This window comes from Quercus lobata, chromosome 4 (genome assembly GCF_001633185.2).
Source record: "Quercus lobata isolate SW786 chromosome 4, ValleyOak3.0 Primary Assembly, whole genome shotgun sequence".
Taxonomy (NCBI): Eukaryota; Viridiplantae; Streptophyta; class Magnoliopsida; order Fagales; family Fagaceae; genus Quercus; species Quercus lobata.
In genome coordinates, this window is record NC_044907.1 from 41,376,001 (window position 1) to 41,448,089 (window position 72,089).

Here is a 72,089-nt window from a genome sequence, read left to right on the forward strand (position 1 = left end):
TAACTACAAACCCTTGAATAAGGTTTTAGAATGGATTTGGTATCCCATTCCCAACACAAATGACCTTAAAAATGCCCCAAGTGAGTTTCAAAATATCATGAATGATATTTTTAACTCCTTCAGTCATTTCACCATTGTTTATATTGATGATGTTCTTGTTTACTCTAGCTCTATTGACGAACACTGGAAACATTTGAATTCGTTTCTAGATACTATCAAAAGAAATGGTCTTGTTGTCTCAGCCAAGAAGGTTAAACTATTCCAAACCAAAGTTCATTTTCTGGGCTATGATATCTCTGAAGGACAGATTCGTCCTATAGATAGAGCCATCCAGTTTGCCGATAAGTTTCCTGATGTTATCATTGACAAAACACGGCTCCAAAGATTTCTTGGGTCATTAAACTATGTTGCAGATTTTTACAAAGATATGAGGAAACAATGCAAACCTTTGTTTGATCGGTTAAAAAGTAATCCTCCTCCTTGGTCTGATGTTCATACTTCTATTGTTAAACAAATCAAAACTCATGTTAAGACATTGCCTTGTCTTGGTATTCCTACTGTTGGTGCTTTCAAAATTGTTGAGACCGATGCCTCTGATGTTGGTTATGGTGGTATTCTAAAACAAAAAGTTTCTCCTGAGTCATCTGAACAAATTGTTCGTTTCTATTTAGGCATTTGGAATAATGCACAGTTAAATTATAGTACTATTAAAAAGGAGATTTTATCTATAGTACTATGTATTTCAAAATTTCAAAGTGATTTGTTAAACCAAAAATTTTTGTTACAAATTGATTGCAAAAGTGCTAAATATGTTATTGAAAAAGATGTTGAAAATATTGCTTCAAAACATATTTTTGCTAGATGGCAAGCTATTTTAAGCGTTTTTGATTTCGATATTGAATATATTAAAGGATTTCAAAATTGTATCCCTGATTTCCTTACCCGTGAATTTCTGCAGTGTCACAATGGCAAGTAGAAGACCAAAAGATAATCCTCCTGTTGAAACCCCTAAACAAATTGTTAAAAAAGAACCTGCTTCTCCTCTTGACATAACCAACTATTTCACCACCCTAGGAACCATCCCTAGGATTAATTACTCCACTGTTCTTGCTTCATCTTATGATCCTTATGCCTTAACCCCTGTTAACCGGCCCATCAAAACTGTTTTTCCAAAAAGTTCCCCTCAATACATCAAAAAACAATATTACCAACACCTGTTTTATGTTGAACCCAATAGAGCCTCTATTTCTGATCCTCTCAGACTTGCTAAGAGTTATTTCCCTCCGAAGTTTCATTGGATTCCGGAGCATAGGGAAAATAATTTAAATTATTATTCTGATCTTCTGCGCCATGAAAGATCTATTATTATTAACACCATTTTTGATCATAAAGACACTTCCAAAATTATTTACCACAGTGTTTACTTGGCCAATTTCATTTCTGAAGAACAATGGGGCTCTTCTCTTACATCTACCAGAACAATGCCAAGTTCCCCCATTCCCTATTCATATTATGATTATATCATGGCTTGGACAAGATTCATGCTGCACCAGAATGAAAACATGTCTCATTCCTGGTTTGTTAACTTTGACAAAGAATTCACTGGTGATTTGCCCCTTTGGTTCAACCGCTGGTGGGGCCAATTTGGTCCTGTTACTGAATTATTTCCTGCACCATTGCTTGATGCTTTCAACTGTTTCAAGAAATGTTATAGGTGTGATGCTTATGGAGCCAAATTTCCTGCTTTGCTTCATTTTGTTAAAAAATATAAAATACCTTGGATATTGAAATGGCAATATGAGAAAGATGGTGATGTTCTCTCTAGACATTGGTATGTAAAATGGTGGGGAAAATTCCCTCATACTCAAAAGATCGTTACCGCTGTTGCCTCTATTTCTAGAGAATCTTCATCTACTGCTGCTTTGCCCATGGGAAAAGATCATTCCTTGGTTCAAACCCCTCCTCCTGCTGATGCTCCCTCTTCTTCTTCCGGCAAAAATGTTCAGACTAAAAGCTCCTCTATTGATAATTTGAGTAAGAATCCTGATGCTCTTCTAGCTTTACTCAAATGGGCAGAAGAAGCTGTTGCTAATCAAGAAGAATCCAAAGCCTCATCAGAAGAATCTGTTGCTCACAACCCCTATTTTCCATATGACCAGGAGCTGTTTGGACATGATGAAGATAACACTCCAGATCTTCGTGAAGATTGAGCTTATTTGTCTAGCCTGCATAAAGGCCAAATGCTACACTGTTTACTAGTGGACTTTCACTGTTAATTTCCACTCCTAATGATAATGATCTGAAAAGTTGATTCTCCGTGTTTCCCGTGACTTTTAGTCACACCAAGATTGCTTTCAGCAATTTATCTTTTACTGTTAACTTTTACTATTCACAAGTACTGTTTACTCAAAGCTTTGCCTATTTAAGGGGGGATGTCCCTTAAGAATTTCTCAAGCAAAGTTAGAAGCAAAGTTTTAGTTCTGATTTCTCTTCCCTTAGAACTAGCCTTCTTAGAGAGAGAACCCACTTGCTTCCACTACTACTATTGTTCTACTACTACCTTGTTCACCTTTGTTCACTACAAGCCTTGTAATCCTACAAACCTTGTAACTAGGACTAGTTCAAGCTTTGTAACTGTTAACTTTTAACTGTTGAGATCTTGTATTCACTACTACTACTGTAAGTGTTTATCCTACTTTCAATAAGAAGTATTTTCAGTTCTATGTTCATTACTTTACTTGTTGCTACCACCACCTTGGACGGATTACCGCCATACCGGATGGTTCTAAATTGCGTTCATTTATTTTGAACTATTGTTCTTATTTACTTTGAATTATTTTGATATATACTGCTTGGCTGGTTCTACCGCCTTATTATTGTTCTTACATTCAAGTTATTTATTTTCAAGCTATTTACTTTCAAGTTCTTTACATTATTTCCATTTACAATTATTACTGTGCTTCCATCTCCTTCTCTTCAGTAGTGCGTCCCCTTCCCCCTTTTGTAAACCATTTTGGAGGAATTATTTTGTTAACAAGAGCAAGTTGAGAAATAGTGACATCATCATGCCCTACACGCCCTCTCTTGGCTCAAACGGGCCTTATAGCTAGGTTCTAGGACTTCACTTTACGACTAGGGTGGCGCCAACGACGGTAAGAAGGGAACACAACAATGAAATATCAAGCGTTCGGGTAGACACGGACAAGAGACAAAGAACACAACCACACTACCACCGGCCAGAAAAGAGTGGCTCTGATACCATAAAGGGGGAAGGGGACGCACTACTGAAGAGAAGGAGCCGGAAGCACAGTAATAATTGTAAATGGAAATAATGTAAAGAACTTGAAAGTAAATAGCTTGAAAATAAATAACTTGAATGTAAGAACAATAATAAGGCGGTAGAACCAGCCAAGCAGTATATATCAAAATAATTCAAAGTAAATAAGAACAATAGTTCAAAATAAATGAAAGCAATTTAGAACCATCCGGTATGGCGGTAATCCGTCCAAGGTGGTGGTAGCAACAAGTAAAGTAATGAACATAGAACTGAAAATACTTCTTATTGAAAGTAGGATAAACACTTACAGTAGTAGTAGTGAATACAAGATCTCAACAGTTACAGGTTAACAGTTACAAAACTTGAACTAGTCCTAGTTACAAGGTTTGTAGGATTACAAGGCTTGTAGTGAACAAAGGTGAACAAGGTAGTAGTAGAACAATAGTAGTAGTGGAAGCAAGTGGGTTCTCTCTCTAAGAAGGCTAGTTCTAAGGGAAGAGAAATCAGAACTAAAACTTTGCTTCTAACTTTGCTTGAGAAAAAGCCCCAAACATAAGGGACAACCCCCCTTAAATAGGCAAAATTCGGAGTGAACAGTGTCATGAACAGTAACGGATGAACAGTAAAGTGAATAGTGACAGGTGAATAGTGACTGAATAGTAAAAATTGGAATTTCTCCTCTTTTTGACCCAATCTTGTGAGGAATCTTGTAGGATTATGGGAATCCTCCGTAGTGATCAGCCATAGCCCTATAAGTGTAGGAACAAGGCCTCATTATTGGTGTCCTTTAAAGACAAAAGAAGCCAATAAGAAAGAAGCCAACAAAAGGAACTAATAGGCATGCATTTTGTTGTCTTAACGTGAACATTAATCTTTGGGATCCTTTGGAAGCATCATAATAGTGGAAAACCAGCTTCTAGCAGTAGTAAATATTGGAGCATTGGCCATTGTGCAGGCTAGACAAATAAGAGAATCAAAATCTTCCGCAAAATCCGAAATATTATGAACCAGTACCGGATTTTCCGCAACATATTTGTGAAGGAAAATATTTTATCTTGGCTGTTGTGCAAGCCAGACAGATAAAGTAACACCAGTCTCAAAATAGTAGTGACCTCATCAATCATTAGAGGGAGCATCAGAGGGATAACCATCAAAAGGATCAAAAGGACCTTATGGAGAATCACATACATGCTCATGGTAAATAGCATACTTATTACAGAATCCGCAATATAAAATTGGCTCAAACTTTGGAGTTTTTCCTGGGATAAGAAGACTATTTAGATTAGGATGATCTTTTGTTTGTAGGTGAACAAAGGCATCAGCATAGGGTTTGGGGCCAAAAACAGCAATTCTACTTGTGCTCCCTATGAAATGATAATTTTTCCATAGATCATGAGCAACTTCACGAATTTGATTATTAAAATAATTTCTCCAACATTTTGCAAGACCAAAAGGATCTTTAAAGGACAATTGAGAATTTCCCTTGAACCATGGCCCTTGGTGAGTATAACCATTAATGAGAATGAGATGCTTTGAGGGGTTAACATTCATCCAGTTATTGCTCTCCCATTTTGGTAGAGTGCTCCAGCATCTAATAGTAACAAAAGGTCTAGTGGAAGAGTTTTCAAACCCTTTAATAGCATTCTGAATGATCTGTGGAAGTTGGCTGGCCTGTTTATGACTTGTCAACTTTACGAACCTAACAAAGCCATATTCAAACATTTGGGAAAGCCAGCTAGCATTAGGATCATCATCATCACTATCATCTGAATCTTCATCAGTGAAATATGAACCAACATCAAAATTAATAAGGAGACCAGGAAATGGATGTTTCTTTTCATATACTCTGAGACTGCTCCCAAAGTGATCTTCCCATTCAAGCTGAATAAAGACATTATCACCTTCGTCTATTTCATTAGGGTCAGGAATAGTAGCAGTAACAAGTTTTCTGAAATACTTGGACCATAGGTCAAAAGACCTAGACATAGCCTTGCTATCTAGAATACGAGATTGTAAATCTGAAGGCAAGTTGGCAATAGCACTTCTTAACATGGATTGGGTCTTAAGACTCAATCTAGCATAATCAGTGCCCATTATAGTCTTTTTATCCATCGAATGGATTTCCTCTTTGCCAAAGAGTTGACTAATGTAGGCTTTAAGATGGCTCACAAGAGCCTCATTTTTTGAAACAAGGCTATTTTCTAGAACAAAGTCAATATTTGAAGCAAGGTCATTATCTGGAATAAGGTTACCATAATGGCTCATATAAATCTCGTTTTGAGCAGTAAGGTTAACAAGGTGGATTTCAAGGGCTCTAAGGGTTTTGTAAAAAACATTACTGTGGTTTTTGGTAAAAGCAAACTGAAGGTTATCAAGAATGAAATTAATAGAATCTGGTAATTCTGAATAGGTTCCATTGTGGAATTGTAGATTTTTTGACAAAACTTCCTGTAAAGCAATTAATATATCACGATTAGAGTATGTCACCTCTGCCGGGACATCTCCTTGAAGGGATGTTGATCCACTGGGTTTTACACCAAAAGATGCGCCTTCATGCATTTTAAAAGGTCGTCCCGTTGGGAACCCTTTGTTTTGAGAATAGTCCTGTGTAGGAGCTTTTCCCTTGTTTTTCCTTTCCATAATAATCCACTTACTAGTGGTATAAATATGAATATTATTATTGTCCCACTTATTAGTGGTATTTATCCACGCATCAGTATCCGATTCCTGCAAAGAATCATTAATATTGTTAGGATAATGGATAGTTTTTAACATTTTGGTGTTATGAAAATTACCTTTAAAATCATCAGAATTCATTATTAGTTCTTGAACAAGTTCATTCATGGGAGAGTCTTTCTTATAAGACAGATTATCAATATCAATTTCAAACTTTGAAGCAAATTTGAATTTTACTTTCTGTCCAAATGGATCAGTAGTAATCCCATCATGTTCAACAAGAAAGGGATACAAAGCGTTAATAAATGGCAAACCAAGAATCACTTTATCAGTCATATTTTTAACAAGAACAGAAGGAATCTTGAAACAAACATTATCATGGCACACCTGAGCATTATTCAATTCATACTTAATTTTCATTTGAGAACCATTAGCAGAAACCAATCTTTCAGTAGATTTCTCAAAATATTTTGAGGGAATTAATCCTTCTTGGATACAGTTCATATCTGCACCAGAATCAATCATAGCAATAACAGTGAAATGATAATCAGGGGAAACAACAATTTTAACTTTTGTAAACCATTTTGGAGGAAATAATTTATTAACAAAAGCAAGTTGGGGATTAGTGAAAGTATCAGGAGTACCTTTATCAGAAAGAAGAGCCTGTTGACTAGAACCATTTCCATCATTGTGCTCATTTTGTTCGTTACTGGATTTATTAAGATCTTTATCAAGTTTTAGCATTGTCAATTCTTGTTTGAGATTATGGTTATCACTTTTCATGCTTTTAAATTCATGTTTTAATTCATTTATCTCTAGTTTAACAATATGAATTTCATTTTGGAGAACATTAACAGTTAGTTCTTTAGATTTATTTTTATTAAATCTTTCCAAAGTTTCTTCAAAACTTATGGTTGATTTTGGTTTTTTACCAATTTCATCTTTTATCAAGTTTTTCTTAAACCTATCCAAATATTCTTTCTGGAGTTCAGGGTTTTGAATTTGATTTATTAGCTGAATTATCAATTTTTCATCTTCTTCACTCTTGGTGAGAGTATTAATAACATTGCAACAGGAATCTCTACAACCAATTTTAATATTAGGAGAATCAGAAGAATCATCAGCAGATTGATAGCAAGAATCAGATGAAGAAGAAAAATCATCTTCCAAAGAATCAGACGGGGTGTTTGATTCAAGGATTCTGAATAATTCTTCTTGCACATTATCATCAATGTTTAACATGTTGAACTTGTTTTTTAACTTACCAGGCTTCTCTTTACAGTCTTTACTAAAGTGTCCAAGTTTACCACAGTTAAAGCATTTGCCTTTACTTGGTCTTTGTTTAACATGTTTTTTAGAAGCATTTTTCTTCTTAGCATAGAAATCACTAGGTTTAATAAAGTTATTTCTGTATTTTTTATGGCTTTTATCATGTTTTTTACTCTTTTGCCTAGAAGGGGCAATAGGAGGCAGACCATATTGTTCACAGAAATTTCCCATTTCATATTTAGCTTTTCTTTTATTCTTTAATTGGTGTTTTAACAATTTTTCATCATTGCACATATTAATACCAAGTTTTTTAATAGTACTGAAAATATCACCATAAGTTAAATTATCATAATCAATAGAATCATTTTTACCCATTAATTCTTACTTTACCTTATGAGCAAAGATAGGAGGCAGACCGTCAATAAACTTTTCTTTCCAATAAGGCTTATGGCAATCTTTTCGGAGCATCACCCTGGAAGTAAAAACTTCTTGATACCATCTGTAATCAGACATGGTTGGACAACTCAAATTATTCAGATAATCAGAAACACGGGATGAAATATTGGATGGAGTTCCAACAAAATGTTTGAGAATGGTATAGATCAAGGTATTAACACCATCAGGAATACCACGACCAATACTTTCATCAAAAATAGGCAAACCTTCATCATTCTTTTTAACAGCATGTTTAATAGACTCTCTGGATTCTTTAGTGATGTATGAATCCCACCATCCACGAAGAGTACCAGAAAAACCAGTAAGAAGCAAGTTAATAATACTAGGTTGATCAAGATCATGGTTATTTTGGTAAGCAATACTAACTATAGACATGTGAATCATTTTAGTAACGATTTCCAGTTCAGACAAACCATCAATATTCCATTCATAAAGTTGATCAGAAGACACAGTGTCAGAATCTGTATTTTCTTTAGAAACAATTTCTTTTTTGGAAATAATTCGAGCAGTTGGAGTACTTGTAGAAGTACCCTCAGTTTTAACTTTTAAATCAGAAAGCATTTGTTCAACAATTTCAAGAGTCTTGGACTGAGAAGTTTTATATATATATATATATATATATATAAGAAGCTTATTTGAAATTTCTCACTGGTGACCTCTCTCGATTCTCTCTCTCCAAGTATATTTTTTGTTATTTTTCTATTTTTATATCTTAATTTATGATTTGTATTAGTTTCCAAATTTTAAATTTCAAATAAGTTTGATTATATTCTTAATATTAAATTTCAAATTATTATTTATGGGTATTAAGTTGTGTTATATTCTTTAAAAAAAATTGTGTCATGCATATATGTGCATAATTAAATTAAAATCTATTTTTCTAAATTGTAAAATTTTAATTCAACTATTTCTTATTTTTATTTTTGTTGTGTAAGGACTCAATTTGTAACGACCCCAAATTGGTGTATTGGGTTAGAACGTTAAAGGCCCAAACAATAAATTTGTAGAGAGTGGGCTAAAAGGCTAGGCCTTGGTTATCGGACAGTAGTTAGTCATGGTGTTCATGATGATTGCATAGAGGTGAACCGAGCGTATCCAAGAAGACTTTCTCCTCAGCATGGCCTGAGTGGTTCCGGTCCTTGGACCTCGTCCGAGGAGCTTTATGTTCTTATTATTCTTTTTACGTTAGGGTTCAGTGGCCCTGGAGGCGTTCTGCCTCCCCTTTTTTGGCCTGCTTCCTCCTTCTTTTATACTAGCTTTTTTTTCCCCTCTCGAACATCCACGTGTAAGTTCAGCTTTATAGGGCTGATACTGGTCTTATCAGCCCATACCCAAAGTGGTTAGGGGTGGTTGTAAAAGATGAAGAGAATGGCTCTGTCAGGCGTAGAGTACTTAATTGCAGTAATGACAACCTTTCCTTTGTTCTTTGTCGCCACACCGTTCAGGGGTCCTTTCCCCATTAATGCGGAGGTGACAACTTATCCTTAAACCACTCCTACACTGTACTCGCCCTTTCTTCTGGGAGCTACCTTTGATGGCATGCTGTTCCTTCCTTCTAGATTTTGGGATGCCGAGGACAGGGTCATCCTCGACTATATCTCTAGGCCGTTTGGATTTTCGGTGCATGTCCTCAGAAACACCTCTCCTCGGCACGGGCCTTGGGCCGTAATGGAAAGTGGGCCGGGATCCCAAATTCTCTGGCCCCACATGTTGTTAGTGTTCTTGAGAAAGTAATTGTTGAAAAACGTTGTTTGTGTTCTTAACTCATTTAATTTTTTTTTTCTATTGAAAAATATTTAATGGTTAATTGGATTTTTTTAATTTAAAAAATTCTATAGAAAAATTAAAAATTTGTACACAACAACATTTAATAAAAATGGAGAGACCTTAATAATTAAATAAACTTGAAATATAGGTGACTTAAATGAACAAAAATAAAATTAAAGGTCTTAAATAAATTTTTGTCAAATATAAAAGGTGCAATTTGCATTTTTGGCAAAAGAAATAAATGAAACTAGTCGCTAACCCATGCGATGCACGGGAAAGCTATTGATAACTTCCCTAATATGGAAAAAAAAAAAATCAATATCATGGTATAATTTATATACCAAACCAATAAAATCTATCACTTACAAAGTAATAAAATCTATCACATGCACTGAAAAATCATGATAACCAAGAGTTCGAGATCATAATTAAAATATATATAACTAATATAAGTACACTCCAATACAATTAATTACACAAAATCATCACTTTCCACTAATGTCAATTTACACAATTGCTAAAATCATTACTTTCCACTATTGAGAGAGAGAGGTGACTGTTGTGTTGCATCTCTTAAGAAGAATCTACTCTTTACAATTTTTTTTTTTTTATGTAATCAACCCATAACAAAATAGATGTACCACGTTCAAAGCATGCTATTTGGGAGATTAAAAGTAAAGGAAAATGAACCCATCTAAAGTTTTTTGCTCTTCCTCTTGATGTTGACTTTTCCAGCATCATCCAGAATCAAATTTATGTACTCCTCAAAACCCTGTAAGGCATAAAAATTAACATTTGAACAAATTTACATGTATTCACTTAAAATTGTGAAAGATGATAAAAATTAGGTTGATATCAACCATTTAACCAAAATTCAACATTTTAATGATGCACATCAATCAGCAATTTTGCCATTGTTAGTTGTAACATATATCTTTTTATTGTGACAAATATGTTGCAATTTTGGCCATCAAATTTTACTCAAAAGCCAAGATTAGACAAACAAAAAAATTACATGTTCACAAAGATTTCAAAGTTCTCAAGGTGTAAATTTGACAATATCACCCCTAAACTTGCTTAATATACATAACATATAGCAAAAATACTCATCATAAATGTGATTAAAAAACTCAAGCAATAAATTAAAACCCTCTGCATAATATATATATATATATATATATTTATTTATTTATTTTAAAAAGACTATCCTTAACATTTTATCTTCAAAACATTATAGCAGGGAATGCTGCAAAAATTTGGAATGATTTAACTATATATATCTTAACCATACTTGCTACTCCATATAATTCAAATCAAGACGTTTGATTTTCCCCCTCATTACTTAAACAAATTATCAACTAAAATTTTAAGAATAGCATTACATGCAAAACCCAAAAAAGCCCAACATTGAAAAGGATGAAATCAAAAATTAAAAGTCTCTAATAAACATTACCACTATCATGCAATATCCAATATAGCCACTTTTAATAAGCACTATGAGAAGCAAATATACAACAAAATACCTAATCTACAAAAATCTGTAAAACCAAAACAAACAGTTGTTACTTATCTAACTCTCTCATGGGAACCTCTATTTTTAATAAGATCATCAAGTGACATCCAATACAGTAGACAAAGTAATAGTTTTTGAGAGAGAAATGTGAACCTGTAAAAGGAAAGAAATGAGAATAATTATTAACAATGTTACTATAAAAAATTAGGCACTTGAGGATTAAAGTGTAAGGTGTATGTATACTGCCAAAGGCAACAACACAAATCACCTCACTACCATTTCATTAATATTGAAGTTTCAAGGGAATCATCACAGTAACAAGTCAGCATGAACTGGATAGACCAATTTCATTACTGATTCATGTGCCTGTTAAAGTCTATTTATTAACCATGGTGGATCATGCATCCCATTCACCTCAAGATTTTTAATGAGATTCCACCCATCTATGGTAGGTTATTCCAAAAGTCTTCCAATATATATTAAAAAGACAGTTTTATTTATGATCACAATTAAGCTCTTTAAGATACATGATGCACAAATTATTCTGGATAGTGACAATAATAAGTTCTTAATTTATTTTGTTCATAATAATAATAATAATAATAACATGTGTAATGTTTACCTTGATGAAAAGATTGTATCTTTGACCCCAACTTTGTTATTCCTGACTCAGCCTAGTATTGGGAATTCAACAATTCCCAAGGTCTCAGCCTTCTATAAGCCAGGGAAACATGATGTGAAATTAGCTGTAACATAGATATGGTCACGTACACCTTAACCTCAGCACTATATAAAATTGTAACAAAAGAAACAAATAAATGATTTAAAAAAATATAAAATAAAATAAACAGAACAAAGCAATACAAATGTAGGACTAATATAACCAAAGAGAAGACTATGAAATTCCGCATCGATGATGAGAAAGTTATATATTTCAATTACATCAAGAAGATAAGGAAAATCAAGAGAGCCCCATCCAAACTATATATATGCATGTGGAGCCTTTTCACACATAATTATAAATGTTCATTTAAGAAATCTTCAATTTTTTTATAGAAGATTTACATATTGACTTTTTTTATTTATTTAATTTTTATGTAAGTATGTTACCATGTGATTCTGTTAGCAAGTCTTCATGGCAATATAAAATCTATGAATATTAATCTGTTGACAAACTATGAAAATATATTAATCTGTTGAAACCATTATCAATAGTAGTTTTTTCACTTCGTAAACAATTGATATACACTCTTGATCAAAATTAAGAGGGTTTTATGAACTTGATCTCATGGCTTCCATCAGATTTAAGAGGGAATCCTCTTTTTAAGTAAAATAATAAAACATTCTAAAAGCTTTGATTCCTTTGAAGTTATTAAGGGTAAACAACTCTAAAATCTTAATGCACAAACACACCATGAAATAAATCATTAAAAAAATCAAACCTACTTCTCAAACGGAATCATATCAAAGTCTCTTCCAAGACTCCAAACCCACATATCTGTCATGCTCAGAATTGGGGGACCATAGGCACTTAAAACACCAACTTGTATCGATCATCCACACACCTAAACTTACATAAACTGAATAATTTCCCACAGCCCCGTCAAATTTCTCTACTACTCTTCTAGTCCACAGTAATAGCAACCCAACAAAGGCCCTTAAAGCTCCAAAGTGACATTAGTCCACTAATAATTAAGATGGTAAATCATTGTTACAATAGTGCAGCCAAAAGAAAAACCATTTGTACAATACTAAAACCAAAACATTCCCAAAAAACCACAATACACAGTTTTGTTGCAAACAGAATGTAATAAACCATTTAAAAACAAAATCCCAATACAAAATTTTCTCAGTTGAGTCTAAAATTTTGAAAGCGAAAACGACATAAAAAGCATATTAAGATCCATTTAACTGAAAAAAAAAAAAGCAATTGAAAGATCTAAACTTATATGTATGTATATTATAACTAAAAATCAAAATTTTTGTATATAAAATCAGAATTTTTGTTTTTTGAAAGAGTAGGGTTTTGATTGCATACTGTTGCCAGAAGAGATTGTCTCAAATGGAAGTGGAGACAAAGGAGAAGGACTTGTGTCTAGGGTTTTCAGTTTTGGGGTTTCTTGCATATTCTCTTGCAGACTCCAATTGTGTTTCCAGGCTGAGTTTGTGTTTGTGTCTTTCGGGTTTTTTTTAATTATTTATTATTATTTTTTTTAAGATAAGTATCTTTTTTTTTTTGAGTGAAAAAGAGTTTTTAATTTTATTTTTTAAATATTGTGCCAACGTGGAAAATTGTGGGAGCTTCAAATGTTTCGGTTTTATATATATGTTGACGTGTTTAAGTTTTACTAACCAAATCTACGCTTAGATGGATAATAATTAAAAAAAAAAAAACACACACACACACACACACACACATCAGCTTCAAAAAATCTCTTTAATTTGTGTATGGCATATAGTTCACCATTTTGGAAGCAGGGCCACCATAACCTTTGCTGCAAAATGCAGTACGGCCACTCAAAACCCCTTCTTTCTCTTTTCTTTTTCTTGGCTCTTGCCCAACCCTAATCTTTCTTGCTCTATGATTGTCTTCCCCCCCCCCCCCACCTGGGGATGCATGAACGTGGCAAAACGGCCGTCGCACCTGCGTCCAACGCGGCGATGCGCGAGTGATGCTACTGCCTACGTGTCGGTGTTGCGTCCATTTTTTTTTTTGTTTCCCGACTCGTGCCGACTCATGTCGACTTGGCACAAACTCAGGCCGATTCGTGCCAACTCGGGTCGTATTGGCTACAACCACCGATATCAGTGCCGAACCAGTCAATTCATGTCGAAATTTAAAAAGAAAAAACGGTGCAAAACGCACCATTTGGAAAAAAAGCTTATATCACAGTATCTCAATTCACTTCTCATCTTCAGACTTTAGCTCTCTCTCACTCTCTGGTCTTTGTGCTCCACGCCATAGCGTCTCCCCTCTCTCACACAATCTCACTCTCAACTCACTCTCACACTCACACAATCTCACTCACACTTTGCTTTCTGTCTCGCCTCAGGTATCAATCTCAAGCTTTCAATCTTAGTTTTTCATAGCTCTCACATGCTCTGACTTTTTTCATAGCTCTCACACTCTTAGTTTTTCAATCTTAGGTCTCTGTGATCTGATTTTTTTATTTTTTATTTATTTTCTATATAAGCTGTAATGTAATAATGTTGTAACTTAGGTTTGATTTTTTATTTAGTTAATAGTTATTACTCTTTGTGATTTGTGATTGTGAATCTGTGAACACTGAACTGTGATATGATTTTTTTTTAATTTTTTTTTTGATTTTTTATATAGTTGTCTGTAATGTTGTGTGTCTTGTGACCCTAGCGTTTGATTTTTTATTTAGTTAATAGTTATCATATATTTGTCAAATTTGGTATATGTTAATATAATGTAAAAAAGTATGTTGAGCAATATATTAAAAATATAAATAAAAATATTTGAAATAATTTTTTAATTGCCGCACCCCACCACACCTGCACCCTGCTTTTTCAAAAATTACCGAGTCCCGCACCTGCACCCAAATCCGGAAACGCATCCGTGCTTCATAGCCCCCCCCCCCCCCCCCCAAAAGTGATAGAAAAGTTGTTAGATCTAGAATGGCACAGATCTAGAAGTTCTAGGTGAGTTTTGAAAATATACTATAGGGCGAGATTGCTTAGTGGTTGCAAGGTCCTTAATAGTGTGATTTGGCCTTAGGATCGCTGGTTATGGGCAATTTTTTTCTTTTATGTGGAGGTAATCAAAACTCAAGACCCACGGCAAAAATAGGATGGTCTGTGCATGCTTCTAAAACCAGATTAGAGAACAAACCCCCCAAACTGATTTTTCTCTTCTTATTTTTTGGTTTTTATACCTGACCTGCTAAACCTTTAACCGGTATAGCACTGACATTAACAAAACGGTCAATATCAAAACACTTAAAATCTACGGTTAAGATCTAAGGTGGGAATCGTACCCACTAAAAAACACTGAGGGTAGCGTATATAAATGAGAAGATGTATTGCCAAACGGCACCATCGGCCTTACCCTAGTGAGTTTCTTACGTGAGAAAAAAAAAATCGTCTTCTATTTCTGTTTGCTTTCTTACATTTGACAGTTCCATCATCACATTAAGCAATACCAACATCACATGTGACAATTCTTTTGTCACATTCAGTGGTTCCATTATTTTATTTTTTTTTTCACATTTTAGAGTTCCATCCTCACATTTTTCCGTTCCAAGTTCTAACATCACATTTGACAGTACTTTTATATTTGAGCCCACCACTAAAGTTACTTTTTTACTCACTAATAACCGCTCATTACAATAACAATTATTTTAAAAAAAAAATTGTAGCTCTAACATTTTCCTCCTTTTAAAAGCTATTAAAAAAAAATTAGATCTAAAATCTAAAACAAAATAAATATCCCAAAAAATTAGCCCAACCACAATAATTACTAATAGTAAAGTTAAAAATAATTCAACTCAATTAACTAATTTTAGCAAAAACAAATAACCCGACCCTTTTAAAAATTTTAAACTAAATATTTTTGTCCTTCATTGTTTACATTTTGACCATAATGAAAAGTGTCAGCCTCATTTGAGTTAGCAAAGCCTCCACCAGCTAAGTCTAAGAGAGCCATAATAGCAATGAAATGTTTTCTTTGTTAAAGACATATCAGTGCTACAAAATGTCAATTTTAACATAATTGGCTATTAAAAGGTTAATTTTCATCTCTCTACTTTGTTCATTCACATTTGCGGCTGACAATAACCCACACTAACTCCTTAGTGTAAGCAAGACCTATTGACATATGTATTAGTATCATAAATAATATGATGCGGTAGATGACCACTTGAGAAGAAGTAATTCAAACATAATGTTTGCTCTTGTTTTTCTTGATGAAGTTGTTTTATAGACTCTAAGTGTGTGTTTGCCTCCAAATTAAAAGACCAGTTTATTTTATTATTCAGCTTATTTTTGTTACTATTTATGGGCCCCATTGCACTTTTTAGTACTATTCATGGGTCTCATTGTATTATTTCAGCTAACTTTTACCTTTATCTACAATACTTTCAGCAAAAAGTTTTCAGTTTCAGCAAAATAGGTGGATCTCAAATAGACCTTAAGGATTCTTATATATGAAAATGTGATAGCCTTGAAGGACTCAAAATGGTGGTCTTGGTCAAGCTTTGATTATTTTAATGTTTTTAGCCCTTGAATATTCACTTCATTAACATGAATCAATCAAAAGGTAGCAAGGTCCCTACCATTTCGCCAATGGGCCTTGTAGCCTAGTGGCACCCGGTGTCATTGTATACCTTTAACTCGGGGGTTCTATCCCCCTCATTTACCCAGCAAAAAAAAAAAAAAAAAGGTCCCTACCATTTTGTTCTTCTGACGGAGGAATTTGTTTCACACATGAGACATATGTGGCTCCCACCATAACATAATGGCTCTTCTAAGACCACAACTTTTTTTTTTTTTTTTTGGAAGTGCTAAGACCACAACTTTTACCATAATTTGATGAAGTAGTCAAATGTGAATGATATACAATTACTTTCATATGAATTCATCACTTTATTTCCACTAATCACAACTAACCACTTCAAAGTTGTGTCTAAATGCTTTATAAAAACAAAATTCACAAAAAAAATAAAAATAAAAAATCAGCTAAAATTATCTTGATTTCTTCCATATATCTTTGAATATATCGATTAACTTTCTACGTATCTCCCTTGGTAGCTCACATTACATTCAGGGCTCACTCTAAAATAACATAGTTGAGGTCATTTTCTTGATGTTTATATTTTTCTAATTAACATTAATGTGTGGAATTGATAGGGATATATTATTTATTTATATCTATTTATATATGTTTTAAGATATGCTTTACATCATCTTGGTGGCATTAGCTTGCTAGTAATACAGACACGGTTTTGCTAAGCAGGTACATGTTCCAGTAGGGTAATTTGAATAGGCTTCCTTCAGAGAAAACACAAATGTTACACAACTTGCAAATTTCCAATAAAGTTTTATTGGCATCAGCTGAAAATCGATAGTGTCATAAAACAAAAGCAAAGCAGTTATTCAAAAAAAATGAGACTTCTTTTGGATTGCTACAAATACAGAAAAGTCTGCTCAAAGACAAATACATTGAACAAATCTCTATTTCTTTAATATGGCTCAAGAAAGACTCTAGCTGGCTTGGTTCATTTAGAAAGAGTAAAATAAAAATCCAAAAATGTTACAGTTCACAATTGCACGAGCTGCCAGAGAATCTCATGAACCTAATGTACCAAATGTTATTATGTGACAAGATTGTTCCAAAATCATATTCCAATAGTCCTGCTATTTGAGTCACTGATAATATTCCATGTTCAAGAATTGTTACTAAAGGATTCGGTTTATTGAACAAAAAAAAGCATTATGTGGGAATCAATTATCAGTCTCCACAAACTAGAAAAGAGAGTAAAAACAAAAATCATGAGTAAATTTAGAATGTTCTTAGACTATGTAGGTAGCACTCCCAATTCTATAACTAGCAGATTGCATGCAAACCCTGCAATATTTGCTTGACATAGATTATATGCGTGAATCCAAGGTGCGGTTAATCATCTTGATGTTTTCAGAACTAGGAATACTGAGAGTTGACCTCGATCAAAACAAATCATTTTGGATGATTGATTGTTAAAGCACTACTAACAAATTTTAAAATTTTATTGTGCTAAGTTGCCAAGAGAGTATAAGTCTATATTTGAAATACACAGAAATATAGAGATAGTAACTACAAAAATAAGCAAATACCTTGGACCCAAAATACTAACATATATATACATAAGAATAACTTTATTGCAAAGAGACTACTTTACAACTGAAAAATATTTACATATAAATTGAATCTATGAAATTTTGAATAGAAGTACTATCTGTGAGACCCAAAGCAAAGGACCACTCATAAAGAGAACTAATGAAAGATGTTAGCAATTGATTTGATGTGCACTCCATATCTTCAAAACACTAACATATTCTTGAAATTGCCACTATATATCTATACACATTACAGGTTAGACCTATCACACTTGATTGAAGAAAGGTGAACATGCAGCAAGAATTTCAATAGAAAAACAAGCTCTCACTACATAGCCTAAGGTATTTTTCAAAAACGCAGGTATACTCATGTATAATGGTCACTTCAGGCCTTGAAGCACTAGCACATGTTGAACTCATCCTAAAGAAGCACAGTGCCCACAAAGGATGCTAATTTCCAACATAACAGAAACTCTCAATGCCTAGAACCATCGACCAAGGTTTTGGAATCTCAAGGCTCCTTTTTTTTTGGGGGGGGGGGGGGGGGTGGGTGGTAAGTAAATCTAATACTACAGGTTTCAAAGTGCATTATTTATATTCTCTCTTATTATCACTTCAACTTCTTCCGAAGGACATTTGGCACTCATCTTCCAAGACATAAATCTCATGTAAAAGGAAAGAGTGGAATTGAATTGCTCATCGGATGTAACAAATCCCAAAAATGAAAGACATAAGGAAAATAAGGGGAATGTAGCAAGAAAAATTCTAATAGCAATAGCATACCCAATGAGAAAGGGAATCAAGCCTCATAAAATTAAAAATAATTTACACTTTACATAAACCATAATTCTCAACCATATGGTTATTGTACTTTTGGCACATTCAGTGCTACCCTAATTTGTTTTTACATTTGATAGTTTCATCGTCACATTGAGTAATACCAATATCACATCTAATAGTACTTTTGTCACATTTGGAGTACCCTAATTTTTTTTCCTTACATTTGATAGTTCCATCGTCACTTTGGGTAGTACCAACATCACATTTAACCGTACTTTTGTTACATTCAATGGTTCCCTTATTGTTTACTCACATTTGAAAGTTTCATCTTACGCTAGACAATACCAAAATTTTTGGGGAGCAACTTAAGATGCTACATGACCTAAACTAATATATATATATATATATATATAAGAAGCTTATTTGAAATTTCCCACTAGTGACCTCTCTCGATTCTCTCTCTCCAAGTTTTTTTTTGTTATTTTTCTATTTTTATATCTTAATTTATGATTTGTGTTAGTTTCTAAATTTTAAATTTCAAATAAGTTTGATTATATTCTTAAGAGAGATGCTACATTCACAACATTTTTACAACAAATCATAGGTGGTTAATTGTTATTGGTTCAAATTTGAACCTATCACTAAGATTACTTTTTTATCCCAACAATAACAACCTGCCACTTAAGATTTGTTGTAAAAATGTTGTGGACATATTATTTCTCTATTCTTAATATTAAATTTCAAATTATTATTTATGGATATTAAGTTGTGTTATATTCTTTAAAAAAAATTGTGTCATGCATATATATGCATAATTAAATTAAAAATCTATTTTTCTAAATAGTAAAATTTTAATTCAACTATTTCTTATTTTTATTTTTGTTGTTAGTGTTCTCGAGAAAGTAATTGTTGAAAAAGGTTGTTAGTGTTCTTAACTGGTTTAATTTTTTTTTTTTTTCTGTTGAAAAATATTTAATAGTTAATTGGATTTTTTTTAATTTAAAAAATTCTATAGAAAAATTAAAAATTTGTACACAACAACATTTAATAAAAATGGAGAGACCTTAATAATTAATAAACTTGAAATATAGGTGACTTAAATGAACAAAAATAAAATTAAAGGTCTTAAATAAATTTTGGTCAAATATAAAAGGTGCAATTTGCATTTTTGGCAAAAGAAATAAATGAAATGTTGATGTGTTTAAGTTTTACTAGCCAAGTTAGAGCCGAGATGGATTAAAAAAAAAAAAAAAAACACATCAGCTTCTAAAAATCTCTCTAATTTGTAATTTGTATATGGCTTACAGTTCACTATTTTGGAAGCAGGGCCAGCATGACCTCCACTGCAAAATCCAGTACAGCCACTCAAAACCCCTCCTTTCTCTTTTCTTTTTCTTGGCTCTTGCCCAAATCTAATCTTTCTTGTTGCGAAAATAGGATGGTCTGTCTGTGCATGCTTCTAAAACCAGATTAGACTAGTTGCTAACTTGTGTGATGCACGGTAAAATTATTGATAATGAAACCTAAAGAAACATTGGATTATTTTCTTATTCAACATAAATCTAAAGAAACATTAGGTTATTTTCTTTTTCAATTGAATATGTAAATCTTTTCCATTGTAGTTTTACAGGTTGTCAATAGAACCTATTGAGGAGATATGCATTAAGAAATTAGAATACAAAATACTGTGGACAAAGTTTGGTTATAATCACTTGAAATGATTGTATGGTTGTCTTCTCAAAAAATAATTTTAAGTATGGTTTAATAAGTCATGTGCATTATACATGACAACGATACTTGTCATTTTTCTATTGTTAATTGTAGCCTTAAGGTAAAATAATTTTTAGGGGCTTTAAGTACCGTTGGGGTGTATAAAGGAACTTGTGAAGTTTCTATTTTGATATTCATCTAGATGTCAGGCTAAACTCTTCTTCTCCATAGATTCTATAATTAAACTCATGTTTTGCAGTAAATTACATTATACCCTTGTAAACTTCACTGGAGTAACATTCAGTTCAATCTGATGGTTGTATCCCAATTTGAGAAATGAGAGGCGTCCTGTAAGCTTTCACAAATTATAACAAAAAAAGTGTTTTTATGTTTTTGCATTTGAAGAACCTTTATTGAAAAAACAAAGTTGGAATCTTGAAGAAACAAATCTCTCTCTTTCTAACCTTTTGAGAAATTAATAACTAAAACTGCAAGTGGATATAAGCTTTCAAAATTAATTATTTCATTTCAAAATGTAGAACTTATTCAAATATCTTTGATCATGAAAACACCATGAATAAAACCTAATATCTTTTCCTAACTCTTCCTCAAAATATCTGTTTAATTGCTAAAATGAGAAAATTTCACTACATCCCAAAAAACTTTGGAAGTTAATCAAGATTGATTTTGTCTGCTTTATTAATGTATCTTAACGTCCAAATGTGGTATATAGCGTCTAAGCTAAATAGAAACAAAAGAAGATAAGATTAGATGAGTATAAGGAATGAAAATACATATCTAGGCCTTTTATCTAACACCTAGCATATATAATCATTTGTTGTAACATTTGATCAAGATAAACGGCCATTTGTTCTTCCCGATTTGGAAGGGAAAAAAAAATAGAAAACTCAAAGCATGACAAAGATGCAATGGAAGAATTATGTATTAGCATTGTTAAAAGCATATAGTATGCGCATCAATTAATTATTTGAAGTTTTCATTAATAAAATGAAGTGTATTTTTCTAAAGATTATCTAAAGCATATATTGCAGCCCTTAAATTGTAGTCCATTGTTGAGCAACAATGAATCCTCCATCATAATAAGCATGCATAAGGTAAGGTTGATTAATCAATATAGAAGCAAAAATATTTAAAAAAGAAAAGTTCTATTCACTATAGATAACTTTGAAAAAGCATATACCACACTCGTTGTTCATCAAGCAGATGTATAGCTCAGAATTTATGAGAAGCGCATAAATTCTGGCTAAAATCCTAAACTTATGTAATCAATTATTTTCTTTAAACTACACCTCAATATAGATTCAACCTATACAAAAGTTACGCAACATTGATCACATTAAAAAATTCCCGTGACCAACAAATCCAATTGTGTGTGAATGTATACATATGAAGTTATGGATTTTCACTCAATTACAAATTAATAAAGAGATTCACCCTTTACAAAGCTACACAGTGTTGTTAATTTAATAATTACTCTCCTTACAATTAAATTTCAATTGTGTGAATCTATACATCCAAAGTCATGGATCATCATAAGAGCAACTAAGTTCTAGATGTTAATTATGAGGAAGGTGCATCTCACATATTAAAAACATCAAAATTAAAATTCACTTAAGATACCACCAACAACAAAAGTAAGAAAGAAGTGTACAATCAAAACCATTCAGACCTCACAACCATTAGTAAGTAAATAATGCTTCCGTAGCCTAAAATTCAAACACCCATAAACAAAAGCAAATATGAAATGTATGTACCAGCATAAATCTGACAAAATAACCCATCTTCTACATTTGGTTATGAATGATAATATACCATGAAGGAAACGACCGCAAAAAGAAAAATAAAACATAGGACTCAAATTAAATTCATCTCCTTTTTGTCCATTTTCAAAACAACCAAACAGAATTTGAAGCTACAAATTTTCAGACAATCTTTCTTTTGTAACAAAAAAACACAAGATTGAGAAGATAAACCACAATTCAAAAGATTTAACATAAGTTAGATAATCATGTAGGTTACAAATTTTTCGAAAGATTTAACTTTTAACACCAAAATAAACCCAAAAAAAAAGAAAAAGAAAAAGAAAACTAAAATCTCAGATATTAGAACTTCCAAAGGGCCAAAAAATTTAATAATCAAACTAAGAAATTATTGAAACTAAGCCAGAAAAAAAAAAAAAGTATGACTGCAAAACAGAGGGGAAAAAAAAAAAAGATAAGAGCAGGTACCCTTTGAAGAATAATCGATAATCATTGATTGCAGATCAGCCAATTAGTTTCAGAAGTGATTTGTTCCACGGAAAAGAAATCCATGGTTGCACTAGAAGACATAATAGTAGAGCATGGACTAATAATGACAATGCACTCATGTCTTACCCTGCATAAGAGTGTATAGAGGAATATCTACTGTTAGATAGATTGCCAAAACAGGGAACAATGACTACAAAAATTGTTAAAATATAAATTGAACATATTCAATGCTAAAGTGTGATTCAAACTACTCCAGTTTGCTATTTAACATAAACAATGCTTGGGACTCACTTTGTAGTTAAGATATCATTGGTGGATTTAGTGTAGTTTAGATACAAAATAACTTTAAGAAAGGATAGAAAACTATAAGATTTTTTCCCTTATAATTCCTAAATGACAGAAAGTTTTGCCTAGGCATTTCCACGAACACTTAAAGGGAGCAGATAACACAAACCTCTAAAGTAAATCTTCAACATTTGAAAAAAGGAAAAAAAAAAAAAAATAGAATAATCCTGGAGTTTTGTCTACAGCCGTTAGGCACTAAAGTTGGCTGCCCAGAAAACCTTTTTATAGTCTAATTACATATTTTCGACATAGTAGGACATAATGTGATCCATTCTGCGCTTACAACAGAGTAGCACAAAATGCAAAGAATTTGAATTAATTTTCAGATTAAATTCGGGTTTTGAATAATCAAGTACAGTAGTTTTAAAATATTTTCTGACCTTTTCATCAAGGAGATAGAAGGGCGATATCCTTCTTCCTTTTCACTATCTTTCTCTTCTAAATCAAGATTTAGGGATTGAGACTTGATGGTACATATGTACAATCAATGAATACCTGTACCAGTTGCGGTTGCGCCCTTAGGTTTCTCATTCTCTTTCTTTCTCTTCCTACGCCATTCGTATGTTTTCCCGGGCAGTTTTTTGTTTTGATGTTTATATATATATACTGAAACGGAAAAACCTAAAGTCACATATCTATGGCTGATTTGAGGGAGTCATATATGTATATATGACTGCCAGACTTTATAAATAAGCTGTCTTATTCTATAAAATGAACAGGCGGTACCTTATATTAAGAATTTTTTTTTTGGTTATTGTTTCCTAGTTTTCCCCATGTTCTATCCCACTACTCTTTTCTTCATGCAAGATTTGAATATCCTATGTTTAGTGAACTGAATTTTTAATGGTTGGTTTCTCATTGCAGAGGTATCTAGACTTTGAATGCTGCCTGATATGCCTCAAATGTACAAATTGCTCTGCTAAGATTTGGATTAGGTCAGACCCAGAAAACAGAGAATATTTTGTTAAGTCTGGCGCTACCAAAAAGCGTCAGGTAAAAATTTAGATTCCCTTCCTAATCTTGACATCACGATGGATTTGATTTCGTCAGTAAATTAAAATTATTCCTTTTACCAGGCTGCAATGTCGAAAAAACCGAATTACCAGGTTGCAGTGTCCAAAAAACGGAAAAAGGAAGCTGAAGAGGGTGGAGATGCACTGAAATCTTTAGAGAACACAACCTTGGGCTCAAAAATAGAGATTGCTGCGCTGGATGAGATGAAATCCATGGAGGTACTTGCGTTAGTAATTTAATTTTGATTATTTGGGTACAGATGGCATTCTCAAGGGCTCAAACAGCCTCTGTAATTTGTCTTTTACACATGTTGCCTGAGATCATCATCACTGTATGTGTATCACATTTTTCCTTAATGGGTAATTATGTATAAAGTAACACTTTAATGGGAACTGAAGTCGTATAGTTTGTCTTTTTTTCCTTCTGTTTTGCAGTCCCAACATGCAATTGTGAGTGCAGATGCTACGCTTGAGGACTCGCCAACCAAAGTTGCCAAGAGGGTTTGATTGATGTGCTATGTGCATCTAGATTATAAAATTATATTTTAATGTGGCAACATTTCATAAGGTTAATCAAAAGTTAATTTGCTTCGGTTTTATATAAATTAAAGATGTATATTTCAAAATACTTTATTTTTATTTATCATATGTAATATAATATTACCTGTGTGGTTCCAAACGCAAGCCTGGCAAGTTTGCAGCCTCCTTCAATGCAGTTCTCCAATTGTTCACCTTGTCTATGGGGCCATTCAGGAGTGCCTCTGCAAAAATTTCCTTCTGTTCTAGCACCACGGATTGAGACATATCATAGAAAATAGGCATCACGCTTTGATTTAACAGCCTTCTGCATTCCATGATCTTCTCCAGCTCATCAAGGCACCAACTAGAAGTAGCATAGTTTTTCGAGGACACAACAACTAGAGTGCGAAATTTTGATATTTTCAAAATTTTTGGGATTGAAGAGTTGAAAACTGTGACTTGTGCATAGTGAGTGAGAGTGAGAGCTATTTTGGTGGGAGTTATATTTTATATTAGTTGTGCTTGTCCTTTTTTTTTTTTTTTTTTTTAACTTTTTGATTGGTAGTTGATAAGGTCTGTGGATCCCACTTTGTCTACAGTTTGATTTTAGATGCCACTTGCCATTTTAAATGGAAATTTTCTTTTTCTTTTTTTCTTTAAATTAATTTTATCCATAGTTATTAAACTTGATCAATCCTCTGGTTGAACTAATGAAACAATGATTTGGTATTTAGATTGATTCAAGTCTTTAATTAGATTGTGTAAGCATATGATCTAATCAAATCCAACTCAATTAATTCTTTATAACCCATGCAATTATTCATGGGCTCCATTGCACTTTTTGGTACTATTCATAGGTCTCACTATATTATTTCAGCTAACTTTTACCTTTATTTACAATACTTTCAGTAAAAAGTTTTTAATTTTAGTAAAATAAGTGGATCTCAAATAGATCATAAAGATTCTTATATATGAAAATGTGATAGCCTTGAAGGACTCAAAATGGTGGTCTTGGTCAAACTTTGATTATTTTAATGTTTTTAGCCCTTGAATATTCACTTCATTAACACGAATCAAACAAAAGGTATCAAGGTCCCTACCATTTCGCCACTGGGCCTTGTAGCCTAGTGGCACCCGGTGTCATTGTATATCTTTAGCTCAGGGGTTCTATCCCCCTCATTTACCCAAAAAAAAAAAAAAGGTCCCTACCATTTTGTTCTTCTGACGGAGGAATTTGTTTCACACAAGAGACATATGTGGCTCCCACCATAACATAATGGCTCTTCTAAGACCACAACTTTTTTTTTTTTTGAAGTGTTAAGACCACAACTTTTACCATAATTTAATAAAGTAGTCAAATGTGAATGATTTACAATTACTTTCATATGAATCCATTACTTTATCTCCACTAATCACAACTAACCACTTCAAAGTTGTGTCTAAATGCTTTATAAAAACAAAATCCACAAAATAAAAAATCAGCTAAAATTATCTTGATTTCTTCCATAAATCTTTGAATATATTAATTAACTTTCTATGTATCTCCCTTGGTAGCTCACATCACATTCGGGGCTCACTCTAAAATAACATAGTTGAGGTCATTTTCTTGATATTTATATTTTTCTAATTAACATTAATGTGTGAGATTGATAGGGATATATTATTTATTTATATCTATTTATATATGTTTTAAGATATGCTTTACATTATCTTAGTGGCATTAGCTTGCTAGTAATGCAGACATGGTTTTGCTAAGCAGGTACATGTTCCAACAAGGTAATTTGAATAGGCTTCCTTCAGAGAAAACACAAATATTACACAACCTGCAAATTTCCAATAAAGTTTTATTGGCATCAGCTAAAAATCGATAGTGTCATAAAACAAAAGCAAAGCAGTTATTCAAAAAAAAAAAAAAAAAAGAGACTTCTTCTGGATTGCCACAAATACAGAAAATTATGCTCAAAGACAAATACATTGAACAAATCTCTATTTCTTCAATATGGCTCAAGAAAGACTCTAGCTGGCTTGGTTCCTTTAGAAAGAGTAAAATAAAAATCCAAAAATGTTACTGTTCACAATTGCACGAGCTGCCAAAGAATTTCATGAACCTAATGTACCAAATGTTATTTCTGTTACATGACAAGACTATTCCAAAATCATATTCCAATAGTCCTGCTATTTGAGTCACTGATAATATTCCATGTTCAAGAATTGTTACTAAAGCATTCGGTTTATTAAACAAAAAAAACATTATGTGGGAATCAGTTATCAGTCTCCACAAACTAGAAAAGAAAGTAAAAACAAAAGTCATGATTAAATTTAGAATGTTCTTAGACTATGTATGTCACGCCCCAAACCCAGAAGGGTCCAAAGCGTGAGAGAAGAACCATTAAGAGCGAGTATGTAGGAGATTTTTTTTTTTTTTTCCTCAACACATGCTAAGGATAAATAACCATACTAAAATCTTCATATTACAAGTTAGAGCTCTATAACACATTTACAAACAATAACTCAAATCATGTGCCTCCAAATAATACATGAATATATTTCAAAACTCCAAATGGGTAACACAAAACCACAATCCCTTCTAGAATATACAACATCAATATTGGAGTTAGGCCTACAATGCCTAAAGCTAACAAACCTCAAGTATCCAACCTCCAATAGAAATAGTTATGGCCTCAAATAATTTAGTAAACTGAGCACCAACAATTTATGGCACAAATCTCCCACTTAGCATAGTACTCCAGTCACCACCAATAACTAAGCTCCATGCCAGACGTATAGCTAATTTATCTGTAAAACTGTTGGAGAGTAGAATGAGCTAAAGCCCAATAAGTAGCATAATTAATGGGGGTGGGGGAAGTGCAAGTTTCATGATTATAAACAGTTTGCAAAACATGTTTTAGTTTGGGAAATTGATAACTAAATACTGCAAGATCATTTTTTTGTAATAATGTAACAAGAATGATTAAATGATGAAACACAAAGCTTCTCAAAATAATACCATGAAACTATATATTATAATCTGTGAGCACTAACAATATAATTTCCAAAGCTATAAAATCTAACATACGGTAATTTCATCACAAATCTACGATACTACCACATAGACCGGTCAGGGGATCCACCCATTCACAATTGGTATGATATTGTCCTCTCTAGTATGCAGACTCTTGGCCCCATGGACAGTAGCCTCACCCATACCCTCAAGGTTTTTCTCTCCCCCCATGGGCAGAAGAGAGAGCGCGTCAAATAGGACCTCTCTTGCATGTGGTCTCTTGGCCCCATGGGCAGCAGCCTCACCCACACACAATCAAGGAACCTCTTCCCTCCATGGGTAGCAGAGAAAAACGCGTCATCCAAAGTGAAAGGGCATTGACCTGGATTTGATTCCATTGTCACAAAGACTACAGAAACCAAATCGGGTGATATAACCGGGAAATCACACGTGGCATGGTGTTAAAACCACATAAACTCACAGGTTACATTACTTTGAAACACATAGTTAATATCCCAGTAGTTTCAGAAAACCTTAAATAATCTAATTTCTACAAAGTTTGTAAGGTTTTTAACTTCATTCTTATCAAGAGATTTTCTATCAATTTCCCAAATAATATAAGACAAGATAAGCATCTTTAAGTTTTTTCAATATACCATAAAATCAATTATTTTCTTATCAAAGATTAAATAAAAGATTCTCATTTTTCCATATCAACAATTCATGCATTTCCCCAAATGCAATACCAAATATGATGCATTTTCATATATATAATCATATATATATATATATATATGTATATATATATTAAGGTTACGACACAATAGTTTTTAGGAAAAATATAGTTTCCATAGGTAGTTTCCAAAAGCGTGTCTAACCCAAAAACAACATTTATACAACATATCTATTTTTCAAAATCACATTAAAAAGCTACTTACCTTGGAAGGCCAACCAATTTTGCCTCAACTGGGCACCACAAAATCAACTAATCCAGTCATTAGGTCCATCACCAAGAATATCAGAACCTAGAAACACAATGATCAAACCTATCAATAACAAGGTCTTTCACAAAGTACCATCACACTTATCTCCATAAATCGTAACAATACCCTAAAATCAAACCAAAGGCCCTAAAGTCTAGCTTGCCCATCCTAAGACAAGTACCCTTCCCAAGCAAGAACCAAACAAGCATCCAAGGAACTCATAGTGCTGACACAACCAAAACATTTTAAATTCACTACCGCAAAAAAGTGCATCATAAGATAATATAACATACTCATGAATCTCTTTGAGTACTAAATAATATATTTAAGCCAAGATAAGATCAACCGAGGTTTGAGATTAATTCCGCAATTTCTCAGCGTTTTAGTCTTGCTTTCAGATTCAGTACATAACAGGGCAGCCATTTTTAAAAAAATTTTGGTCAATGAAGAGTTATCCGATTAATTCAAAACTTTAAGGGAACATTCCCCTATATGTATACAATGTACCACAGAAAATTCAGCCCAAAAAGATTTTTCTATAATTTATTAAAAATCATGCATTACGGCTGACTCAAATCTGTCATGACAGCTTTAGAAAATTGCTATAGTTGTAAGATTAGCCCAAATTATTTGAGAATTTACTCACATTAAAACCACCAGATTTAAAGCATATTAAAAAACAAGGAATGAAACCGAAAAATCTCATATAAACAACTTATCAAACACTTGGTATGCAAAAGCACATGCTCACACTTAACTTGCATAAATTCGTAGTTATCACTCCACTCACACCCACATTTACCAAAGTCATCCAAAATGCAAAGAACACACTTCCAAAAATCAACCCAAACTCCCACAAAATCAACCCACACGATTTGCTCAAGGAAACCCAAGTTTTTAACCACGAAGAAACCCCCAATGATCATCATTTGTAAAAGCCCTTAACCAATTAACAAATAAATCCACCAAATCAAAAACCCATGTACTCAATCACACGTATACCACTAATGTAGCTTAGATTAGAAAGAAATCTTAGAAAAACTTGAAAAGCTACCAAACAATTAAGAGTTTTACCTTTAAAGCTTTGAGAGAATGGAGCATATGGGGTTTCTAATGGGGTTCTCCGGTGAAATCTGCCAAAAGTGGTGGTGGATGGCTGGTTTACCGGTGAGGGAGTTAGAGAAATAGATGGAGCTAGAGTGTTTATGTGTGTGGGCTTCGGTGGCTGAGTGAGATAGGAAAATAGAGAGAAGGGGCAGCCAGTCAAGAGAGAGAGATATCAATGTGAAGATGATGAAGAAGAGGGGGCTGACTTAAATTGAAAGGCTTAATTACCGATTTGCCCCAAAAATATATTGTGAGTAAATTACCACTTTGCCCCTCAAGCTTCCTCCAAATTACACTTAACAATCGGGGTGCTACAATGTAGGTAGCACTCCCGATTCTATAACTGGCAGATTGCATGCAAACCCTGCAATATTTGCTTGCCATAGATTATATGCGTGAATCCAAGGTGCGGTTAATCATCTTGATGTTTTCAGAAATTGTTAGAACTAGGAATACGGAGAGTTGACCTCGATCAAAACAAATCATTTTGGATGATTGATTGTTAAAGCACTACTAACAAATTTTAAAATTTTACTATGCTGAGTTGCCAAGAGAGTATTAGTCTATATTTAAAATACATAGAAATATAGAGGTAGTAACTATAAAAATAAGCAAAAACCTTGGACCCAAAATACTAACATATATATACATAAGAATAACTTTATTGCAAAGAGACTAATTCATGAAAAAAAAAAAAAAAAAAAAAAAAAATGAAGTAGCCTAAAGAATTACAACTGAAAAATATTTACATATAAGTTGACTCTATGAAATTTTGAATAGAAGTACTATCTGTGAGACCCAAAGCAAAGGACCACTCATAAAGAGAACTAATGAAAGATGTTAGCAATTGATTTGATGTGCACTCCATATCTTCAAAACACTAACATATTCTTGAAATTGCCACTATATATCTATACACATTACAGGTTAGACCTATCACACTTGATTGAAGAAAGGTGAACATGTAGCAAGAATTTCAATAGAAAAACAAGCTCTCACTACATAGCCTAAGGTATTTTTAAAAAACGCAGGAATACTCATGTATAATGGTCACTTCAGGCCTTGAAGCATTTGCACATGTTGAACTCATCCTAAAGAAGCACAGTGACCACAAAGGATGCTAATTTCCAACATAACAGAAACTCTCAATGCCTAGAACCACCGACCAAGGTTTTGGAATCTCAAGGCTCTCTTTTTTTTGGGGGGGGGGGGGGGGGTGTAAGTAAGGTAACGTTTCAGCCCTTTTTATTTTTTATTTTTTTTAAAGCTGATTTTGTTGATTTTCAACGCGTGAACAGTGCACCTATGCACTGTTCACGGACCTACAAATATCACTTTTCACCAACTTTTTTATTAAAAATGGGTCCTACTGTACTATTTACACATTTAAAAATTATTTTGCTACAGTGTTTTCAGTTTTCAGCTGTATCCAAACAGACTCTTAATCTAAGACTACAGATTTCAAAGTGCATTATTTATATTCTCTCTTATTATCACTTCAACTTCTTCGGAAGGACATTTAGCATCCATCTTCCAAGACATAAATCTCATGTAAAAGGAAAGAGTGGAATTGAATTGCTCATTGGATGTAACAAATCCCAAAAATGAAAGCTATAAGGAAAATAAGGGGAATGTAGCAAGAAAAATTCTAATAGCAATAACATACCCAATGAGAAAGGGAATCAAGCCTCATAAAATTAAAAATAATTTACACTTTACATAAACCATAATTCTCAATCATATGGTTATTGTACTTTTGTCACATTCGGTACTACCCTAATTTGTTTTCACATTTGATAGTTTCATCGTCACATTAGGTAATACCAATATCACATCTAATAGTACTTTTGTCACATTTGGAGTACCCTAATTTTTTTTCTCACATTTGACAGTTCCATCGTCACTTTGGGTAGTACCAACATTACATTTAACCGTACTTTTGTTACATTCAATGGTTCCCTTATTGTTTACTCATATTTGAAAGTTTCATCTTACATTAGACAATACCAAAAGTTTTGGGGAGCAACTTAAGATGCTACATGACCTAAACTAATATATATATATATATATATATAAGAAGCTTATTTGAAATTTCCCACTGGTGACCTCTCTCAATTCTCTCTCTCCAAGTATGTTTTTTGTTATTTTTCTATTTTTATATCTTAATTTATGATTTGTGTTAGTTTCTAAATTTTAAATTTCAAATAAGTTTGATTATATTCTTAAGAGAGATGCTACATCCACAACATTTTTACAATATTTTCACAACAAATCATAGGTGGTTAATTGTTATTGGTTCAAATTTGAACCTAACACTAAGATTACTTTTTTGCCCTAACAATAACAATCAATAACAACCTACCACTTAGAATTTGTTGTAAAAATGTTGTGGACATATCATTTCTCTATTCTTAATATTAAATTTCAAATTATTATTTATGGGTAATAAGTTGTGTTATATTCTTTTAAAAAAAAAATTGTGTCATGCATATATATGCATAATTAAATTAAAAATCTATTTTTCTAAATAGTAAAATTTTAATTCAACTATTTCTTATTTTTATTTTTGTTGTTAGTGTTCTTGAGAAAGTAATTGTTGAAAAAGGTTGTTAGTGTCCTTAACTGGTTTTTTTTTTTTTTTTTTTTTTTTCGTTGAAAAATATTTAATAGTTAATTGGATTTTTTTTAATTTAAAAAATTCTATAGAAAAATTAAAAATTTGTACACAACAACATTTAATAAAAATGGAGAGACCTTAATAATTAAATAAACTTGAAATATAGGTGGCTTAAATGAACAAAAATAAAATTAAAGGTCTTAAATAAATTTTGGTCAAATATAATAGGTGCAATTTGTATTTTTGGCAAAAGAAATAAACGAAATGTTGATGTGTTTAAGTTTTATTAGCCAAATCAGCGCTTAAATAAATAAAACATCAGCTTCTAAAAATCTCTCTAATTTGTATATGGTGTACAGTTCACTATTTTGTATATGGTGTACAAGCAAAATGCAGTGCGGCCACTCAAAAACCCTCCTTTCTCTTTTCTTTTTATTGGCTTTTGCCCAAGTCTAATCTTTCTTGCACGCTTCTAAAACCAGACCCAAACTGATTTTTCTCTTCTTATTTTTTGGTTTTTATACCTGACCTGCTAAACCTATAATCGGCATAGCACTAACATTAAATAAACGGTCAATTACAAAACACTTAAAATCTACGGTCAAAATCTAAGGTGGGTACCGTACCCACTAAAAAACACTGAGGGTAGCGTATATAAATGAGAAGATGAAGTTTCTCAAAAAAAAAAAAAAAAGAGAAGTCATGTATTGCCAAACGGCACCATTAGCCTTACCCTAGTGAGTTTCTTCATTCAAAAAAAAAAGAAAAATTTCGTCTCCTGTTACTCTAGAACCAGGATGATCCGCAGATGTAGACCGCCGCTTGTATCTCAGAGATACAGGAATCCATTACCGAGGCCCTAGGATGGTAAGACCAGTGGAGGAACATTTCCCCTTCATGCTCCCTATCAACATTCGCTGCAACTCCTGCTCCCAATATATTTACCAGGGCACCCATCTCTTTGTACGCAAGGAGGAGGATCTTGATGAGGTCTAAACTCTTTTCTTCCTGCAAGGTTTGAATATCCTATGTTTAGTGAACTGAATTTTTAATGGACGGTTTCTCATTGCAGAAGTATCCAGACTTTGAAAGCTGCCAGATACGCCTCAAGTGTACAAATTGCTCTGCTAAGATTTGGATTAGGTCGGACCCAGCACACAGAGACTATGCTGTTGTGTCTGGCGCTACCAAAAAGCGTCAGGTAAAAAATTTAGATTCCCTCCCTAATCTTGATATCACAATGGATTAATTTTGATTTCGTCAGTAAATTGAAATTATTCCTTTTACTAGGTTGCAGTGTCGAAAAAACTGAAAAGGGAAGCTGAAGAGGGTGGAGATGCACTGAAATCTTTAGAGAACACAACCTTGGGTTCTAAAAGAGAGATTGCTGCGCTGGATGAGATGAAATCCATGGAGGTACTTGCGTTAGTAATTTAATTTTGATTATTTGGGTACAGATGGCATCCTTAAGGGCTCAAACAGCCTCTGTAATTTGTCTTTTACACATGTTGCCTGATCATCATCACTGTATGTGTATCACATTTTTCCTTAATGGGTAATTATGTATAAAGTAACACTTTAATGGGAACTGAAGTCGTATAGTTTTGTCTTTTTTTTCCTTTCTGTTTTGCAGTCCCAACATGCAACTGTGAGTGCAGATGCTACGCTTGAGGACTCGCCAACCAAAGTTGCCAAGAGGGTTTGATTGATGTGCTATGTGTATCTAGATTAGAATTTTTTTTTTTTTTTTTTTTACCGCACACACTTTTGTTGACCTCTTTTCGTGTTGTGAATTCATGCGTTACTTGTCGTGTAATTGGCGAGCATTTGTTCTCTGCAATCAACTGGCCATGGGATCTTATTAAAGCCAATAGAATTGTGTGGTTTAGATTTTAGCGAGTACCGTACCCCAAAAAATAAGGGGTACAGTAGAATGACCCATTGCAAGAAATTAAGGAAACCCTGAAAAACCCATTCTTGTCCTACAACCAACTCTCTCATTCTAAATTGTATGCTATTTATAATATAGATTCAGTTCCTTTTAAAATATTTTCCAAATCTATGTAAAATTGTATAGTTAATCTTTATCAAAATATGCATGTGATTTTTTTTAAAAAGCACACGTATCAAAACAAATTGCAAGAAATTTAGGACGGAAAAGCCATAAAAACCCCTTTCTATCCTGCGCCCAACCCCCTTATTCGGAAGAATAAAAAAGAACTCAAAACTAGTCACCATATCCATTGGTAGCCATAGCACAACAACATTCAAAGAATATATATAACTAAATTATAAAATTTAAATTTAGATTCTTAAATGTGTGACTAATTCGTGAGGAGACTATTCACAATTGTTGTATATTTTAAGAGAAAATTTGCTTAAGATTTAGATGTTACTACTCAATATAGAAGTTGGGACTATAAACAATGAATTTTTGAGTGATGGTTTAACTGTGTAAACAAAAAAAGCTAGAGTTCAAAATCCTTTTAGTATCAAGAAAGAATGTAGAGCACAATTTTGTGAAGTTATAGCTTCTTTTTTTTTTTTTAAAGAACTTTACCATATTTAGTTTGGCCCCAAAAAACGTTTTTCCCTCTGCCACTAAATGCATGTAGGTAGGACACATTTACACTTCTTTTTTTTAATAAGTGTACAAGCACACACGTTAACTAAATCCATTAACTATTATGAAAGTCAGTCAAGTAGTAATCTATAAATGGAGGCCTCTTTATTCATGGTTTTCCTAAATACTACCGTGGCAAATAAACAGTCCAAAAACATTCTAAAACTAAGTGGTGCATGAGTGCATCATGGTTTTAGTTTTGATAGTAATATAATTATATGGAGGATTAACACTTGGCTGTGAGTGATGCCCATATATGTTATATTAAGGCCTCAATTGGAGTTTTCCTAAGATAGTTCAATCCAAAGATAGAAAGCCCTTGCCATAACAGGCTTTACCTTTTGAATTATCTCAAGCATGTGCCTTTTCCAAATTGTAGTAATTCAATGGTCAAAGAGTTGCTAATCTATAGTTTATGGGAAGAGCTTAAATAGGATGTGCAGCTAAATGAAGAAGTTGCAAAGTTCTCAGGTGAGTGTCAGTCAAACAGGTGGCAAGTATGGAGTTTTAGTATTGTTTGTGTGCTAAAAGCAATATAAATTTGTTACAGAAATAACCAAGCAAATGCTATAATTTGAAGTTTTTTCACATCTGTTGTGTTGCAGTATTCGGGCAAGCATCTGATAGCTTCAATGATGAAGGGCTCAGCTCTCCACCTAGTAAAATGGAAGGGTAAATGCCAAGGCACCACTTTGAAATCACCAGCAACAAGTGAACTCACTTTCTACCCAATACTTATGTCAGCATTGTCATGGGTCGAAACACCATTAGTCATTACATGAATAAGAACTAACGAGATTGAGAAAATTTCAAAGTAAAAATAAAAGTGGTCATGTTACCGACTGTTAACAGCAAAAATTGTTAACCAGAGATACTGTTGCGGAGTTGTATTAATGGGAGAGAACCAACAACTAAAAAAGGATTCAATCCAAATTGACACAAAATAAAGATGAGTCAATATATTTCGAAAATTTTTCCATACTACTCAGAATCATAAGTGATTGTCTTACAAACTTTTGGGACAACAGACATTGGTAACTATTACATAACTTGAGATACATACATAAAACTGTGTCAATAGCATTCATCTTTTAAGCTTTAATTACATTTAGCGATTCAGGAATTTTAATATCAAAGCAAGATTATTTGTATGAAGGAATTGCGGGAGGTGGAATTCCTAGTGCAAACATCCTGGCAAAGATGCAGTAGCGGATAGAATTGACATTATTTTTGTGTCCCTTGGTATCTACCAGCCACTCTGCTTCTTTCCATGCCATGAGAAAAGGCATCTTGACTTCAAGTTCGACCGGAAACTTAGGGGCTCAGCCATTAAGCCTCTCCAAGTATGAACCTTGGATATTAGCTGCTGCCGCCAGCACCATTGACAGGAAATTTGTTGCTCAAGTTTGCTTGGCAAAGGACAACTGTACATTCTGAGTTTTTCATTGAAGTTATACCATACTAATGTTGTTGAATGATCTAAGAAGGGCCTCTCCATTAATAGCTTCAACTTCAATGAAACATCATTTCCCTAGATTTAGGCTGGAGATGCTGCAAACTACTCTGCAGGTGCTGACCTAGATAATTCAAAAATATTTCAGAAATGGTTCCATGAATTCTTACAAAGTACAAGGACAAATTGTTTTCTGTGAAACCTTATGGGATGACACTGTTAACTTTTTTACCCAACAGTGTAGAAACCATTATGATTGACTTTTCCATTACTGATTTTAGCTTCAACTGCTCGTTACCATCAACACTGGTAAGTGTAGAAGATGACCCAAAGTTTGTTACTACATCAGATCAACAGAGTAAATAAATTTCTATACAAATTCTCTTCAAATTAATCACCAATACCCAAAAATAAAAAAGAAATTTCTTAACGAGAGAAGAGAGAAAAATTTAATAAAATATTATTATTATTTTTAGCTTCTTGCTACAGTGCACATCTATAAATAAATGTGCACTGTAGCAAGAAGCTAAAAATATTTAGGTATGCCTACACTACTACAGCATGTATTTTGGTGAAGCTAAAATAGCTATATAGCTATTTAGCTCCATTGTTGCAAATGCTCTGAGAGTACTAGTCTTTCATACATTGTACCTAATAAGCTACAATAATATCAATCAAGAAACCTTAAAACCATGGTTTTTAATTTTAAACATGTTTAAAAATGGACTGTCCTTCCATGATGAACAAGCAAAAAGGAGACGAGAGCACCAATGCAATTTTAGAGAATATAATGAATGTCCAAATTTTGTTTATGTAACATATGTGTCAATGTGTGTGATATTTTGCAACTAAGCACTCCTTGCGAGTGCCCAATGGACAATACTTATAACAGTGCTCCTTAGTTAATAAATAGATCGTTTATTTTATAAAAAAATATATATATAATATAATGAAACTATATATATATATATATATATATGAAAAATTTTGGCTACGACTCCCACTAATAAAATTAACAAGACTACATATTTTGGAAATCAAATCATTTTGCATGTTTTTTTTTTTTTTTCTTTAACACATATGTCGAATTTTGTGTTAATCGGATTTTATCTACTATACAATCTATATACTTATTTTTTATGCAACATTTTGGAGCACAAAACTTGAAATTTAAATATATGATTAATAACATAGCTATTGATCTTTGATCTTCACGAAAATTTGAAAGCATGGAGGATATTAGAAGAAAATGTAATCTAATGGTGGTTTTATCAAAATTCACATCCAATAAAAAGATATTGGGTGGAGTTATAGCTCTAAGTTACAACTAATTTTGTTTCCAAACTTTTTCCATATATAAATATATAAAATAATTAGAATAATATAAAATAGAAATTATTTCCCTAAAAATACTTATATTTTTAGGTAAAGTTTTAATAAAACCTTGAACCCACATCCACTTTGCAAACAAACCTTTTCTCTTTTTCTTTTTTGAGAATAACTTTGCAAACAAACCTAGTCAACTTTAAACTAATTATTTGTTTTAAAGTTCTAATGATGTCTAATAACTTTTCTTTAATACAACAAAGCTTCCCAAATAGAGAGCAAAATTTAAGCACAATTCCTTACATTTATTAGGTTCTATACCATTTGAAGGGAAGATGTTTCTGTGGTAGTCATAATTGCCAAAATGTTTAGCAAAACCTTCAACTCCTCTCTCCCAACTTCTTTGGTAAATGAATTTAAAGGGCTATATACCGTGGGCTTTGTTCATATGTTGTAATATAAAACCCAATTTCAAATAACACATACTGAATTTTTAAAAATATACAATATATAATATATTAATTTAATAATGTTCAAATAAAAAATTATGATAACAAATTTTCTTGCGCACTGCGCAGGTCTGCGACTAGTTTTGTTAATAGCAGAAGCTTGGTATGTAATGCGCTTAAAAGTTCTATAATCACTTGTTACTTGAAATTTATGCTTACATTTTCTATCTCCTTGAATTTTTTTCAAATTTTTGTTTTCTTAACCATGATAAGAAGTGAAATTAATGTTTTTCTTGTTGCTGCATTTTATAATAAGTTCATTTTGCTTACCCCTTTGGCCCTCCCCATCCCCAAAATAAAATATATAAAAAAAAAAAAAAAAAAAACTGAAAGAAAGAAGGAAAATGAATGATTCTATAGCTAATGCACTTAGTCATAACCTTTGAAGGTTGAGGAATCAGTTGAACAATCTTACAGTTATTACTCTGGATATAATGGAAGTGACAGATCCTCAGGTACACTTAAGTTCATTTTTTGTTACATATCTCTCTCAACCTCTCTTTTATTTATGTTCTGAAATTGCATGAAATTTAAGTTGAAAGAGTTGTTGAATTATCCCTTTCCAAGTTATTTTTCAGATTTCTAGGGCATATGACTTCTGTCCAAATGGTAAATTTCCCATGAAGCATGAAGAATAGGTGTGTGATGCCTTCTGATCAAGGTTGTCAAAATTAGGATCCTACGTAGGATTGTTGAAGGTAGGTGGGATTGTAAATCGTAGGATCGGATCATTAATCGTAAGATCCTACATGTTTTCAAATTTAAAGCAAAAAACATATTGATAATAACTTTGCATGTTGAATAATCATGAAAATTATAAATTCATTCATAAAGAAACTAAGATTTGTATCATATGATGTAATTTGCATGTCATATATTGCTAAGTCTATACTAACAAAACAACTATATTTAAATTTTGACCCAATGTATTTAAAATGTTCAATAAATGTTTAATTAGCAACCAAATACCAAAATATTTATCAAAACACATGGAAAATATTTTCCAAGTTCTAAGTTCCAAGTTTTAAATTCAAAATAAGTTAGCAAATAGAAACTAGCTAACTACAATATAAAATCCAAAAGCAAGATGAATATTAAGGTAAAGTGAATATTTAATTATTCACATTCTAAGGTTCTTATAACCACCGTCCTAAATTCCTAATCATCATCATCCATTTCATCATCTATGTAGACATTATATATTTGTATACTAGAGCTGCAAAAGACATCAAGATACAATTTCATACTTAACTATTGAAGTTATACCACTCAACAACAATTAAAGAGCATGCTCAAAAAAATCAATCAATCAATATACAAATACAAGCATAATTGATAAAATTATATAAAAAAAAATATTTAAGTAATATTAGAACACAAATTAATATATTGATCAAACAAATTTAACAACATTATAGTTTAAAAGGTAGCAAAACCAACATCAAATTCTTCATTTAGAAATGATGAAGCATTCCTTCATTTTGATTACAAGTAAACTAGAAACTAAAAAACATTTGCATAGGTTAACATAATTTTATAAAAATAAAATAAAAAGTCATACCATCACAACATGAAAAAATTAAAACCCTTAAAGCTTCATCAAAACAAAAAATTTATCCCATAAAAAAAAAATAATAAAAAAAAAAACCCAAAAATTTATGTTTTTGCTAGGATCAGTAGGATCCCATACAATCCTATACGATCATACCATTTTTACGATCCTAGTGCGATCCTAAACATTTTGGTGAGGTGAGATCGTAAAATCATGCGATCCTACGATCCAAATCGCAATTTTGACAACCATGCTTCTAATATTAATATGGAGAACTAATAATCATGGTAATCTCAATTTAAAGCTATTAAAAGTTTCAGGTTGCTTTGACTGTTCTGCGTGGACCAATAGTAGAGGAAGTACATCAACAAATCAATCTGTGGATATATCAGGTGCCTTGCTTGTCATGATTGCTGTCTATGCATTATGATTTTCCTCATAAACCTTTTTTCTTTGTTTCAGCACTATGAACATTGTTATTGCATGCTGAAGATAATGCAAATATATATTTTTTAATTAACAATGAGCAGTCACTTCTAAATTTCAACTAAAGCATTTGGATTAAAAGTTAGATTTCTTGTACTTATGCACAGTTTCAAAGATTAGGAAAGAAATGTTAATTTGGGTGCAACTGGTTATGAGTGTTTTTGTAACTTCAAGGAATCTGCTGCTGTAGTTATATGTGTTCAAAAGCTTAGATATTACATATACATATTTTTCTGTTTCTCCTGATTTTGATTGAGTGTGCTTCATATGATTCATACCCATTAAAGAAAAATCTTTCTTCAGAAGCTTTTAGCAAATACACTATCACATAAGTGTGTCATGTTTGTAGGTTTGGTTTGAAGCCATGAAATGTGACAATAACATGAAAACATAGAGCAAAAAATTGTTATCATTGTCATGTACACCTCTATGTTCCAACTCTGATTGCCCTAATGCATTGATGAGGTTGGGCTATAACTTAAAAAATTGATTGTAACTGTAAGGGCAAGTTTTGATTCCTGAGCCTAAACAATAGAAGGACTTAGGCCTAAAGAGCCCAACACAATGAATTTTTAGAGAGTGGGCTGAAAAACTAGGCTTCAACGAGTTTGACAATGCTTACAATGGACCAAAGATGGTAATGAAGTAAGGAAAAACAAAGGAAGACAAGTCTTTTGTAAAGAAATTCCTCATCAGCAAAGTCCGAGGAGAGTAGTTCTTGAATATATCACTCTAGAACTTGATTAGAGTTTCAGTTCTTTATGCTACAATGTTCTTTCTACCGTTTTCTGATCCCTTCTCCCTGGAGGATCTCTTACAATATATAGTCCCCTTTAGATGATCTTGACCCTCCATTTGTTGATCATGCAAGCCATCACTCTAGTGCTAGTCTCATCAGGCATCTTCCCAAACCTTCTGTGAGATGCAGCAACCAAGATAGCACTATTTAGGGGTCTTCTTCGCATAAATACAACCAGGAGGTTTGGTGGGATGCATTAAATGTGGTGGTAGCTACCATCTCTTTAGTTACGTTAGGGCTAACCCCATCTCCTAAACTATTTCTCTATAGTACAACCTCCTCTGGTAACGTGCCACTGACGTGGCCCATCCATCCGAGGGTGAGATCTCCTCGGAATTGCCTTGGCCTCCTCGGTCTCAAGTGCGACACATGGCAATGCTACCTGATAGTTTTTAGACCCCTTAAAAACACAATTGGATTAACCTAGGTAATTAGCCAAGTTGTTACTTAGTCCAAATTCCAAATCTAGGTTATCAAAATCAAACAATCATATCATGCATAGCAGCAGAAAGATAAATAACACAAAGATATAATCACCCAGGAACCCAAACTGGTAAAAACCTGGAGAGGATTTAACTTAGCTATCCTTAAGGTAAACCTAAATCCATTATCTTGAAAGAATCGAAGTTCATACAATAAGACTTACAAGCCCCCACGCTCGACTTCTTATTGCTACCTACCAGTAGAACTTACTAACACGACCACATGCAAGCTCCGAATCCACGAACTCCTTCTTTCTTGGATTCTCCAGCAAGTACAAGCACCCCTGCTTATGTTTCTTTAAGTTCTTATGGCAACAACTGAATGATCATCAAGCTCTTGAACGAATTTCCTTCTTGATAATCCTAAACTTGTGTAAAGGAAAGCTCCTCACAGATCTCACAAGAGATTTACACAAACAGCAATATGAGCCACACTAAAATGTGGCTAGGGTTTGCCTTTTATACCTAGGGCAAATTAGAAAACCCTAAACGTTTTAAAACAAAACTAGGGCTGAGCTGGAATTATGCAAAAAACGCCTCTGACCTGATTTTCGATCGATCGAACCAAGCCGAGAAGCTTAAATGAATCCTGCAACAGCTTATTCCAACTTTACATAAATGAATCAACTTTGAGTAAGTCTAAACATGACTAAACATATTGTTTTGATCATGGTTTGCCAACAATACACATTAGAATTCTAAATACATAAAATCCGAAGTCTTTAGATCCTAACACTAGCTTATCAAATTGCTGTAACCCACAGCAACTTTGACAATTAATGAAGCATTTTGAAGTAGGATCATTCATTATCTCTTTTTCTAATATCATTGTTAGAATAAATGCTAGCACACAATATCTTTAATATTTACTACTTTAAAAATATATCATTTCCCTATTGCTAGTAATGTTATGTAAAAATGTGTTTGCAGACTACTAGACTTCACAAGGGAAAAGAGCATGCCGAAGCCAGATAGCTCATTTTGTGTTGTTTATTGGTGTTGTTGGATATTAATGTTCAACTCTGCATCTTACATTATTTTTAATTTTTTGATAATTTAATATTTACAATAGTAATGGAGGGGGAATTCTAACCATGATTCTTCTCATAAGGAAAAGACAAAAATACCATTGAATTACAAAACTCTTGACTAATCTTATTTTAAATTTCATTCAACTAATTATGATGAGACACCATAGATATTTATCTCAATAATATTTGGTTATTTATAGAATTCAAGTCTGCACCTATTCAAAGTTTAGTAGTTCATTTGGATTAGTTTTTTTACTAAAAAGTTTATTTATTTATTTGCTTAGATTTGATAAAATACAAAAAAATTTATAATGTATCATCATACTTTTAAAAAAAAAAAAATTCCTTTTTTCAATTTGATAGTAGGGAGGAAGATTTGAACCTTGACATTTTAATTGGAAATATCAAATGTTCCAATTGAGTTAATAAAATAAATTAATAATCTAAAATATAAAAAATTATACAAAAGGATTCTAGAGTCTAGGCTATAGTTTTGACTTAGACCTCCTAGTATTTCAAAGTTCAAAACAAACCATATAGATTTCAAATTGTAACTATAAACCCCAAGAGTTGGCTAAGTGGTTCTTAAAGTCTCATGATATATATATGATATTAGGAGTTCAAAACTACTAGGTGTGAGATGGGGGGACTGTATATAAGGTTGGCTTGATGCATTTAGAAGCTTAAAGTAAAAAATGAATTGGGATTTTTTTTATATAGTATTTAACTATGATTTTTTTTTTAATATAAAAATTTAAATCTTACTTAAACTCTATTATCTTGTTTTAGATGAAAAATTACTAATTAAAATAAACCATGTAGATTTTTTTTTTTTTTTTTTTGGTTGAGAAAGTCTATAGACACAAAATATTTGTCAAATCTTTTTCACACATGTTGATGGTGGCAAATTGATAGTGGTGATTGGTAAGTAAAAGGGTAATCTTAGTAATGAACCTAGATAAGTACTAGTAAGAGTTTATCAACTCAATTGTTGTGAAAAATGTTAAGAAATTTTTTTTGTATTGCTCTTTTTATTATTATTTTTTTAGAAGTGCTATATTTACAACATTTTCACAACAAATCATAGGAGTTAAGTTGTTACTCGTTTTGACTGCAACCCACAACTAAAATTACTTTTTTGTATACCAATAATAAACAATAACAACTAACAACCTGCTACTTAGAATTTGTTGCAAAAGTGCTGTAAAAAATTTTGTAACCATAACATTTCTCTTTCTCTCTCTTTTCTTGTTTTTCATTTGATTAAAAAATACTATTTTATTTATTGATTAATATTTGAGCTTAATTAATACTATTATAATGAAAAGGAAAAAAAAAAACTTTATTGGTTAATTTATTGGTTAGCTAATGTTAAGAGAGCACAAGGGCATTTTATCTATACAAACCATTTACAATTGCACCATTGTCATGACTCAGGGCTATATTATGCTCCATTCCAACCATTTATAGATACTTTATTGAACATTGAGAATCTTACAAAGTATATAATAATTGCTATCTTCGATAAACAATGTGAGCCATTAGTGGCTGTCAGTGTCACATTTTCAACAATGTGGGCCATCAATATCAGGTGTTCAAGTCTTCAACAATGTGGGACATCAATATCAGGTGTTCAAGTCTTCAAGCCCTTAGATACCTTAGGTTCACCGTTCACTAGTTAAAATTAAGGGATAATTACATTTTACCCACATGTTATTTGCCTCTAATTTGATTTGCCTACCCGTTGTTTAAATTTTGACATTTTACCCACCTGTGATTCTCACCGTTACTATGCCGTAACCCACCTCTCCCTCACCGTTACTCTAACACATATTATGTAAAAAACAAAAGGCCAAACGGATCAAAACACTCCTCAGCTCATGAGTGAGACGAACAACATGAATAAAGTTACTTTGTAGTTGCTCTAAATCTTAAATTTATCTTCTTAATCCCTCTCTCCTTTTTTGGGTGAATATCAATTTTCATCTGTTTCCTTCCCCTCATCTCTCAATCTGATAGCACAAGTCATGTAGAAGCCGAATTTGACTGGTAGAAGCCATCCTAACAAACTTTGGGGAATTCATATCAACAAACAGGAAATTTATCCAAATAAAGAAGACCCATAAGGCCAAACTCAACTAGGTATGTAAAATATGAGACAAACCCAAAAAGAAATTGACTTTTACACAGCTATTTCAAACACAGATAAAGTTAGAAATTCAGATTATAAGAATGAAAAAGATTATAGGCAACTTCATCCACCTCTGGGACCTCCGCGACCACTCAATCGAGCCGCTCTGCATGCTGAACAACAACAATACCTTCAAGTTATGAGCTTCGCTCACTTCATTCCCACCCAATCACTATCGATCTGGGTTTTCAACCATGGGTTTAAAGAGAGAGATAATGATGATGAGTTAGAGAGAGAGAGAGAGGAGAGAGGACCAGACATCAAGAGCTTGAACTGAGAGAGCCTTAAAGATCTAGGTTTTCAGCCAATGGTGGCGGTAGCAGTGGTGTAATCAGTATTCAACCTGTGAATTGAGTTTTCGACCGTCGAATGCAGTGGTAATTGCTTGAACCAAGAGATAAAACTTGATTGAGAGAGAGAGACATCCAACGGTTTAAGAGAGAGAGAGAGAAATCCAGGGGTTTGATTGTGAAGTTTATAGCTTTGTTGGTTATTTTGGATGATTTAGATGTTTTATTATTGATTTGGTTAGGTTTTGATTTACTGGATTTGGAGATGTTTGGGATGAAATTTTTTGTATTTAGTTGAATTTGCGTGTATGAGAAATGTTGGATAAAAGAATATTTGAGCACTCTGTCCTTCATTCTTCATTCAACAACGAGAGCTGGCTTACTCCATCAAAGAAGGCATAGTCAATTGGGAAATTGTCATTACCATAGAGACTTAGGAAAGGGTAAATGTTAATAGTGAAAGGTGCATTATTCTTGCTTAGAAACTAGACAATTTGAGTCATTAAGTCAGTGATCTTGTGTAGGTTGATCTGGGTTTTTTTTTTTTTTTTTTTTGGGTATGTTCTTCATGTTCAAGATTTGTGTGAATGGAGAGAGAGACAAATACCACTTTTTGATCTTCTTTTTCTTGCATTTTTGTGCTATTTTTTGTTTTGGGAGGAGAGAGACATAAAACTTGAGCAAAAATATCGATTTACCCTTAATTTTAACAAGGTGGGTTACAACACAGTAACAGTGAGAATCACAGGTGGGTAAAGTATCAAAATTTAAACCACGGGTAGGCAAATCAAATTAGAGGCAAACCAAAAATGGGTAAAATGTAATTATCCCTAAAATCAATCATGTAATTACATTGACCAAGCTACACAAAAGCTGGTATCTTCTCCAACAGATAAATAAATAAAACTTCAATGCTATAATCCAAACCTAGTAGTGAATGCATGCAACTAGATGTAGCATAAATCCACCTAAGCATTGATGACCATTACCATCTTTGTTGATTTAAGTATCTCGGTAACACAGCATTCATAGGTAACACAGCATTCATAGTGAAATAAAGTGATACAATGTTCTTATCAATTTTTTATTTTTTTTTTTAAAGGTGATACAATGTGTTTAAGTAGTATATCTATATTACTATTCCATTTCCTCATATAGAAATCTTTAATTGCCATGCCAATAAATATACAACATCTATAAATATCTAAAAGCTGAAACATAGAAATTATTGTTGATACGCTCCTGTTAAGTTACCACATCAACGACATCATTAGTCTTTTTCATATTTATTTTTTATCGTATTAACTATATAAATATATTGACTTTACAAATTCATTTTAGGCTCTTCTCAAAAAAAAAAAAAAAATTCATTTTAGGCGGTTTTAACTTTACATATTCATTTACTTTAATTTTGATGTTATAACTAAATAATAAATCAATGGAAAATCAAACCAAAGTGTTGTCTACATATATTCCTCTTAGGCTTTTAAATTTAAATATTATTTTGCCCTTTTATCTTCCTTATTTTAGCTCTTCTAATTCTCATCATCTTATTATAAATTTGGCACAGGATCTCTTCCACTCTATGCATATTTTTCCTATACAAAAAAGGCTCTCTCTCTCTCTCTCTCTCTCTCTCTCTCTCTCTCAATTTTTTTGTTCATTTTTTGTTGGATTTTTTATTATTATTTTTCTTGCATTTCTACCTTAGATTGATGAATGTTTGTGTTTTTAGAATTCAGCTTTTGATTGCTTATAATTGAAAAATGAAGTCAAAGACAAATAAAAATTTTAAAAAAAAATTGTCTATAGAAAATGTATTCACAGGTCTTGCTTAATCATTGATGGTAAAAAAGATACAACCTAATAGCTGCCCATAGTAGGATCTCCAACTAGAGGTTTGTACCCTCATTGTCCTGTTATTGACTAATTCATATGTATTTCTTGATGCAAATATTTTTTTTATCATTTTTGTAAGGTCCCAGAAATCTAACAGCCCAAGCCCACCTAGAAAAGTGAGTGTACAGTTCAACTTAGGCCCAAATCAATATATTTGTAAGAGAGTGGATCAAACAACAAGAGAGGGCTTAGCCTGAGGATGAAGATAAGGAAAAAAGACTTTGTATTATGGAATATGTATGTAAATGGTTTGTTACAAGCTTGCCCGAGGAGGCCAATATTAAACAGAAAGATACACTATTCATGCACTTCACTCAATGTTCTTCTTCAAACCCTTCTTTTTCTGATACTTGTGTCTAGATCCCCTTCTCTGGAAATTTCCTTTCCCTTATACACTCCCTTCTCCTTCACATCTCGACCCCCCATCTTTACCTAACAAAATTCTCATCATGACACCTGTCCCTTAAAACATCTTCTGAAGGTGGTAGAAGGAGTTGTTTAGTTGTGAATTACACTATTCAGGTCACTTCCTCATCAATGTAGCTAATAAAACTATTGTCCACCATTTAATGCAAAGGCAACAGGCTACTTCTTACTGGAAACTTCCCCTTCCCTTCATTATTCTCTCTCCCTAGCCATTCCTTCCCACCTGGAGCTCCTAAAAATCTTTTGTCTCTTCTCCTGCTCTCCTTGAGTGAATTCCTTCTTCGGGCATCTGATGCCCCAACAACAACACTAACAGTTCAACAATCCCTTCCTCGGTCCTCAGGCCCCCACAATTTTATTTACAACACTAAATACTTTTAATGAATGGTGTTTGTTGTTGACCTAATTTCAAAAAAAAAAAATCATATTATAATATGTTATATTTTATGTTGTTGTCAGGTTTTAGCTTATTTGGAAAACTACAAGATAGTTTGAACAAGTTGATGAAGAATAGTTAGTTTAGTTGAAGACAATGATCTTTGTGTGATTTCCTTTCACTATTTAAAAATATTTTGTTTAACAAATTAGTAGTTAATTGTTATGTATTTTTTATATGATGTTCTTAGATACTTGGGTAATTGCTTTAAGTGTTTACGAATATTTTATGTTATTCTTCATCTTTCCTATCTTATTAGTGTATTCTTTAAGATTTTTAAGAAAACAAATTCAATTTTGTGTTTAAAATTATTTATTTATCTATTTATTTTTCACATATTGGATTAGAAGTTAGATTAGATTATGACGGTATTAACACAATACTTCTTATTTTTTCAAAAATATTTCTCTACTTTTTTTCCCCTTTGGAATTGTATTCTTTTTTTTTTTTTTTAAAGGAAAAAATGGTTACAATATTTTATATTTCCCTTTCTTTTTATTTTAAATAGTTTTGATAAGTTTTACTAATTTTTTTTAGTTACGTTTCTCAGCGTTTTTGATTTTATGGTAGAAAAATTGGGTTTGAAAAAGTTTATTTAAAACTAAAAGAATAATTTCCAAATTTTATATACTTATTGATGATACACAAAATATTATAAAGAAATTTCATTAAAAAATTAATATTTTCACTAACTTACTTTTTGAATTTTTAAGAAAAATCGTATTGTTTTGATTTTGGTACGATATAAATTATATATATATTACATTTGTGATTGTCATTATAATAAATAAAAATATGATTATGAATCTTATTATTTATTAAAATAGTTCAAATTGAAAATTATATATATTAATGAGACCCCTCTAAAAATATTATCACGCGCAACGCGCGGGTTCCACGACTAGTAGGATTAAAACCCAAAATGGAAGGAAAAGGGCACATGTGAACCAATTGATCAAACAACCCTAAGGAAAATATTTTTTAATCATAAATTATTATAAATATATTTTCAAATGTTTGGATATATTAGTTAATTATTATGAAAATAAGTGTCACCTACGAAATTCTAAGCAACAAAAGAATTTGTAAAATCCAACTACCAATAACTGCAAACAAGTAGCACATTATATAATAGAACAATGTTAACAATATAGCAAAAGAATATCAATGGTAGGAAGGGTGGTCACAATCTCTCCCAAAAAACATCAATGATATGAAAAGAAACATCTCTTCACAAAAAAATACCAATATTAACAATATAGCAAGAGAATACCAATGGTAGGAAGGGTGGTCACAACAAGGAAAAAATATTTTCTAGGCTTTGAGCTTGTTTGTTGATCAATTTATTTGTTGATTGTTAGGGATGTGGTTGGACATTGGGCTTATTATTTGGTTACAGCTGAAGCTACAGCTATGCTGACTTTTTAAAAATCTGTTTGGATTGACAGTTGGTCATCTGAATAAGAACTTTAAGGCTTTTTCGAGTTCTATAGTTATATGGTTGTTTTCTTTGTAGTTGGTGGACCATCATGTGTATTGCTTTGCCCTCTTGTATGGAATGGAGCCTTAATTATGTTGGTTAGAGAGGACAAAAATGCTCCACCCCGTTTGACCTGCCCTGTTCCACCCCACATGGGAGGTTAAGTTTTCACCCCGAGTGTATGCATCTGTGTGTATCTCATTTAACATATGTTTAAATTGTTTATACATATCCTATTTCTACGACAAGAACCCATTTGGTAGTTTTGTTTAGTGGTTCTTTATTTGATTGGTTTGGAGCATGGGGAGTAACTGGTAACAGATACATTCCGGAATTTATAGTCGTCATTGTCACTATGTACATTTGTTTTCCTCCATATTCTTTAGGCTCCGGTATGTCTTTTTTTTTTTTTTTTTTTTTTGGGCAATAAAACATATTTTATAAAAAAATTATTCTATTTATATTTTAATTTTTTATGCATATTTTATTATCATCCCAAAACACTGGTCTCTCAACACTCTGACCTCACCTCTTCTTTTTATTATCAGACTCTGTCCCTTTCCATTGCCCTTAACTATCTGTGAAACATTAAAGTGCAGAATGTTTTTCTTTAATTTTTCTAAATTACCCTATTTTATATCGAAGTGCAGTTGTTAGGATATGGAGGTTTCAACTTCATTGGATTGATTAAAGTCTGGAAAGATGTAATAATATTAAATGACCTGAAGTTAGACAAATAGTTTATTAATATACTTGTTCGTTATCTGTATCTTCTGATTAAAAGTACTATGGATGTGCTTGTATGTCTTCAAGGTCAAAGTTGCAGCTCAAATGCGGAGTTGTAAATTTTTCTCTCAATGGGAGGTGATAAACTTCCAATTTTTCATTGGAAAACTATAGCCATTGGCTTCTCTTCAATGTTCATGGCCAGAGAACTTTTTACTCTTCCTTCTGCTTTTTTCTTTTTTTATGATATTTTCTTTCGAGGGAAGCAAGAGAAAGCATACAAATCTTTTACTTTAAAAGTTAACATTGTTACACAGTCATCTGTGTATGTTATATGGTCTTGACATATTGATTGTTCATTTCATGTTGGCATTATGTATTGTTTCTTTTTGAAATGTAGCATGTATAAATATGGCATCTCAATGTGTTATACTAATAGTTATGCCTTCCACTTCTATGTTCCAAGTTTTTTTACTAAAGTGTGAGAGTTAATGCAAGATGGATTTTGCTCTTCAAGCTTGGATTTGTTCTGGTTCCACTCACTTTATATCTTTGTTACTTTGTCAACATTTTCTCTTGTTTGGATCCATTGTGGTGATAGTGAATTCACTTGTGTTTGTGTGTGTGTGTGTGTGTGTGAGAGAGAGAGAGAGAGAGAGAGTGAAAGAGTGCGATATCTTGAATAAAGATATGAACAAGATATTGTAGACCTGTTATTGAACAAGATATTTTAGATCTGAACAAATAAATAGTTAGTGTCCAATTAAATTCTCTAGATTGCAAAGAAAACATATCTCAAAGCTGCAAATCAAGCCTTAATTAAAATACAACAGTTATCTTTTCTCATCAGCAATCACCACTCAAAAATTCATTTTTTCCTTCATAATTAGATTTGAAAATATAAGTAGGTATAGATATCCCAGCCTCCATAGCGGCGATCATTGTCACACATAACTTCACATACACACAAACATTCCTCAAGGGGTATGTTTGTGCGTGTAGAGAGAGAGAGAGAGAGAGAGCACCAAAAGTGAAATTAAACCCTTTCCCATCCTAAGAAATATGAGTTCAACCCAATTATTGATTCCCCAAAAACATCATCATCATCATCATCATCATCATTGCTGCAATAAAAAACAATTACTTGAAACCTTAAGACAAAATTTTACTCAAATGTGATCAAGTTAAGCTTCCAATATACTTCAACTCCAACAAGAAGATTTCAAAGAACGGTAACATACAAACAGGGATCATAATGCTTAATTAACATGTTAAAAGTACCTTTCCTACCATTGGTATTCTTTTGCTAGAAAATTTGAAATGGAACAAACATCAATGATATGAAAAGAAACGTCACTTCATAAAAAAAAAAAGTAAATAACCACTTCTGACAAATATACATACACCTTATAAATTGACTGGCAAACTCTTAGTAAGTAATTCTTGAAGCGCTTTATCTGCTGGATTTGCAGATAGCAAGTCAAACAACATGGATGCAATGGTTGCATTTGCTGAAAAACCCTTGTCAACCATTATCTTAATAAGTTCCATAGCCTTTGCTGTCTCATTCTGTTGCAGCAACCCTTGAATGATTGTGTTATATGTTCGATCATCGGGAGAGAAATGGTTCCCATCCATTTTCTCTAGCAACTCACTCACTTCATCAATTAGCCCCTCTTTGCAAAAGCCTTTGATCATTATATTGTAAGTCCAAACATTGGGTTGCAATCCTTTTGTAGGCAGACTATAAAAGAGTTCTCTTGCAATTGTAAGATTCCCAAAATTACACAAACCATCAATTAAAATGTTGTAAATCACAATATTGTTGCCCAATGTTTTGTCTTCCATCTTATGAAACACTTTTACTGCCTCAACAACTTCTCCATTCTTGCACAAGCCATCCAACAAGATAGCATAGGTTCGGGGATCTAGAAGTTGGCCACATGCTTGAATCTTATGAAATAGCTCTAGAGCAGCCCTGTGTCTCCCCACTCGACAAAACCCACCTATAAGAGTGTTGTAAGTCACAACATCGGGAGTTACTCCCTTGTTGGACATTTCATGAAAGAGATTCATTGCCTCATCGATTCTTTTCTTTTTACAAAATCCATTAATCAATGTGTTATAGCTAACAACATCAAGTGAACAACCCCTCTCAACCATCATGTTCAATGCTTCGATGGCATCCTTCAATTTATTTTGCAAACAATATCCATCAATCAAAGTATTATAAGAGACTACGTCAGGCTCAATACCTCTTTGAATCATCTTATCAAAAATAATTTTCGCCTCTTTCAACATCCCCTCTTTGCAAAATGCGTCCACCAATATATTGAAAGTCCGCACACTTGGCATGATCTTCCTCTGTGCCATCTCGTTCAATAGAGTAGTAGCCTCTCTCCACCGGCCAAAATTGCATAGGCCTTGAATCAAGGAATTGTAAGTGGCAATGTCCGGCTGAATGCCTTTACTCATCATACTAGATAAAAGGTTCAAAGCCTCAGTTACAAATCTATCCTTACATAAACTATCAATGATTGTGTTATACGCTGTCAGATCAAGCTCAAAATTCCCTTCTACCATCTTCCTAAGCAACCTAATAGCCATACTAGTCTGTCCAATCTTACACAGACCATTTAGCATTGTTCCACAAGTAAAAGCATCAGGCTTATATCCATTCTTCTCCATTTCTTCTACCAACCTCACAGCTCCAGCAATGTTACCTTGAAGACAGAGCCCCTTGACAAGGGTGTTTAGAGTAACAGAGTTTGGGTGATAACCAAGTTTCAAAATTGTTGCCAACACAGAAAACCCAAAATCTACTCGGTTCAAATGGCAGAAACAGTTAACCAAAATATTAAGAGTATAAACATCAGGAGAGATACCAAATGATTTGATTCTATTAATTAAAGAAATGACTACTGGGTAATGCTTCAATCTTGCAATGGCACCCAACACGTGATTAAAATTGTTAACGGTAGGCAAAGGGCGCATGTGAAGCATTGTATCAAACAGGTGTAAGGCATGACCAACATTCCTAAAGCTTCTAGATTTGCACTGATCTCTAACAGATTCCAAGAATTGATTTTGATTCAGGTTGTGATTCGGGTTTTCTTTAGCACTAGCAATACTAGCAGCAGCAGCAGTAAGAGTAGAATAACAATAAGAACGAAAAGAAGAGTGGGAAGTACGAAGCAGCGTACCCATTTTCCTGAAGATCCAGCAAACAATTCGGCAGCCGAAATCAGAACGAAAAGATAGAGTTTGAGAGATAGAGAATCGGGTCGGGTCGGGTCGGTTTAGAGGGCAGTTTACTTGAACTAAGCTACTGATCGGTGAGAGAGCATAAAAAACATTAGGGAGAGACAGAGCTATTTTCGGATTCTCCAGTAAACCCAAATCCACTTCGGCGGCTCCATTTTGCCATTTTCGGATTCTATATATCTCCGGCGGCTCCAGGGAGGTATTCCCTCTTTCTCTCTCTCAGTCGGGATTTTGGGGAAATTAAATAATAAATACTACTGTAATAATGAAAATAAATAAATAAATATTAAATTAGAAGCCAAACGACGTTGTTTTGGGATTTAACGGCAGCACTGGATGTCTACTTAACAGCGAAGTTGTTTTTGAACTAGTTTCAGTTTGTTGCTAATGTTTTAAAACGGGTCGAACTTGATCCAAAAGAAAAAATCCAAGAAAAAAACTCATAGACATTCACCCATCAAAACTAGTCACCATATCCATTGGTAACGGTAGCAATAGCACGACAACAATAGCAACGAGAGAACAACTTTCAAACCGACAAATCAATGCAACATATTGACTAAAATACAATATTCCAACTAAATTATCATACGGCTTAAGTTGATTCTACAGTAATAACTTTGCTTAAAGCCTCACCAAAAAAGCTACATTTTTTTTTTCCCAAACATTCTAAACTATATTTTATTGTATATTGATGTAAGTCATTTTATGCATCTACAGATAATATGTTTTTTGTATAGGGAAATGGTGCGAATGGGCCTATTAAAAGGCATCTAGGTTTTACTTTAATTTAATGGTAATTAAACCCTATTTATACACACAAATATTGCGTCCATACAGTGTGAAGATAAGTGTTCCCATAAATAAGAAAAAGATCACTGCAATCATTATTTATTTATAAAAATTGAAGTCCTTATTATCATCCTTGTTCAATCGGACTCTTCACGATGAATCACAGAGATGTCTTCTTTTAATTTCAAGTAGAAAAGTTGTCCTAATATCTAAATGACGCAATTTCATGTCCGGCATTGACACGTAAATTCTCTAGCACATTTTCATCTACCAACCCAATTTTAATCGAATGAAAATGAATAATAATAAGAAATCTATCCACCTATTCATTAATTAATATTAAAGAACACGAACACCTTACATTTTTTAATCTTATAGATAGAAGGACAATTTGCTTAGTACAAATTTTATGTATCTATATATTTATTCTCCACCTCCTCTTCTTCTTTCATCGTAAGTTGATACATGAAATGATTATATTATTACAGTAGATTATATGCTGATACAATAGGGATACATTTCAGGAGTTTTTCATAAATTTCCTTCCCTAATTAAATTAACTTGCAACTCCATCTGTAAAGGATTCAAATCCTTCAAACCACTTTTTGTATTCCACCAATTATGGTATGCTATATACTTAATTTTCCATTTTAAACTTAGGTTATTTTATAAGAAAAGTCAAACAAATACATGGAAAGTTAAGATTGGTGAATGATATAGTAGAACATAAAAATTGATACAGATGATTTGTATTTAAAAAATCCCAAATTTGGGTGCTATAGCAACACTTAGTGAGTAACTACCTCATGGAATTAATTGCTCCATCATTCTTTGGTTGTGATTCTCACAATCATGAAGTCAATAATTGAGTGTTTAAGAAAGGTTTTTAATATAGGTTATTGTCATAAGGGCTTAGTTTTTCTATTAACGAATCTTGTACACTTTCTATTTTATGTTCTAAAAACCTCTCTTGTACACTTTCTCTTTTATCAGTTTGTGTTATTTTCTGATGGGATCCGGTGCATTAGTGTTAGTATGATCGCACCCTTGCCCTTGGAATAAAGGGCACCCCCATCCACAATGGATGGGTAACCCACATCTCAAAAAAAAAAAAAAAAAAAAAGCTTATGTTATATTTATCCTCTTTACTAATTTTATGTGACTGTCTACAATTTTTTTGATTGTGTTATTATTTAAATTGTGATAGCACTAATGGACAAAATTTAACCATCACTAATTTGTTGGAATCATTTTCCTTCTTTCTCCTCTTTCCAAAATGAGAATTATGAAAATTAATGTTATCATGATTTCTTCACCAGTGTGTATTAATAATGTCAAAATAAAGACTCAGGATATTGGCAAATTATTAAGCACCATTGGGAGTTTCATTTCAACCAATAATATTTTTTTCTTTTTTTTATAATACTAAGTATTTAAACACATACACACGGGGAGAAAAGAGAAGGTTTTTTAGAGAAACTAATAATAGTTGTTCACATGTTTGTAATCGGCAAGTTCTTAGTAATAAGTCAATTTGACCTTCCATAATTATCACAAAATATTTCATGTACCATGTGCATCCCAAGATATTTTTTTACCGAAAGACCCCCAATAACCAAGGTTTGGTTGAGTTTATTTATCCTAATTGTATTTCAAAATTTTGATAATTACAGATTTATGTCCAAATCAAAATTTTGACCATGTTTGAATGGACTTAACCAAACATCAATTGAAAACCCAACCATTTGATCAAAGTAATGTATTCCATTCCATAACAAAGACTAGATAATTTCTTCCATTTTACAACTCACAAGCCAAAATTGTACTTCAGTCAAATGAGATATTGCACAAAAAAAATTATATAATTTTCAATTTATTTTTTAAAAATGGACCATGGAGTTCCTAAAATAAAAAAGTAGAAAATTTTCAAGGAAAATGTGTTGTAATTCCCTTGAAAGATAGGTCTTAAAGATTTGAAAGTAATGGTGCCTTTTTTATTTTTCTTGGAACATGCCATAATTTATTTTAAATTGTATGCTATTTTAGTTTGAGGATATTTCTTAGAGTTGTTATATAATAGGTTCAATTCCTTTTTAAATATTTTCAAAATCTAATTTAAATGGTATGGTTAATCATTATAAAAATATGCATGTGATTTTCTGGAGATATTCAATTCATTCTAACTTCTTTTGATTAGGATACGTGTTCAAGTTTGTTTATATATTTACCTCACCAAAAAATCAAAGTAACAATTACTGAAAATTTCACAATAATCGACTTGTCAAAACAAATTGCTTGAAATTTAAGAAGACAATGCCTAAAAAACCCCTTCCTATCCTATGACCAACTCCCTCATTAGGAAGAACCAGATAAAACTCAAAGAAAATTCCACGAAATGGTGCATCCTCATAAACATTCACCCATTAAAATTGGTCTCCATATCCATTAGTAGCAATAGCATGACAATAGAAGAAATTTCAACCAGATTTGGTGAGATTTTGGCCAGATTTGCTCTCTTTTCCATTAACCAACTCTGACTGACGCCAAAAGAGATTCAACTTGCCAGAATTCAAGCTTCTTCTCAATCAGTGGTGGGTGGCGTTTGTGGGGACCTAAAGTGATTGAGTCAAGTCCAAGTTGGACACAAACCTAATCTAGATCGACCCGTGGACAGCCCTATATAGTCTAGAGTCCAGTCTACCTCAAATCCAAGGAATAGTAATATCTCATTGCACTTCCTATCTCTAAGTTTGGGTTGGGTACTCATTGAACTTCTTTGTGTTGTAGCATTTAATATTAAATAAGTAAAATGGATAACTTAAATGTAAAGATATTGGAATCTATATCTATATATATATATATATATATATATATATAGACACACACATATAACCAATGCTTAGATAAAATTTAATTAGATTCAAAATTGAATTTTGCTTTTATAAGTTTTCCATACAAATTAAATTGTTTAGATTTTTGCTGTTATTTTTTCTCTTAACTAATGAGTATATTTTTTTTATACTGTTTCTATTCAGATATTTTGTATGTCAAGATCTTGAATGTAACAAATTATAATTGAGATGAATGATCTCATGCACCTATCCCCATTCAATTCAAAAGATACTATTAGACCAATTTATTCTTTTATTTTGTGTTGTATTTAGTAGAATTTCAAGAACAGTGATTGTGAATAAATATTATATATATAGTATCTAATGGTGATTTTCAAAATTATATATATAATAGCAGTGTAATAAAAAACTTGGCGTAATCAATACCATAAAATTTACAAGAAAAAACTATTTTAGTACCTCTGATTATCCTAGTCGAACTAATATCATATATATTTTATAACCCAAGCCAAGGACGGACCAAGGTGGGGGCCCAAGGGGGCTCGGCCTCCCCTGGGTCCAATTTTTTTTTTTTTTATAGTTATTATATATTTTATTTTTGTAGTTGGGCCCCCCTTCCAAAACCTTAGGCCCTCTTCTCCTTAATAAGCCTAGCTAGCCTCACCCAAATAACAACTATCAAATCCAAAAACTTAACAAAAACAATAAAAACATTCATAATGGTGATTGTATTTTAGTAAAAATTAAAATTAAAAAAAAAAAACTATTTTACCACTAAAGAACCAAAAAATAATGTGTTATTGGAGAAGTTAAAGATAAATTTTTTGCAACTACAATAAACTAGTATAAATACTAGTTGACTATAGCAAGTTGTTAAAAATAAAATACAATATTTTATTAAAATTATCTCTTCCTTCAATTAAAAAAAAAATCAAATTCTCTCTCTTCCTTTATTATTTTAATAAGTTGTTTATATTATTTTAAATGAAGTGATAAAAAAAAATAGAACATTTGATATTGGGTATATTATAAAGTGAAGTGGTAGAATAAATAAAGTAGCTTTTTGAGGTGCTAAAAATTAAAATTTTTAGCACCACCACTATGAATGCTCTAACTTTAACCAAAAAAAAAAAAAAAAATCACAGCCAGCCTAGTATTAAAAAAAACATTATTTTGTTTTTGCTTTTGTCTTTGTTGGTAAATAATTGCATCTTAATGTATTTAGAAACACTGATTTTATGTATTTATAATTTTTTAATACTATATGATGCCTATTTGGAGTTTTTTTTTTATACTCCGGCTTCCGCTAGCTTAAAATCCTAGGGTTGTCTCCAACCGAAATTAACATCAATATTACTACTATAATTCATTATTCCTGTGCGTAAACACAAGTTACATACTAGTTATTATAGAAGATAAGGAATTAGTAGAAATGTTTAATCCCACATTAAAAATGAGAAAGATTCTTATATTGTTTTAAGTTTGGTGATTAATGGGCTAAAATGCATTGAAGTAAATATTGAGCTTGATATGTGCGTAAGAGTGAGGTGATAGCCCATTCAAAATAAATAGTCTATCAATTGGTGAGTTAATGGCCCGAATTTATACATAGTTTTTATTATAGAATATTAATGAACAAGCCATTTGAGCCTATTTATTTCTTCATAAACTGCTTATATGATCCATTAAATTGTGTAACTAGCCCATTAGCATTATATCCAGCAATTAATCTTGAAACACCCACTACATCATAATTATAGACCTATTAATCATATTAATCAGATTAATTTGGCTCATCAATTTCATGAGGCCCATTGAACCTATAAATAGACTCACTCAACCCATTTCAAGTTATAGCAATTACAAGCATTATAATACACTATACACTACAGAGATTTCTCGTTGAAGAAATGTGTTCTTTTTTGTGGAACTTTGGGTTTCAACACCTTATGCAGAGATTATTGTTCGAGTCATTCGACATTTGTTCTATTGTTTTTCAGGGGACAAGTTAGAAAATGTTGTACCAATTACAAAGCTTAACGAGGATTTAATTCTCCTTAAAAAGAGTGAGAGTCATGCCTCGGTCCAAATAGTGTTTATATATTTCTCCCAAATAAATATTATTCAAAAGTATTTTATTAAGTTTCTCTTGTGTAATTTCAATTATTATTGTGTTTACACCAACGCTTTGTATCCCGAATCTATAACTTTGATGACAGTTGCATCTGCGGCAGTGAACTCATTCACCCAAAACTATCTTCTCCTTTATTTCCAAGTTTTAGCAAAAAATTTGATAGTAGTAGTCTTCTCCTTTCTCTCGTAATCAGTCTGATCTAGTGATCTTCTTCTTCTCAATTAACTAGTTCATCCTCATCTTCCAAATATTCCACCTGAGGTCTCTTACCCTTTACTTCTTCTAATAGTTCCATGAGAGCCGCATTTGTTGTTACATAATTTCTTCTTGTCAAGCCATGAGCTGTGAAAGACCACGCACTAATGACCCGTGTACAATATTGTTCACTCCCTTCTCTCATCTTGACCTTGCCCCTTTTTTCTGTTTCTTTTCTTCCGAGCCTGGTCAGCTTTACAAATCACTCTCCTTACTCTCTCATGATTGGCTTGGAGTGAAGTTCCAATGGTTCAGGTTATTATTTCTTATCCTCACTTCCCTATTGGGCCTTATCAATGGGCTTACCCGTATCTTGAGCATACTGGATGAAAACAACCCCACTAAGAAAGATGCTCACTTCTTAAAATATCTCATATACGTAGGCGGGAACGGGGGAAGGGGTCAGATTTATCCCCACGGTAGCAAGAGTAACAATAATGTTTATAATACCTTGGTTGGTGGCCTACTCTTGATCTAGGCCTTGTTATGTAGACCGGTCTTAGATCTAAGGTAACCTATAGTTTTGTTACTCGGATTATTATTTTCTTTTTTTTCCTTTTTTTTTTCTTTTTTTCTTTTCTTTTCCTGCTTGGTTATACATACATGGGCTTGCTCAGACATCTAGTGGATTTCGGGGCCTTGGCCCATCACCATCTAGGTTCAAAATGGGTCATGTGTGCTTGTTTGTGCACTTTGTGCTTGATTAGAAAAGTCTATGTTTGTTAATGGCTATAGCCTATATATAATATCGGAGTCTATGTTAACAGCTCTCTTGGAAGATACTAGTCTTCTGGAAAAGATTCACACAGAAAAGTTATTAATTGCCATGAAAAGATTTACTTTTTATGTCAACTTGTTTTGTTGACATGAACATTTTAAGCAACATAATTTACTACATGATCATTATAAGACAACTATTTTGCAACCATTTTTTTTTTTTTTTTAGCTTCAACAAAAGTTGATGCAAAAAGGGTTTTTCTTCTCTTTTTTTTTTTTTTTTGGATTTTTTGTGGAACTGAGATCTGAGACTACTGGAATTAGGATAAGTTTTATAATAAAGAAAATAAAAACTACAACATGATGTCCTTTTTGACCCCTACAAACAAGGGAAGATTCCTTTATTAGAAAACTAGAGAAGGTAATCATACCAAGGATAGGTGGCACACAGATATTCATAGAACTAATCTGGATACGTGGCACACCGGCAATCATTGGATTAATCTAAACGGTGCTCTAATAAAGTGCTCGTCCTTTTTTTTTTTTTTTTCTTTTTTTGTATGAGAACAAAGTACTCAAGTTAACACAGAGACTCAGTCAAAAAGTTGAGATTAGGGTGTTCGATGCATGCATTTAAAAATTAAAAATATGTATTTGAAAATATGTGTGAAAATACATGTGGGTGAAAAAGTATATAAAAATACATATAATATTATTTAAAAATAAAAAATATATAGTTAAGTGGTGTACCAAACGGGGCTAAGTTTTATCATTTCCCTTTCTCCCCTTCTCAATGATTGCATAAGAAGTTTTCATCAGAGCCGCGTGAGGCATGTTTTTAGAGAAGCAAATTTCTGTGCTGGTGCCTTGGCTAGGAGGGGTGTATCTCAACCTGAGAATTTTGCCGTGTATGACGCCCCACCATCAAGTGACATAAACTCCTATGTAATATTGGATACTAATGGTCTGTATTATGGTAGATTTGCTACTGTTACTTTGACCATTTTGGCTAGTTAATTTTTAATGCATTTTCCTTTTAACCAAAAAAAAAAAAAAAGATATCTTTAAAAAAAAAAGTTAAGATAAAATCATACAAAAAAATAAAAATAAAGTTAAGATATCTTAAATAAAACTAGTGAACTCCTTTTCTTTTATATTCTATAAGGTATCACGAGTTTCTTCTTCTTCTTCTTCTTCTTTTCTTTTTTTTTTTTAAGAAACCAAGATGTCATGATTTAGTTTCTAATAACTGATAAGTTTTCTCTTTAAAAAAAAAAAAAAAAAAAAGGATAAGTTCCCTAATATATAGGTTTAATAATATTTTTGTTCCGAAGCCTTTATTTCATGTTTTAAAATTGTCCTAACATTTTAAATATTTTATTTTAGTAGTTAAACATTTGATAATACTCAAAATAGTCTCTTCCTTTAATAAATTTGACATGGATGAATAACGTCTGATTGGACATTATTTAAATAATAATTTTGATGTCACATGTAATACCACGTAGACTTAAATAAATTTAAAACAAAAACCGAATAAAAAAAGAGTAATTTTAGTATCATATAAAATTTCATAACTTTTGTCACAATAATTTTATATGATAGACTGCAATTTAGTGCATACCACTTTCATAGATCCATAACTTTATTATTTACTATAACATCTGATGGGATATTATTTACTATAAATTTTTATTTTATTATTTTAATATTTTTTCTCTCTCCTCTTTCACCCTAATCAAATTCTCTCTTCCCTTGACCCTCCTTAATATCCAAAAAAGGAAGAGAGAGAGAGAGAGAGAGAGAAAGTATTGGTAGGTGAAATGATTAAAAATAAATAAATAAATAAAAATGACTGTTTAAAGAAAATAAATTATTTGATTAGTGTGTTTTACAAAATGGTTGTATAAATTTTTTTTTTTTTTTTTAAATGGTTTTAAGTTAAAGTAGACCAATATTTTAAACGAATTGATGCGAAATATTCTAAAGGTATCAAATCTCTTTTCTCATCCGGCGAAAACCAAAAGCACAATAATTATATGCACTTTTCTTGACAATGAAAGTAAGAAAAAGATAATCTAACTTATTCGGGAAAGTTCACCCCCGTGAGAAACATTAGCAAAACTCAAACCTGGACTACAATACAAGATATCCCAGAGCCAACAGAAAAGACAGGCAATACAGATTAGAGAATCCAATGTAATAATTCATACTAGAAGACAAGGTAACAGTGAGAAAATATATGAACATAACTTGTGTCACAACTCTTACCGCATCATTAACATATGCAATTATGAATAGCGGTAAAAAAGTAATCTCATGTGACAGTGATAGTTAACCAATCATATGGTCACATGTCATCAAGTTAAGACAAAAATTGTGACAAAATGTGGTCATAGAAGAACTAGCTGAAATCTGACCCCAAAAGAGAAAAGATGGAACATGTGCTTTCAAAGAGTAGGGGTGCAATGGTGCATGCACGTGACAAAGTGAAGAAATTACCACCTCCAACAATCTTGAACTAATTCTAGACTACTAGTTATACAACTGAAATTACAAAACTGCCAATGCTAGCCACTGTCAAAGGGAAGAAATGAGGGGGGGTAAAACAAATCATTGTTGCAATATATACAGTAAGCCACAAGGAAAAAAAAAAAACAATCAAGTTCCTAGGTCACAGTTCCAATGGATTCAATTCTCTAATTCTTTGGACATACCCATTTCAACTCCCAATTATCTCAAGTCCTGATGAATGCAAGCTTGGATTCCAAGAAATTGACTAATTTAAGGATTTGATGGGCTTTCTACATGTTTGGTTTCCGAACCCTTGATGATCTGGTTACCTTCAGTTAATGGGGAGACATTCTCCCCAGCTTCTGCTCTATCACCCTCTGGTGAAAACTGACCCTCTTGAGTTGGGCCCCTCTCACGATTGCCATGGGTTCGTCGTGGAAACCCATTCCCAGCAGCTAGACAGGGATAAGAACGGCCATTGAAGGACTCCACACTGTAATGAGATCGAACAGCTGAACTGAACAAGGGTTGCATTAAGCGTTTTCTCTCAGGTAACTCACGCAATGAAATTCGACAAACAGGACATGTCGAATGTTGCTGCAGCCATATGTCTATGCAGGTGACATGGAAGGAGTGCCCACAGTAGGGGAGGATACGCAATATATCTTCGCCATGGAATTCTGCAAGGCAAACTGTGCATCTGCCACATTTGTAAAATATTTAGTTAGCAGGATTCATTAGCAGAAAATGAGAGGAAAAAAGAAATATAAATAACTGTTCACGGGAAACCAAACTTCCAAATCTAATATTACACTCCTACAAGTTACTTATGAGAACACCACAGCACAAATGTCTTGGTACAAGTTAACAAAGATTTAGGGTGCCACCACCTTATATCTTAATAAAAGACTGGGGGAAAAGAAAAGAATAGAACAGAAACAAGAAGAAGAAATAAAGAAAATGCTAAAGAAACGTTATCTGAGGAAGTCATATGCATTAGTGAACTCTTTCTTCTTCCATCATTCTTTATGAGCACAAAGTGGATTGTTGATCTTTTCTTCAGTTTTTTATAGTGCAACTCATAAGTGCCAGGCATTATGTCATAACAAGAAGAGAAAAACACTGCAGTCTTAGATTCACAAAAACATATACAGAAACGATATTTCAGGGAAAGCAACAAAGAAGAATGAAGGAGAGAAAGCCCCTCAACATTGAAAGATACTATTTATGACCTTTTATAAGTACCACCATATCAAATTAACAAAATATATAACAAAAGCAGACTAAATTGATGCCACAATTTAATGCCAAGATTTGTTCTGTGTGCTTAAGACGTAAAAGCACTGTCTAGAGGTTTGCGTGTTTTCATCACACATTGAGGCATGGGTAAGAAGGATATACTTAACTCTATCTCCGTTTTGCCTAGTGCAGAACATCAATGCATAAATCAACATTTGCTTAGAATATTGCTTTATACAGAACAGATTAAATTGTCAAATTAGAGAGGATGTGGTTACAATTATCTTGCTTGGTTTTAATTATATATCGGTATGTTTGACTTGATAAAATCACTGTCATAATCTTATGTTTTGTTAAACTTTTGACAGCAAAAACCATGTTGCCATTTCCGGATACTTATTACAATCTGATGGTCCAGATATATGCCAATAGAAACTTCCAGAAATGGGAGGAAAAAAAAAGTGATTTACAAAAAGTTCAAATAATAATTGAGAATGGTAAACAACGCTAAAGGACCCAAAATCAAAGGAAATTTTCAATTTTTTTTATTAAGTAAAAATTCAAGGAATTATAATGTGCATGACTTTACAAAGGGATGCCCATGCCCCATTATTAGACCAAATACAGAATTTGACCCTGGCCTGACTGGAGGTTAAAGAAGATAAAAGAGGAACTTCACAGAAAGCTATCCTCCTACTTGCCAAACTCCTCTATTACTGCTTAAGCTTCCCCATTAACGCAAAATCAAGCTCTTAATTGTGCATGCTTAAACTTCAAGCACCCCATCTTTATGAAATGGCATCTTTGCAACTAGTGTCAGGTTCTGACACATCATGTCCTCAGCAGGTCCAGCTTCATTGAATCAAAACTAGAAGCAGATCACTGATTTTTCCATAAAACATTCAAATACTACCTTATCAAGGGCATGAAGGAAAAAATCCCAAATGACCAGAGAATAATCAAGACCTAATATCCTTCAACTTATAGCTAGCAATGGGGACAAGGGTTCACATTATACTGTGATCATCATCAGTCTTTCTTTTTCTTTTATTTTTTCTTTTTATTTTTTTATTTTTTATTATTTATTTATTTTTTGGTTATGCGTTGTAGACAACATTCTATCAGTGAATCCACACAAAAAGCTAGGAAAGGAAGAATTGAAGTGATAAGCTACATGGTTAAAATATTTCCTGTAATGCTCCACCAACATATGATGTGGTTGCTTTTAATGATGCCATACAGATCCCAAGAGTAGTGATTAAAAAAGCCTAATCTGTCTCCATCATTCTCCATATAATACCACTAAAGCTTACATAGTGCATATGACATGTTTCCACAACCTAAACTTCCATCCAGAATTTAACCCACCAAACTAAATATATCAGATATCCTTTTTACAAGACACATATCAGATATCCAGCATAACCCCCAATCCTGAAAAAATAATGTCTCAAATGAAATAACAAAATTTAACTACACAAAATAAGCCTCCTATAGAGGTCCATCTACATGCAGAGAATCCACAAGACAAAACCAACCCAAGGGAATAATAGAACTATCACCAAGGTTTACAAATTTCCCAAATCGTCATAATAATAGAATTACTAATCTGAATCATCATCAAGGCTTACAAAAAGTGTCTTATTTGCAACCAAAGGCAATGTCCTTAGTATTTTACAGCATCACCACATTATTCTACAAATAATAGTTAAGCAAATGGCAAAAGGTGATTCTTGCGTATGAGATAGTCCTCCCAAAACCAGCATATCTTTTCCTCAAACCAAATTCCTTCAAAGATGTCCATCACAAAATTGACAGGTAAGTTGTAAATTTTTGGGAAACTCTATGTACACTTCCTATATACTTAAATATCTTTAATTTATAAAATTTCATATTACTTGATAAAAAAATAATTAATTAATTAAAAAAAAAGAGAGAGAACATCAAATGGAGGTAAATCAATGAGAAAGTTAATGTTGTGTTAAATTACCGATTCTCTCAAAGGCTTAAGCTTATGGAAAATGGTAAATGGAATCATTTAGCCACATGATTCTAACACGTTGCATTTGCAGTTCAATCTAGGTTTATGCATTGGTCTGCTCATAATCTTGCTGAAAGGAGTGGCAAGATAAATAATATAAAATATGGATGACTACATACAATTTCTCCTACAAAGCCACTCACTAACATTGCATTTCACTTTACAACAACTTTTCATCCTCTACTGGATTATATTTCTTACTGATTGCAGTCCCTTTTGTGTGGGTTCTTCTCACTTTTATCTCTTTGAAATCACCAACACTGATGGAAGGGTGCATTTTTGAAGCCACCTCACTACCAAAGGATTTCCAAGATCATTCTCTTATATACACCAAATAGCTACAATATTTACTGGCACAAGGAAAGATTGGTGAAAATTTGTTTTAGACTATCATCCCAAACCAAAATTCATTCAAACTCTCCATGCCTCAGCATAATTAATAAATTACACTAAAAACAGTAAGAGATAAACCATGCACTATGTAGCACATTTTGTCCACACACAAAGTGATATATGCTTTTACTGTAGGAACAACAGAAAAAGTATAACAAACCCTGCAAATTGTAGACACACAATCATCTAGAATGAAAGAATAATCACCTATATAGAATAGGATTGGAGAGGGACAGATAAAATCCAGTACATTGAAGAATTCAACAATGAAAGAAACAACATACTGAGCATCTTCTGAAGTTGAGAAATATTCATCACTGTACTTCTTTGTTGGAAATTTGGCTACAACTACAGGTTCAAGACCATGTAAACCTCGCTCCAGCTGTACGATTACAAAAAGAAAAAAAATTGAACAATGTAAGTGCACAGACAGAGCAGAGCATTTTATTAAAGATACCAACACTGCTATAAAAATAAATGAATCATAAAAGACACGAGCTGGACTTATAATGTATTGAATTTGTATCGTACCCAGAAACTCAACAAAATACTAATCCAAAACATAACAAACGAATATTTCAATTCTTGTGCAGCTTCATGAAGTGGTGAGTTCAGAGTTCAGATTCTCAACCAAATCACAAAATGTAATTACCAAAACTAAACAATACACTCAAGAAGTATCAAAACACCAAGAGATCAAATCAAGCCATATGAGATTGACTGCAAAATCCCATAATAATTTACAGAAAAATAATAATAATGATAATTACAACCAAAATTTCCTCATCTGAAACCAAATGATACAACAAACAAGAAATTCACTTATTAGAGGATATCCACAAATGATCAAATCTGCAGCAATTGATTTTTGATAATTCCACAAAACTACTAAAGTAATTAACTTGTGCAACAATGAATTCCACTTAGTTCAACCGGTAAAATCCCAAAATGGGTTCAAATCTTCCGAATGCCAAAAATCAATTAGTGTCTTGCTACGATCATAAAAAGCAATTATCATTAAGCGAAATATATGTTCAACTATAAAATAAATAAAAATATTAACTTGTGCAACCAAACAACTGAACAAGTCAAACAGAAAACTACAATTGAACAAAAGAATCGAATAGAGCAAATGGGGCAAAAGATATAATACTAATAAAATAAAGAAAGAAACTTTAAGTAAAAACATAAAAACAAAAAAAAATAAAAAGCTGAGCTTACAAGACCAAGATCGGATCTGGAAGCCACAGGAAAGGAGCGCCTTGAAGCATTGAAGTGAATCCGAGCACAGACAAGGCGCGTGCACACAAACACGATGAACATAGTGCTCACTGAGAAGCCTATCACAGTCATCACCAAGTTTAAACCCGTAGATATCATCTTCTCCGAGTTCTTGCAAAGCTTAAATTTTCACACAAAAAAAATATATATATGTATGTATGTATGTTACAGAGCTACACCAATTATGTTTATGTCAAGTCTGTTTTGCTAGCCATAGAGTGAAACAGAATTCTAGTCTTACTAAAACTAGAAGAGTGAGGAATTGTAGAGTGACAACAACTATAAGGTTGTCCCATAAAAAACCCAGATCAGGATTTCTATAACTGACAAAAACAAAGTGTCTTAATCGAAGGTAAATAGTTGAAAATCCCGAGGAACTGGGTTTGGTCTTAGAAATGTAACATATAGTATTTTTTTTGTACCTCTTGTGGTAAGACTTAAGAGTTGGATTCAACTCTTTTTTATAGATAGCTCTTTGAGTAAAGGGAAGGGTAAAGAGGTGGTGACTGTTTTATTGTTGGAGAGAGTGAGAAGGCTCTGGGGAAGAAGAAAGCCATGGTGGGATTTGGCAGAGCCAGTGTTGAGTTTCACTGAGAAAACCCATTTATCAGAGAGAGAGAGAGATAGAGTTTTGTGGAGTGTTGTGGGATTTAATTTTTATGGGGGGAGATTTCAGATGTCAGATCCAAACGCAATGTAACATGGAAAGGAATCCATTTGTCTCTCTCTTTTGTTTTTGTTTTTCCTCTCCCTCTTTGGCTTTTTTTTATTAAAAAAAAAAATTATAATTAAAAGAGTTTTGGTTTTTTAAATTAAAGTGTCTTATCATCTCATCTTAAAAACAAATATTTTAATATGAAGCTTTCTCCTTTTAAGTTACTAATTGTATTTTTAACTATTTATTCTCTTCTAGAGAAATCTACAGTTCTTTTTTTTTTTTTTTTTTTTGATAAAGGAAATCTACAGTTCTGAATGTGGGATGCATTAAGTTTTTGGCATTTTATATGGTAAATTAGAGGTAGAGTCAAAATTAAGCCGAGAATCTAAAAAGGGATGCCTTAAAATATAAGGGGATGTTTGGTATATACACTTAAAAACATGTGTTTTATTGTTTGAAAATATATGTAAAATTATGTGTGGATGAAAAAATTTGTGAAAATACGTGTAATGTTATTTAAAAATTGAAAATTATTGTTTGAAATAATATACCAATCACCCCTCAAAACTTTAGGTTTAGTATGTTTAAAACAAATTACACGGGTGGAAAGTTGAGTAAAAAAAAGAAAGAAGGATGAAACAATGGTAAAATTTCATAGATAGCATATACTAAAACATGATTTTTTTTTTTTTAATATTATTTTAGATCAGTAATTCATAAGAATTGAGATATTGAAGACAATGTAAATCATAGGATAAAAATATGATGCCGTTTCAAAAAAAAAAAAAAAAAAAAGAGGATAAAAATAGTTTTGAGGAAGTGAAGAATAAGATCAGAAATATCTTGTAATAAAAAAGTATCTACAATGTTGGATATGTAGGTAACCAACTTAAGCAGTGTTGTTATGCTCTCCTAGGTTGAAGAAAGCACTGAAAAAAAAAAATGATAATAAAAAAAAAAAAAAAAAATCGTGGGGCAATAGAAAATGTTGGGTTGCTTTCATTGAAAAAAATAAATATATAAATAAATCAACATCATTGTGACTCTTTCTTTCACCCTTTAGCAAATGACGATTTTTTTTTTCTTTCGCTCAAGGAGGGTAAATCGCCATTCTCCAAAATAAAGAGTGCATATCTTGTGTCAAAATCTCAAAATAATAATAATAATAATTAATTAAATTTTATCTCTAATTGAAACTAGTCCAAGATTAACCTATAATTTTTGGTCCTTCTAGCTTCTTCCATAACACCATGGGTGGAAGTGGGAAAAAAAAATCGCCATTTGCTAAAGGGAGAAAGAAAGAGCGCACATGTGTGTTTCAAAACTCCTAGTCTTCCACAAATAGAACTAAAACTTGAAAAATTTTATTTTTATTAAATTTTACACATGTCCCACGATATTTGATTATCCACATAAAACTAATCTTCGTTTGGTTAGTTCTAAATTATCAAATTATATGTTAAATTCGTCTTTGTTTGGATAGTTTGTGTCGTTGAATTATTCAATTGTTAAAAGAAGTTGAATAGTACTTTTGATAAATTCTCTTCTTATATGCTTTTAGGAAAGAGCTTTTTATGTATATTTCAGGCTTGGGTTTTGTGAGAACACTTTGTACCATTATTGTAATCTCCTTAAATCCTTAAATTCTTAGTGAAATTTTCTTGTCATCACCACTTGTGGATATTGGCTTAAGGCCAAATCACCTGAATCCTTAATGTTCTTTTCTTATGTATGGTGGTGCCTATTTTTATTTATAGTTTTATTTTTTACATTAATCTTATTATTTTATTTGTAAATTTTTTTTTCTCAAACTCATATTACAATCAAATCTTGTGGGAAAGTGCTTTATAGAAATCATTTTACGCAATAAATTGGTATCAAAAGATTCAAAACTTCCGCAATCGCAACACAAAGGCCAATGGGATTGGTTGAACATGCTATCGTCAAGAATTCATCTTATTTTGCCGCCTTCTAATGAGCTAAACTAACTGCTATACCCTACACCCTCCCATATAACCACAGCCACCACACTTTTCTTACCCAAATCCTAGCCACCATCACCGCAGCCAGGACCACACAAAATTCAATTAAGTTATACACGTTAAATCTCAATTTATTTTAAAGGTTTATTCAACATCCCAACTGCAAGTGTCATGGGTCTGCACTATACCACATTACCATGGACTTAAAACTTCATCAATATAATAATAATAATAATATACATTGAATAAACACCATATTTGTCTTATCTATATTTTTCACATCATCTCATGGTAAAGTGTGGGGTCCACCTGTTAATGAGAAAGTGGTCTTATGCACTTGACGCATGATAGATTTTTTCCTCTTTATACAAAGCTAGGATACTTAAAAGCACTCACATTCAAAAACTCTTAAAATAATGTTTATAGCTATAATTAGAAATCACAAAAAAAAAAAAAAAAAAAAAAAAAAAAAAAAAAAAAAAAAAAAAAAAAATTGGTTTACTATTGTGTGTCCTTAGGGCACACGTTAGTAAAATTCATATAATAATATACATTGAACACCATATTTGTCTTATCTATATTTTTCACATCATCTCAAGGTGTTAGGAGCTTTGCTAGTTGCTGATGATGGCATGAGGAAGTGGAGTGCTTGGACAACATCAGGCCAGTCACATGGCTCAATGTTTTCTCAAGACACCAATGGCTCCTCATGCCTATCTAACGAAGCTCCTAAGTGCTCTTTGAGGGGGACAAGCCCAGCCCCCTTGCTGGGTTCAGTTTGATGAGCATGATGAGGGGCAGCATGTGGAGGCACCTTGCTTCACATGATGCCCCAAGGCCATGGCAGAGGAGGGCCATGGTGGGCAGCAACGTTTTGTTGATGATGGGCAGCAGCAGGTGGTGCTGACCCTAAGTGGTAGTGCATGGCATGATGGCTTGGCTATGGGTTGCTTCGTATGTGGGCTTGGTGGCTTGTGTGCAAGGCAGTGCTGGGCTGCTGATGTTAATGATATGCTGTGCAAGGCATTGGGCTGGTTGGTGCTGGCTGAATGTATGGATTGATGTGTGTGGGCTGACGGCAGTTACTTAGTGTGCTGCTGATGGACATGATATGCTGTGGGCTGTGATGATGATAGGAAAGGCTTGGATAGAGGGTCAAGGCTTCTAAAACGTGATGGGCATCACGTGTGGGCTGCTAGAACATGGGCAGAAGACCCATGATGAGATGCTGAGTGTGGGCTGGCATGTGCTGTGTGTGCAGCAGCAGTTGGTGGCAGTTACCAACGTTTCCTAGCATTGTGGGTGCTTCAGATGTGCAGTGCAAAGGCTGGAAACGTGCAAGGCAGCAGCAGTAAAGGTGTCCTAAGTCAGACTACATGTGGCAGCAAGTCCAGGAAAAGGGGCAGTTACTTGGTAGTAACTGCCAAGGCAGTTTATTCTGTATATTATCCTAGGTTGTTGGGGTTGTCAACAGCAAGAGAGTGTATTGTTTTGCTTTGAGAAATTCGTGTGGATTCTCAGGCTTCCTTTGTACTTGATATTAAGTGATGAAGGTTGGGGTTGGTGCCCTGTAAATACTGTGTGTGCTGTGTGTGTGTGCATTCTCTTTATAATTCTGTTCATAGTGTTCCTACAATGCGTGTGTGTGGTGTGTTGGCTGAGACTAAGTCAGGGGGCTTAGTGCCATCACAGGCAGAAAATTTGAAACGAAAATTTAATGCTGTGACAATTGGTATCAGAGCCAAGTTTGTCCCAAGTCGCAATGTCTTCAGACACGAAGGCAAGGTTGACGGTTGTGGAGAACATATTGGGAGTTCCTGCGGATGGGGAAGAAGTCTCCGTGTGTGACAGGCTGGGGGCTGTCTCTGCAGAAACTGCTGTAGTAAGGAATGATCTTGCAGAACAGAGAGAATTAGTGTTGAATCGTGTTGAAGAGTTGGCTGCTGCAATGGACGCCCAGAACCAGACAGCAAGAGAGACCCAACGTGAACTTGAAGCAGAAATTGCTCTGTTGAAGAGAGCAATAAGTGGCCTGCCTAGGGAGGGGGAAGTGGCCACCAAAGTAAAGGTCCCTGAACCAAAGCCCTTTAATGGTGCCAGGAATGCCAAGGATTTGGA

The 72,089-nt window shown here is 32.8% G+C and overlaps 4 protein-coding genes and 1 long non-coding RNA gene across 5 annotated transcripts; 2 read left to right on the plus strand and 3 right to left on the minus strand.

Annotated features, from left to right (window-relative positions):
- The first annotated feature begins 23,743 nt into the window (after positions 1-23,743).
- Positions 23,744-24,420, plus strand: LOC115985203 (splicing factor YJU2-like). The gene is made up of 4 exons (XM_031108171.1): positions 23,744-23,893; positions 23,977-24,132; positions 24,174-24,245; positions 24,349-24,420. The coding sequence occupies exons 1-4, from the start codon at positions 23,744-23,746 to the stop codon at positions 24,418-24,420; spliced, it is 450 nt and encodes a 149-aa protein (XP_030964031.1).
- Positions 24,421-26,875: 2,455 nt separating this feature from the next.
- LOC115987726 lies at positions 26,876-29,685 on the minus strand. Its single transcript, XR_004091204.1, has 3 exons — positions 29,491-29,685; positions 28,372-28,458; positions 26,876-27,236 (listed from the first exon to the last, which is right to left on the minus strand). It is a non-coding gene; the product is annotated as an uncharacterized LOC115987726 (long non-coding RNA).
- Positions 29,686-33,004: 3,319 nt separating this feature from the next.
- Positions 33,005-38,689, plus strand: LOC115985204 (splicing factor YJU2-like). Its single transcript, XM_031108172.1, has 10 exons — positions 33,005-33,130; positions 33,213-33,341; positions 33,431-33,556; positions 33,774-33,839; positions 35,198-35,234; positions 35,369-35,435; positions 36,017-36,189; positions 36,498-36,525; positions 38,440-38,506; positions 38,630-38,689. Exons 1-10 carry the CDS (start codon positions 33,005-33,007, stop codon positions 38,687-38,689), a joined length of 879 nt encoding a protein of 292 aa, XP_030964032.1.
- Positions 38,690-50,991: 12,302 nt separating this feature from the next.
- On the minus strand, positions 50,992-53,334 carry LOC115984060 (putative pentatricopeptide repeat-containing protein At1g12700, mitochondrial). The gene has a single exon (XM_031106939.1). The coding sequence runs from the start codon at positions 53,054-53,056 to the stop codon at positions 51,257-51,259; it is 1,800 nt and encodes a 599-aa protein (XP_030962799.1). The 5' UTR covers positions 53,057-53,334; the 3' UTR covers positions 50,992-51,256.
- An 8,894-nt stretch (positions 53,335-62,228) lies between these two features.
- LOC115986637 (RING-H2 finger protein ATL38-like) lies at positions 62,229-68,043 on the minus strand. Its single transcript, XM_031109854.1, has 3 exons — positions 67,272-68,043; positions 66,335-66,432; positions 62,229-63,077 (listed from the first exon to the last, which is right to left on the minus strand). The coding sequence occupies exons 1-3, from the start codon at positions 67,428-67,430 to the stop codon at positions 62,648-62,650; spliced, it is 687 nt and encodes a 228-aa protein (XP_030965714.1). The 5' UTR covers positions 67,431-68,043; the 3' UTR covers positions 62,229-62,647.
- Positions 68,044-72,089: the final 4,046 nt, after the last annotated feature.

Coding starts and splice junctions, on each gene's coding strand:
- LOC115985203 (XM_031108171.1), top strand. CDS start 23,744: ATGGTTGGTTTCTCATTGCAGAGGTATCTAGACTTTGAATGCTGCCTG. Junction 23,894..23,976: donor GCGCTACCAAAAAGCGTCAG/GTAAAAATTTAG, acceptor TCCTTTTACCAG/GCTGCAATGTCGAAAAAACC. Junction 24,133..24,173: donor ATGAGATGAAATCCATGGAG/GTACTTGCGTTA, acceptor ATTTGGGTACAG/ATGGCATTCTCAAGGGCTCA.
- LOC115985204 (XM_031108172.1), top strand. CDS start 33,005: ATGGTAAGACCAGTGGAGGAACATTTCCCCTTCATGCTCCCTATCAAC. Junction 33,131..33,212: donor AGGAGGAGGATCTTGATGAG/GTCTAAACTCTT, acceptor TTCTCATTGCAG/AAGTATCCAGACTTTGAAAG. Junction 33,342..33,430: donor GCGCTACCAAAAAGCGTCAG/GTAAAAAATTTA, acceptor TCCTTTTACTAG/GTTGCAGTGTCGAAAAAACT.
- LOC115984060 (XM_031106939.1), bottom strand. CDS start 53,056: ATGGGTACGCTGCTTCGTACTTCCCACTCTTCTTTTCGTTCTTATTGT.
- LOC115986637 (XM_031109854.1), bottom strand. CDS start 67,430: ATGATATCTACGGGTTTAAACTTGGTGATGACTGTGATAGGCTTCTCA. Junction 66,433..67,271: donor CCAGATCCGATCTTGGTCTT/GTAAGCTCAGCT, acceptor GTAATCGTACAG/CTGGAGCGAGGTTTACATGG. Junction 63,078..66,334: donor TCAACTTCAGAAGATGCTCA/GTATGTTGTTTC, acceptor CAAATGTGGCAG/ATGCACAGTTTGCCTTGCAG.